Genomic DNA, 72089 nt, shown 5'->3' on the forward strand with positions numbered 1-72089 from the left:
ATCAATTTTAATATATCTCTCCTCCTCCTTTAACCAAAAACAACTAACACCTTGGGAGTTTGTTTTTTATTGATACGTAAGAGAGTTGACTGTGGTGTTTTATTCATTTACATTGAGTCATAGAGCACTGAATAGGCCCTTTGGTCCAACATGCCTATGCCAACCAAGGTGTATGCCACCAACACCAGTCCCACCTGCCCGCGTTTGACCAATATCACTCTCAACCGTTCCTATCTAAATGCCTTTGTAATTGTTGTCATTTGCAAAAGGAAAACCAAAAAGGCATATTGAACCAGAGATTAACCAATTTATTACAAATGTCATGGTGAGGAAAGGAATATGAATAGGAAAAAACAGACAAACTAAAAAAAAAGAAATTTATAATGGAGCTGGAATTAGATTATTACTTTTCCCTTGGGCAAAGTAAACACTTGTCAAATTCTAACTATTTTGCAAACTAAACAATTAATGCTGCATAGCAAGAAATGAAATTGCTATGTTGGAGTGGGACCTTCTCTTGAACTGACACGTTATAGAGCCGTGCAACACATTTTGAAGCTCCTTCCACCCCAGTATTAAATTGACTCCTGAATGAAAAAGCATTTTGGTCCAGAGATTGCAAGAGACATTACAGAATTTTGAATTTGAATTAAATATGGATTTTCTTTTCCCAACATTGCACTGAACTCTTTCTGCAGATAAATGCATAATGGTCTATTTACATCTTCTTGAAGAAATACTTTCTGGTGGTCCCTACATCCAGCTCACAGAAACATCATACTTGAACAATTCCTTCCTGCATAATGGTGGAAGTGCAGTACAAGGCAGAGGCAAAGCCTTTCAATGTAATGCCGATGAGCAAAACCATCAAAAATGATGGAGTTTCGAATTCCAACCTGTACACATTGCATCTTCCACCTCTGAAATGGAACTTCTTAATGCGGCAATAAAAGCAGAAATTTAAGAACGTGTTGTTTCAGTTACTCCCCAAAATCGTAGGAATCAGAAGAGTCACAATTATTATTGGTGGCGGGAAGTCAGTCTTTAATCCAATTGTACGCCGGGGACTCTGTTCCGAGTTCAGAACGTGGAGACACATTCCATTCTCACAGACCTTTAGAAAACCGAAATAAGAGCAAAAACTCCATACAATAAGGCACAAGGATATGCGACCAGTAACTGTTGCCCTTCCATGGCCAAGGCAGAGATAAAGATTTTAGAAGCTGACAAACTGCACCAGCCAATAATGAGGGCAGCAATGATTATGCCCAGCATACCTCTGAAGAAGAAAAAAAAAGAAAATATCAATATTAGGATTTCATGTCATTTATTTTTAAAATACCTTTCTGAATCAGACAACATTCTTATTAAGAACACTAAACATGTATTTCCAAGTAATATGTTAATTTTCTTGCCATGATCCTGAGACGGTAGGGAGATTGCACGCACGTTCTCCCCATGACCTGCATGGGTTTCCTCCCACACTCCAAAGACCACAGATTTGTAGGTTCATTGGCTTGGTATAATTGTAAATTGGCCCTAGTGCATGAAGGATACTGTATGTGTGCGGGGATTACTGGTCGGCATGGACCCAGTGGGCAGAAGGGCCTGTTGCACGCCGTATCTATAAACTTGGAAGAATTCAAATCAGTCAGGCAAGTTATGCCATCCAGTCTAAATCCAGCAGATGGCAGTACAGTCATTGCACACAGGAGCACCAACGCCTTTCATTTTGCACTTTAATAAAAATTAGTTAAGACCCAAAGAAATGGTAATAGGTCTGGTGCGACTTCTGAAAAAGATAAGACACTAAACGCTGGCGTAGCTCAGCAGGTCAGGCAGTACCTCTGGAGAAAATGGACATGTGAAGCTTCGGTTCAGGACCCTTCGAGTCTGTGATATAGACCAGCATTTGCAGTTCCTTTTAATTACATTAAAATCTTAACTGAAATGCCTCATGAATTTCTTGTTTTAAACCAGAGGCATAAACTCAAAGCTGACTCTCACAAGTTATTAATCAAAATTCATAAATTACTCAAGCCTCCTAGTATATAGTGTACAAATTTGACAGTCAGATCAACCACCCTTTATACACCGTGCCCAGTTCATTGCTGCAGCAGGTCAACATTAGTTTGCATTTAATATCAGTCCATCTATGCCACCTGGTTTGTGCCACTGAATACACTTTCGACACGAGGAAAACTCCGCACTGTTGACCAGACGTTTGGCACAGAGATGCTAAGATTCCTGCCATTCAACTCAGATTAAAAGTGGTATATAATTATGATTTTTTATGAATAATCTAATACACTTCTTTCTAGTCTGGTTCTCACTGGAGCACCATCACATTAACAGTTGGCTGTGTGTCAACAAAATCGCACTTGATGTGTAGGATTGAACTGCAGATGCTGGCATATACTAAAGATAGACACAAAATGCTGGAGTAACTCAGCGGGTCAGGCCCCACTTGAATTCTGTGTGCCTGTCATTTAGTGCCAGCTCGCCACATGTACACAACTCAGACAACTCCTGAACTATATTTTATGTCGGGGCAAAAGCGGCCAAGTAGATACAGTCAGGCTTTTTCCTTTCATGCACAAGATCAAGCTGCACTGTTTGTGGGAGACACAACTGGAAGCCACGTAATTGGGAAACAGGCATGGTTTCCCAGCTCTTCCTAATGAGATTTATAATGTTAATCTGTGTTTAACCTGCACCTGATTAAATGGCAAACATAACTAGTAAACGGGGGGGGGGGATAGCATTTAGTCTATCCCAAAGGACCACCCAAACAAAGTCTTTTCGACCACTTTTTTTTTTAAATGCATGAAAATTTGTGGGAGACTTTATTTTGTGCTTCTGTAAAAGCTTTTCTACTTTCAGGAATAGAGGCCTAGACTACTTTCTAAATGGGGTGAAAATCCACAAATCAGAGGTGCAAAGGGGATTTCCAAAAAGTTAATCTGCAAGTCGAATCGGTAGTAAAGAAGGCAAACACGATGCTAGCATTTATTTCAAGAGGGCTAGTATACAAAACAGGGATGTAATGCTGAGGCTCTATAAGGAGCTGGTCAGGCCACATTTGGAGTATTCTGAGGAATTTTGAGGAAGGCTCTGGAGAGTGTCCAGAGGAGGTTTACACGAATGATCCTGGGCACTCCAGAGTGGTTAACATATGATGACCATTTGACGGCACTGGACCTATACTCACTGGAGTTTAGAAGAATGAGGGGAGACCTAAATGAAACGTACCGAACAGTGAAAGGCTTGGATAGAGTGGATGTGGAGAGGATGTTTCCACTAGTGGGAGAGTCTAGGACTAGATGTCATAGCCTCAGAATTAAAGGACATTCCTTTAGGAAGACGAGGAGAAATTTCTTTAGCCAGAGGCTGGTGAATCTGTGGAATTCTCTGCCACAAAAGGCTGTAGAGGCCGTCAACGGATTTTTTTAAGACAGCGATAGATAGATATCTTGATTAGTACGGGTGTCATGGGCTATGGGGAGAAGACAGGAGAATGGGGTTAGGGGGCATAGATCAGCCATGATTGAATGGCAGAGTAGACTTGATGGGCCGAATGGCCTAATTCTGCGCTTACCACTTATGACCTTCATGGCCAACTCAATCCAGAAGTTGCTAATATATGTAACTGAGGAACATAACATACAGTAATGCAAATACAAAAGTATTTACTCAGTTCACACCACCTCAAGCAGTTATGTTTTGCACACAATGACTTATCATTAAATGTGCATATAAGTAAAGGATATATTATAGCCTTAGAGGGAGTACAGAGAAGGTTCACCAGATTGATCCCTGGGATGGCAGGACTTTCATATGAAGAAAGACTGGATCGACTAGGCTTATAGTCGCTGGAATTTAGATGACTGAGGGGGGGATCTTATAGAAACATATAAAATTCTTAAGGGGTTGGAGAGGCTAGATGCGGGAAGATTGTTCCCGATGTTGGGGAAGTCCAGAACCAGGGGTCACAGTTTAAGGATAAGGGGGAAGTCTTTTAGGACCGAGATGAGAAAACATTTCTTCACACAGAGTGGTGAGTCTGTGGAATTCTCTGCCACAGAAGATAGTTGAGGCCAGTTCATTGGCTATATTTAAGAGGGAGTTAGATGTGGCCCTTGTGGCTAAAGGGATCAGGGGGTATGGAGAGAAGGCAGGTACAGGTTACTGAGCTGGATGATCAGCCATGATCATATTGAATGGCGGTGCAGGCTCGAAGGGCCGAATGGCCAACTCCTGCACCTATTTTCTATGTTTCTATGCACACTATTATAGAACAGAACTATCCACTTGAAGGAACAAATACATTTTTTTGAACCAGCATTAGCAATCACAATAAAACTAAAATAGGACTTGGTTCCTCAGACTAATTTAAGAATGCTTCTCAGACTAATTTAAGAATGCTTCTCAGACTAATTTAAGCTGGCACCAAAACCTATTTAATCAATGATCGTGGAACATGATCTTTGGAAATTTGCATTAAAATGTCCACACTTCAATCAGAATGAGTACTTACTGCAAGGAGCAAATCACAGCAAAACCTGACAGGATAATCATGGGAAGAAGACAGTAGCCGAGGACGCTGGCCACACATCCAAAGGAGACACCGGTCATACTCATCAGGTTCAAAAGACAGTACATACCAAGACACCCAATAGCACTGATACCATACACATAGCCAAACTGGATCTTTCCAACCTAGAATGAAAAATAAAGATTCTCAGATAGAGAAATCTATCTGATAACACCACAAAGAAAAATGCTACGTTAATTTGAGACAATATAAACAATAGTGTAACATTTTATACAAAAAAAATCAGTATTTGAACATTTCATAAATACCTACTTCCTGCATGCCTTCCTTCCCTCCCTCACCCTCTTCCACCTGTACCCCTCCCTCCCTCACCTTCTTCCACCTGTATCACTCCCTCCCTCCTCCACCTGTATCCCTCCCTCCCCCTTCCACCTGTACCCCTCCCTACCCCTTCTGCATGTGCCCTTCCCCCTTCCACTTGTACCCCTCCCTCCCCCTTCCACCTGTACCCCTCCCTCCCCTTCCACCTGTACCACCCCTCCCCCTTCCACCTGTATCCCTCTTCCACCTGTACCCCTCCCTCTTCCACCTGTTACCCCTCCCTCTTCCACCTGTACCCCCTCCCTCTTCCACCTGAACCCCTCCCCCTTCCACCTGTATCCCTCTTCCACCAGTACCCCTCCCTCTTCCACCAGTACCCCTCCCTCTTCCACCTGAACCCCTCCCTCCCTCTTCCACCTGAACCCCTCCCTCTTCCACCTGAACCCCTCCCTCTTCCACCTGTAACCTCCCTCCCTCTTCCACCTGTAACCCCCCTCCCCTTCCACCTGTAACCCCCCTCCCCCTTCCACCTGAACCCCTCCCTCTTCCACCTGTACCCCTCCCTCTTCCACCTGTACCCCTCCCTCTTCCATCTGTACCCCTCCCTCTTCCACCTGTACCCCTCCCCCTTCCACCTGAACCCCTCCCTCCCTCTTCCACCTGAACCCCTCCCTCCCCTTCCATCTGAACCCCTCCCCCTTCCACCTGAACCCCTCCCTCCCTCTTCCACCTGAACCCCCCCTTCCACCTGTTACCTCTCCCTCTTCCACATGAACCCCTCCCCCTCCACCTGAACCCCTCCCTCCCTCTTCCACCTGAACCCCTCCCCTTCCATCTGAACCCCTCCCCTTCCATCTGAACCCCTCCCCTTCCACCTGAACCCCTCCCTCTTTCACCTGAACCCCTCCCTCCCTCTTTCACCTGAACCCCTCCCTCTTCCACCTGAACCCCTCCCTCTTCCACCTGAACCCCTCCCTCTTCCACCTGAACCCCTCCCCTTCCACCTGAACCCCTCCCTCCCTCTTCCACCTGAACCCCTCCCCTTCCACCTGAACCCCTCCCTCCCTCTTCCACCTGAACCCCTCCCCCTTCCCCCTGAACCCCTCCCTCCCTCTTCCACCTGAACCCCTCCCCTTCCACCTGAACCCCTCCCCTTCCACCTGAACCCCTCCCTCCCTCTTCCACCTGAACCCCTTCCACCTGAACCCCTTCCGCCTGAACCCCTCCCTCTTCCGCCTGAACCCCTCCCCCTTCCATCTGAACCCCTCCCTCTTCCACCTGAACCCCTCCCTCTTCCACCTGAGCCCCTCCCTCCCTCCCTCCCTCTTCCACCTGTACCCCTCCCTCTTCCACCTGTACCCCTGCCTCTTCCACCTGAACCCCCCCTTCCATCTGAACCCCTCCCCCTTCCACCTGAACCCCTCCCTCTTCCACCTGAGCCCCTCCCTCCCTCTTCCACCTGTACCCCTCCCTCTTCCACCTGTACCCCTCCCTCTTCCACCTGTACCCCTCCCTCTTCCACCTGTACCCCTCCCTCTTCCACCTGTACCCCTCCCTCTTCCACCTGAACCCCTCCCCCTTCCACCTGAACCCCTCCCTCTTCCACCTGAACCCTCCCTCCCTCTTCCACCTGAACCCCTTCCTCTTCCACCTGAACCCCTCCCTCTTCCACCTGAACCCTTCCCTCCCCTTCCACCTGAACCCCTCCCTCTTCCACCTGTAACCTCCCTCCCTCTTCCACCTGTAACCCCCCTCCCCCTTCCACCTGTAACCCCCCTCCCCCTTCCACCTGAACCCCTCCCTCTTCCACCTGTACCCCTCCCCCTTCCACCTGAACCCCTCCCTCCCTCTTCCACCTGAACCCCTCCCCCTTCCACCTGAACCCCTCCCTCCCTCTTCCACCTGAACCCCCCCTTCCACCTGTTACCTCTCCCTCTTCCACATGAACCCCTCCCCCTCCACCTGAACCCCTCCCTCCCTCTTCCACCTGAACCCCTCCCCTTCCATCTGAACCCCTCCCCTTCCACCTGAACCCCTCCCTCTTTCACCTGAACCCCTCCCTCTTCCACCTGAACCCCTCCCTCTTCCACCTGAACCCCTCCCCTTCCACCTGAACCCCTCCCTCCCTCTTCCACCTGAACCCCTCCCCTTCCACCTGAACCCTTCCTCCCTCTTCCACCTGAACCCCTCCCCCTTCCCCCTGAACCCCTCCCTCCCTCCCTCTTCCACCTGAACCCCTCCCCTTCCACCTGAACCCCTCCCCTTCCACCTGAACCCCTCCCTCCCTCTTCCACCTGAACCCCTTCCACCTGAACCCCTTCCGCCTGAACCCCTCCCTCTTCCGCCTGAACCCCTCCCTCTTCCGCCTGAACCCCTCCCCCTTCCATCTGAACCCCTCCCTCTTCCACCTGAACCCCTCCCTCTTCCACCTGAGCCCCTCCCTCCCTCCCTCTTCCACCTGTACCCCTCCCTCTTCCACCTGTACCCCTGCCTCTTCCACCTGAACCCCCCCCTTCCATCTGAACCCCTCCCCCTTCCACCTGAACCCCTCCCTCTTCCACCTGAGCCCCTCCCTCCCTCTTCCACCTGTACCCCTCCCTCTTCCACCTGTACCCCTCCCTCTTCCACCTGTACCCCTCCCTCTTCCACCTGTACCCCTCCCTCTTCCACCTGTACCCCTCCCTCTTCCACCTGAACCCCTCCCCCTTCCACCTGAACCCCTCCCTCTTCCACCTGAACCCTCCCTCCCTCTTCCACCTGAACCCCTTCCTCTTCCACCTGAACCCCTCCCTCTTCCACCTGAACCCTTCCCTCCCCTTCCACCTGAACCCCTCCCTCTCCTTCCACCTGAGCCCCTCCCTCTTCCACCTGTACCCCTCCCTCCCTCCCTCTTCCACCTGAACCCCTCCCTCCCCTTCCACCTGAACCCCTCCCTCCCCTTCCACCTGAACCCCTCCCTCCCCTTCCACCTGAACCCCTCCCTCCCCTTCCACCTGAACCCCTCCCTCCCCTTCCACCTGAACCCCTCCCTCCCCTTCCACCTGAACCCCTCCCTCCCCTTCCACCTGAACCCCTCCCTCCCCTTCCACCTGAACCCCTCCCTCCCCTTCCACCTGAACCCCTCCCTCCCCTTCCACCTGAACCCCTCCCTCCCCTTCCACCTGAACCCCTCCTTCCCCTTCCACCTGAACCCCTCCCTCCTCTTCCACCTGAACCCCTCCCTCCCCTTCCACCTGAACCCCTCCCTCTTCCACCTGAACCCCTCCCTCCCCTTCCACCTGAACCCCTCCCTCTTCCACCTGAACCCCTTCCCCTTCCACCTGAACCCCTCCCCTTCCACCTGAACCCCTCCCTCCCCCTTCCACCTGAACCCCACCCTCTTCCACCTGAACCCCTCCCCCTTCCACCTGTATCGCCCCTTCAGCTTGACATTTCACTCTTCATTCCTTATTTAATACCCTTTTGTCTCCATCTCATCTCCAGCTTTTGTCACCATCTCCACTAATCTGCCAATCATCCCCATCTTCTCACCTATAACTTGCCTTGCTTTGTCCCACCTCTTTTTTTCCCGCTTTCTCTCTCTTATTTCCCCCCTCCCCTCTTCAATCAGTCTAAAGAAGGGTCTTGAACCGAAACATCACTTGTCCATTTTCCTCCACAGATGCTGCCCGACCCGCTGAGTTCTTCCAACACTATCTTTGCTCATATTGCCAATGCTTCATCTTTTCCTCTTAAAAAATATTTGCCGGAATTATCAATTCCAATAACATTTCCTGAACAATGTTGTCACAAAAACCTCTGCCCGTTACATTCCTCTAAAGTATTTTCAATTCTATTTAAAATATGCCTGATATTTGCTGCTATTGCATTAAAATATTTCCTTTAAAAGATTCCAGACAATACTATGTCATTTAGTACCAAAGAACTGATGTTGACAAGTCGTGTTTAAACAAGGGTCACTACATGCCAATCAGTAACACTTGGTTAGTTAGCCTCAGAATTCAAAATAAACTTATTTAGATTAATACGCCACTTTTAACCTCCATCTCGCAATATACACCATATTGGGTATATTCTTTAATGTTTTTAGACTAGGTTTGTTAAAGCATGGAATCTATACAATTTACCAACGATTTCTATTAATGCAACTAAGCATTGAACAAGATTACAGTGGTATAAACACCAACTTCCACTTAACTTCTACCTTTAACATAGGAAGACATCTCATTGCATGTCACAGGAATGAGATCAAACAAGATTTGCAACTCTGCCACAAAGAAAACAAGAAAAAACGACTGGGGGGAAAAAAACCCAAATAAGCTTACTCTGTGGAGAGAGAAGGCAAACAAGAAGACAAAAGGTACAGAGGAACAGTGCGAATGAGGAGCATCATAAAAATGCCAACTGTAGAAGTGGCTACAGAAATTGGGAAGAGCAAGACCATGCGAAGATTTGAAAGCAAAAGATGTCATTGTCAAAATCAATGTGGTACAAATAGGGAACCAAGTTTGGTCAACCAGCCGAGTAAAATGGGGCCCAGAACATAGTTGAGTAAGTTGTGGCTGTTTGGGTTTGTGTAAGACTACACAGCCAATGTATCATTACAATAGGAGAATCTTGAGGTAACTATATTTTCAGCAGCAAGGGGAGACAAGACCAGAGATGGAATGATGTTGAATGGCTGGCATAGCAGTGACACAAACAACTTCGGATTGTGAACACATCAAATAGGTTGCTATCAGAGTGGCTCAGTCTTATTCAATGCACAAAGAAAGGTCTAGTCTCTTTGGAATGTGTCAAGCACCAAAGACAATGCACACTTATCTAACTGTGGTGCATTTCTATTCATCCAATAATGGATGCCGGAAAAACCGCTCTTCACTTATTCGGGTGCAAATCAATGCAATGTTAAATTGGTGTCATCTGCAAAATACTAGGCATTACATACCAGTAATAATGTAGCTCCAAATGCCAAACAGAACACCATGGGTCCAGCCAAATCAGTCTCATTCATAATGGACCCGTCTGCCACTTTGAGCGGATGGAGGACAGTCAGTGTCTTCTGCCAGATGTGATCAAAGTTTATACCCAGTTCTAAAAAGTTAAATAAAATTGAAGAGGAAAATTAAAAGCAAATCAGCTTCATCGACCCAATAAAGTTGCCAAATAATTTGACTACTATTTCAATAAAGGTATATATTTTGTAAAATGAAGTTTTGAATAGAAATATTTCATATTTTGATTTCCTTGCTCTATTTTTGTTCTGAATATTATGTCTGTAGAGTTACAATTCAATGCATTTTATTTACCTATAAAACGCGAGCGTTTACATAATTTGATATGTTCATAAGTGATAGGAACATTTGGCCCATCAAGTCTACTCCGTCAATCGATCATGGTTGATCTATCAATCCCTCCTAACCCCATTCTCCTGCCTTCTCCCCTCAACCCCTGACATCCGATATTCAGGATTTCTTTTTACTGAACATTATAGAAAATTAAATAGACAGTAGTAATCGTAATATCTATAATATTGCAGGCCCATAGAGGCTGAAAGGCAACAGGTTTGATGCCTGGCAGTAGCATAACAACTGTTTTGGACTGGCGCATTATTTAGGTTCTGCAATTAATTGGAAGTGGACCTGGACACAATGACAAAGACATCGGGAAGAAGGTATAGGAGTCTAAAAAACATGGCATCCAGATTCAGGAATAGCTTCTTCCCAAGGACCATCAGGCTATTGAGCACTACGAACTCCAACTAAACTATGAACTGATTGGTTGCACAAGGAACTTTGGGCTGTGATTGTATTTTGGACTATATTGGATTATTTTATTTACTGAATTGACTATTGAGCACTATGTTTACAGAAGATAGACACAAAATGCTGAAGTACCTCAGCAGGACTGTCTAAAGAAGGGTCTCGACCTGAAACGTCACCCATTCCTTCCCTCCAGAGATGCTGCCAGTCTTGCTGTTACTCCAAGATTCTGTGTCTATCTGTGGTGTAAACCTGCACCTGCAATTGCAGTTCCTTCCTACACACTATGTTTACAAATCCTGTTAAGCTGTTGCAATTAAGAATTTCATTGTTCTGTTTCATTGTTCTGGAGGAGAGGGTGCTGCACCAATGCAGGAGAGGTTTGGTTCCAATGGGTCCACTTGGTCCAGTATGACAATAAAACACTCTTGACTCTAGACTGTTGACTAATGGATCCAATTCCTTTCTTATCAATTAATTGAGAGTGGGCAATGGTTGCCTTTTAAAACAAAGCTGTACATCTCCAGAAATTAAAAGTGGAAAGGTAAAGAATAATTTCAGGAGCGATTTGGATGATTAACTTTTTACAGCACTTTTCTGCCTCTAAACAGACATCGGCAGGTCTATGACATGCTTCACATTTTCTCCTTGATTCATTATTCCCAAGACTTAATTGAGATTCGAATGCGAGAAACACAGCTGATATCTTAAATAAAAGCAACTAGAACATCTGAAATACAAATACACTGTTTAAAGAGTTGGGAATCTTAACAACAGAATTCTAAGTAGACCTATAATGAGCGTTTGTTGGCACTGGGCCTGTACTCGCCTGAGTTTAGAAGAATAAGGGGGGACCTCATTGAAACATCCAGAATGGTGAAAGGCTTGGATAGAGCGGAAATGGAGAGGATGTTTCCACCAGTAGGAGAGTCTAGGGCTAGAGGTCATAGCCTCAGAATTAAAGAGCGTTCTTTTAAGAAGGAAATGAGAAGGAATTTCTTTAGTCAGAAGGTGGTGAATCTGTGGAATTCTTTGCCACCGAAGGCTGTGGAGGCCAAGTCAGTGGATATATTTAAGGCAGAGATTCTTGATTTGTACGGGTGTAGAGGGAAGAGGTAGATCAGCCATGATTGAATGGCGGAGTAGACTTGATGGGCTGAATGGCCTAATTCCACACCTATCGCTTATGATCTTATGACCACATGTTACATTCAAAGTATGCCCCAAAATATTGCCAGAGCTGCGATTTTACCTTCCAATAATGGAGCTTCATCTTCAAAGCTGTTACTGTACACTGACTGTGAAGAGCTTGGTGTGAAGGTTGGCGTTGGCTGGAAGATCTGTCCTGTGTACGGTTGTTGTGGCCCTGGTGGTTGAAAATACCCAGCTTGCTGTGTGTTACTGTCATATTGCCTGCATACAAAGAACAATAAAAACGTTAGATTTCCTGGTTATGCTCATCGGTTTCTGTCCAATGTACTGATCAAGCTGATCTTGGGCACTTCCCTTGATTCTTCCCATGATGGAATAAAACAAAGTCTCCTTTCCTTATTAGACAATTCATATTCTGCATTCCTCCTCAACACCAGTGGCGCAGCGATAGAGATGCTGCCTTACAGCGCCCAGAGACCCGGGTGCAATCCTGACTACAGGTGTTGTCTGTATGGAGTTTGTACGTTCTCCCCAAACCTGCATGGATCTTCTACGGGATCTCCGGTTTTGCTGGAGTAACTCAGCGGGTCAGGCAGCATCTCAGGAGAGAAGGAATGGGTGACATTTCGGGTCGAGATCCTTCTCGAGACCCTTCCCGAGATATAATAGCAGCGCATTTGGAAGGCAGTGACAGGATCGGTCAATGTCAGCATTGATTTATGAAGGGGAAATCATGCTTGACTAATCTTCTGGAATATTTTGAGGACGTAACAAGTAGAATGGATAAGGGAGAGCCAGTGGATGTGGTGTATCGGGACTTTCAAAAACCCTTTGATAAGGTCCCACACAAGAGATTAATGTGCAAAATTAGAGCACATGGTATTGGGGGTAGGGTATTAACATGGATAGAGTACTGGTTGGCAGACAGGAAGCAAAGAGTAGGAATTAACGGGTCCTTTGGGAAGATAGGAATGCTCGGTGAACTTTTGTAACTTAGTCAGTACCATAATGTGTGACAGCACACAAAATGTGGTGACAAATGTGGCCGCACATTTCCACACTGTATCATTCTATTATTTTCAGAACCAAACATTTCATTTCTCCAACAGGATTACCTTGTTCAAATGCCTTTAAATGTTTTCTTTGCATGAGTAGTTTGTGATTTTTTTCTCCAGTAGCAGAGATATTTTCTAGCCCTGTTGACTTTTGAACTAAAAGATCAACAAGAGACCCAAACCTCCTCGCCTGTACTAATAAATGACATACAGCACGGAAACAGTTCCTTTTGTCCACCCAGTCCACATCGATCACCCATTCCTTCTAGTTCATCCCACTTTCTCATCCATTCACCTACACACAGGGGGCAATTTACAGAGGTAACCTTCAAACCAACATGTCTTTGGGACGTGGGAGAAAAATGAAGCAACTGGAGGAAATACACATGGTCACAGGGTGAACGTGCAAACTCCACATGACATGACAGCACAAGAGAGTAGGACCAATAGACAATAGGTGCAGGGGTAGGCCATTCGGCCCATCGAGCCAGCACCGCCATTCAATGTGATCATGGCTGATCATCCACAATCAGTACCCCGCTCCTGCCCCCTCCCCGTACCCCCTGACTCCGCTATCGTTAAGAGCTCTTTCTAACTCTCTTTTGAAAGTATCCAGAGAATTGGCCTCCACTGCCTTCTGAGGCAGAGAATTCCACAGATTTACAACTCTATGAGTGAAAACGTTTTTCCTCATCTCCGTTCTAAATGTCCTACCCCTTATTCTTAAACTGTGGTTCTGGACTCCCCCAACAATGGGATCATGTTTCCTGCCTCTAGCATGTCCAATCCCTTAATAATCGTATATGTTTCAATAAGATCCCCTCTCATCCTTCTAGATTCCAGTGTATACAAGCCCATCGAACCTGGAGGAAGCAGTTCCACCAGCAGCGGCACTGGCTGCCCTAAATGACAAGATTCTTGGGGAGCTTGGAGCTTCCTGCCCCTCACGCACTCACCTGTTCTGGTGCGGATCTCCTGCAGCATTGTAATCAGACGCTTGCCCTTGGTCGTCAATGCTATAACTTGATTGGAAGAAATCTGTGTTGAAATTATTGAACTCGGCCATCGTAAATATTTACTGTAAGAAAAATGGTAAAAGAAAATTACCTAAAATATCTCCAACAACTTCTCAAAGGGGAATAAAATCAATTAACAGATTATTTTTGATCATTCAAAACCGAGAAATATCTTGTCCAGGACGATGCAAACAACAATAAATTGCCGATGTAAACGAACATGAAACATTATTTAACAACACTGCTTCAGCCAATAAATTGGAGATTGGGTAGTCATTTTCATGTGATCTGGGCATCATTGGCAAGGGCGGTATTTATCACCCGTCCTTAATTGCTCTTGGAGTGTAAACTCTGTTTTTGAACTGCAGCTCTCTTTGTGGTAAAGGTTCTCATTCAGCGCTGTCATGTTGGGCATCTTGGGCATGAAGGGGGAATTCATTGCCTCTTTTCAAGACAAGATGGCACAATGTGGAATGGGGGACCAGTGGGCCCTGCAGCCTTTGTCCAGGTCTTGGTGGCGGTCTTGATGATGCCATCAGGGTGCCCTAAACAAGTCAACACAATGCATTTTGCAGATGCAAGCACTCTTTTGCAGTAGAGTGAAAGGAATGAATGTTTGGGGTGGTGAATGGGGAAGCCTGATCAAGTGGGCTGCTTTGACCTAGATGGTGTTGATGGAGCCACCACTTATCCAGGCAAGCAGAGAATATTCCACGATGTTTATAACATGCTTTGTAGAAGGCTTTGGGGTGCCAAAGACAAATCAGTGACCATAGTATACCAGGCCTCAGGCCAGAGTATTTGTGTCCAGTTGAGTCCGTGGTCAATCATGGTGCACATGACGTTGATGGTGGGCAGCTCAACAATGGCAATGACATTAAGTGTAAATGGTTGGAGCAGTCACTTATGGGAGATGGCCACTGCCTGGAATTTCTGTGGGCAGACATTATTTATGACTGATCAACCCATACCTGAATGTTGTATCATTTTTGCTCTATGCAAGCATGGGCTATTTCATTGGCTACGGAGTTCAGAGTGGAATGAATAGCATGCAATCAGCAAACATCCTAACTTCTGATCTTATGATAGTCTGAACGTCTTAACTTGATCACAAAAGAACAGCTGGAACTAATTCAGATTGTTTTTCAGGTCTGACGGAAGCATCAAATATTTCAAAATTGAGATATTTGAGCCAGTCTGATCCATAGCAATTCAGCTCAAGGAGCTGTGGCTTGGACTAAATCTATTCATGCAAGTTTTCCATTTAGCTCCTGATTCCAGCATCAGCGTCTCTTGCATCTCAAAACTTCCAATTAAATGTGTAGAGTGAGAGTGAGCTCTATTGTTTTACGATCACACCGCCATGGTTCTGGTTGATTACTGCGCAAACACCTCAGAAGTGGTTATCTTGCACAGGTCAGAGTGAGTAGAGTAGCGATTAAATTTTGAAATGGGCCTTTTTGACCAAGTTGAGATCGCATTGCTCAATCCCCTTTTTAAATGACTGAACATCGGGAGCAGCACGTGTGTTCGGTGGTAACATATTCCATTCCCTTATCGTCCTTGGATAAATATTGGTAGCAAAGTTTATTGAATTTTAGCGAGTTGATGATGTAGTGTATTTTGTCTCGTTTCATGGCAGTTAGTGCTCTGGGATGATGGGAGATTTGATGGCGTGATTTTGTGAATCTCCTTGTAAATTGCAATAAGTCAGCAATCTGCGGATGCTGGAATCTGCGGAGCTCTAGGGTATCCCATCCGAGAGAAGTCAGCATATTATTCACGCTTGATTTGCGTTTGTAGTCATTACATACATGAGAAGTAGAAGTAAACACCAAGAAATCTCAGGAGACACAAGGGACTGCAGATGCTGGAATCTTGAAGAAGGATCCCAGCCCAAAATATTGCCTATCCATGTCCTCCAGAGATGCTGCCTGACCGGGTAATCCAATACTTTGTGTTCTACACAAGATATCTCACACCAGCTGACATATATCCAGCACAGGTCTGAATGCAATGTTGCTCAAATCCCAAAACTCAGTCCCCCATCTGTGAAGCTGTAATTATGACAACCCCACAAAATGCTGGAGTAACTCAGTGGGTCAGGCAGCATCTCCGGAGAGAAGGCGTGGGTGACGTTTCGGGTCGAGACCCTTCTTCTGACTGATGTCTAAGAAGGGTCTCGACCCGAAACGTCACCCATTCCTTCTCTCCAGAGATGCTGCCTGACCCGCTGAGTTACTCCGGCATTTTGTGATACCTTCAATTTGTACCAGCATCTGCAGTTATTTTCCTACACCTGAATCATGTTAACAGTCATTAACCTTGTTCCATTGAACTTAGTTTCAAGTTCAATGCAAGACTGAGAGTGAAATTAAGAAATCAAAACAGCATTTTATCTTTCAAAATTGCATAATGCTACAACAAATACAATAACATATCACATTTAGATACACTTCACCTCAAGTGAATGGAAGTGAGAAAATTATTTCAAACTTCCAGCTAATTTCTGCATAAGCATCATAGTTAGAAACAAAACACTACAGGAACTCAGCGGTTCAGGCAGCAAACAGGGAGGGAATGGACAGGTGACATCTCAGGTCTGAAGAAGGGTCCTGACTGCTCAGGTGTGGAATTCTTCCGACAATGTGTTTTGCTCAAAAATCTAGCATCTGTAGCCGGTTGTGTCTTCACTTCGGCACTGATAGAAGTCAATCCAAATTTACATTCTACTCCAAACTGGTTTTGGCAACAGAAACAGTTTAAAAATAGAAAGACATGACATAACCACAATTTTGTTCTCAGCATCAAACATTTTAAACCACAAATAACACTGCCTTTCTGGAGTCTGAGAAATCTGATGGGTTTACAAATAAATGTCTTCAAACAGGCCAGTGAACACATACATTGGCAAGTTCCCTGGCCTAAAACAAAAACATGCCATCACGCGAATATAGACTTAAGAGTTTCAGTCGAAAGGCTCCAGTGAATGCAGTAAGGATGAGCTGTCCTGGCTCAGGATGCCAGCTGGGGGGGATGTGTGTGTGTGTGTGTGTGGGGGGGGATAGAGGGTGGGTGCGGGGGGTGGGGATAGAGGGTGGGGGGGGGGGTGGGGATAGAGGGTGAGGGGGGTGGGGATAGAGGGTGGGGAGGGGGAGTGGGGGGAGAGAGTGTGGGGTGGGAGAGAGAGAGTGGGGGGGGAGAGAGAGTGGGGGGGGGGAGAGAGTGGGGGGGGGGAGAGAGTGGGGGGGGGAGAGAGTGGGGGGGGGAGAGAGTGGGGGGGGGAGAGAGTGGGGGGGAGAGAGAGTGGGGGGGAGAGAGAGTGGGGGGGAGAGAGAGTGGGGGGGAGAGAGAGTGGGGGGGGGAGAGAGTGTGGGGGGGAGAGAGAGGTGGGGGGGGAGAGAGAGGTGGGGGGGGAGAGAGAGGTGGGGGGGGGAGAGAGAGGTGGGGGGGGGAGAGAGAGGTGGGGGGGAGAGAGAGGTGGGGGGAGAGAGAGGTGGGGGGGGAGAGAGAGTGGGGGGGGGGAGAGAGAGTGGGGGGGGGGAGAGAGAGTGGGGGGGGGAGAGAGAGTGGGGGGGGAGAGAGAGTGGGGGGGGGAGAGAGAGGGGGGGGAGAGAAGAGAGTGGGGGGGGAGAGAGTGGGGGGGGAGAGAGTGGGGGGGGAGAGAGTGGGGGGGGAGAGAGTGGGGGGGGAGAGAGTGGGGGGGGAGAGAGTGGGGGGGGAGAGAGTGGGGGGGGAGAGAGTGGGGGGGGAGAGAGTGGGGGGGGAGAGAGTGGGGGGGGAGAGAGTGGGGGGGGAGAGAGTGGGGGGGGAGAGAGTGGGGGGGGAGAGAGTGGGGGGGGGAGAGAGTGGGGGGGGGAGAGAGTGGGGGGGGGAGAGAGTGGGGGGGGGAGAGAGTGGGGGGGGGAGAGAGTGGGGGGGGAGAGAGTGGGGGGGGAGAGAGAGTGGGGGGGGGGGAGAGAGAGTGGGGGGGGGAGAGAGAGTGGGGGGGGAGAGAGAGTGGGGGGGGGAGAGAGAGTGGGGGGGGGAGAGAGAGTGGGGGGGGGAGAGAGAGTGGGGGGGGGAGAGAGAGTGGGGGGGGGAGAGAGAGTGGGGGGGGGAGAGAGAGTGGGGGGGGGAGAGAGAGTGGGGGGGGGAGAGAGAGTGGGGGGGGAGAGAGAGTGGGGGGGGGAGAGAGAGTGGGGGGGGGAGAGAGAGTGGGGGGGGGAGAGAGAGTGGGGGGGGGAGAGAGAGTGGGGGGGGGAGAGAGAGTGGGGGGGGGAGAGAGAGTGGGGGGGGGAGAGAGAGTGGGGGGGGGAGAGAGAGTGGGGGGGGGAGAGAGAGTGGGGGGGGGAGAGAGAGTGGGGGGGGAGAGAGAGTGGGGGGGAGAGAGAGTGGGGGGGGGAGAGAGTGGGGGGGGGAGAGAGTGGGGGGGGGAGAGAGTGGGGGGGGGGAGAGAGTGGGGGGGGGGGGAGAGTGGGGGGGGGGGGGGGGGAGAGTGGGGGGGGGGGAGGAGTGGGGGGGGAGAGAGAGTGGGGGGGAGAGAGAGTGGGGGGGAGAGAGAGTGGGGGGGAGAGAGAGTGGGGGGGGAGAGAGTGGGGGGGGGAGAGAGTGGGGGGGGGGAGAGAGTGGGGGGGGGGAGAGGGTGGGGGGGGGGAGAGGGTGGGGGGGGGAGAGGGTGGGGGGGGGGAGAGGGTGGGGGGGGGGAGAGAGTGGGGGGGGGAGAGAGTGGGGGGGGGGGGAGAGAGTGGGGGGGGGGAGTGAGTGTGGGGGGGAGTGAGTGTGGGGGGGAGTGAGTGTGGGGGGGAGTGAGTGTGGGGGGGAGTGAGTGTGGGGGGGAGTGAGTGTGGGGGGGAGTGAGTGTGGGGGGGAGTGAGTGTGGGGGGGAGTGAGTGTGGGGGGGAGTGAGTGTGGGGGGGAGTGAGTGTGGGGGGGAGTGAGTGTGGGGGGGAGTGAGTGTGGGGGGGAGTGAGTGTGGGGGGGAGTGAGTGTGGGGGGGAGTGATGTGGGGGGGGAGTGAGTGTGGGGGGAGTGAGTGTGGGGGGGAGTGAGTGTGGGGGGGAGTGAGTGTGGGGGGGAGTGAGTGTGGGGGGAGGGAGTGTGGGGGGGGGAGAGAGTGGGGGGGGAAGAGAGTGGGGGGGGAAGAGAGTGGGGGGGGAAGAGAGTGGGGGGGGGGAAGAGAGTGGGGGGGGAGAGAGTGGGGGGGGGAGAGAGTGGGGGGGGAAGAGAGTGGGGGGGGAAGAGAGTGGGGGGGGAGAGAGTGGGGGGGGAGAGAGAGTGGGGGGGGAGAGAGAGTGGGGGGGGGAGAGAGTGGGGGGGGGAGAGAGTGGGGGGGGGAGAGAGTGGGGGGGGGAGAGAGTGGGGGGGGGAGAGAGTGGGGGGGGGAGAGAGTGGGGGGGGAGAGAGTGGGGGGGGAGAGAGTGGGGGGGGAGAGAGTGGGGGGGGAGAGAGTGGGGGGGGAGAGAGTGGGGGGGGAGAGAGTGGGGGGGGGAGAGAGTGGGGGGGGGAGAGAGTGGGGGGGGGAGAGAGTGGGGGGGGGAGAGAGTGGGGGGGGGAGAGAGTGGGGGGGGGAGAGAGTGTGGGGGGGAGTGAGTGTGGGGGGGAGTGAGTGTGGGGGGGAGTGAGTGTGGGGGGGGAGTGAGTGTGGGGGGAGGGAGTGTGGGGGAGAGGGAGTGTGGGGGGGAGGGGATCGGGGAAGAGTGGAGCGGAGGCCCAGCTGTTAGACGTGCAGTGAAAGAGACGACGTGGCCCCTGGCCTGGCCGCCTGTCAGGGCGATTACAGACCGAGCGAGGCGGCGCTGTCTGCGGTTGCCGTGCGCCCAGGGAGGGGAGAGGAGGAGGTGGGGTCCGCTGAGCTGCCGGTACCTGTCTGCGCCGCTGCCCGTGCCCCGGCTCCGCAACCACCACCACCGCCACCGCCGCTCCACCCGGCCCGTGCACCGCCGCGGACAGGAAGTCGCCGCCACTTCCGGCGCCAGGTGTCATGGCGGATGGCGGCCGGCGGGAGGGAGGAGTGTGTCGCAGCACGGAGCGCTGCGGCCGGCGAGGTGATTAAAGTCTTTCGAGGGTATGGGGGCGGTGGGATAAATTGTCAGCCACGGGTTCATGTCGCTTTCAGCCGCGGCAGGTTTTAAAAGCCCGCAGGTAAACCTTAAAACAGCAGAAACAGCAGCAGCAGCAGCAGCAGCAGCAGCAGCAGCTGCTGCTGGCGGCGGAGTACGCATGCGCTGGCATCCTGCCGCCACCACCACTGAGTGGCGGAAGTGATGTGGCTGCTGCAGCTGCCCACTCTGACAGCAATCAGTGCCTCGTTGGAACTGGACTGCAGACCTTGTCGTGTGCTCAACGAGCCAGCTCAGACAGTCAACACCAACAATGTAGAGTTCATGCACAGTTTTTAATTTGGGTTGTTTTTTTAAAATTAGCATTAAAGTTTATATTTGAAACTTCTAACAAAAAAAGACTTGGCCACTCCAGCTTCACATTCTGGAATCTCAACACTTAAATATTGTCTAAATGAAAGCAGACATTAGTGCAAAATGCCGACAGTACCCAGTCTGAAGAAGGGTCCCAACCCAAAACGTCCTATTTAAGATCCAAGTTAAGATCCTAACTGAATCTTAAGAAGGGTCTCGACCCGAAACGTCACCCATTCCTTCTCTCCCGAGATGCTGCCTGACCTGCTGAGTTACTCCAGCATTTTGTGAATAAGATCCTAAACATCCAAGTTAAGACATTCTGGCCTTCCACCACAGTGAGGAGGTGACTGGAGGAGACTCACAACAGATGTTTCTTTTTGTTTGGTGTTGGTTTATGATTGTGTGTGTTATTGCTTATTTTTATTGCTCTTATTGTTGGACTGTGGGTAATCTTTCATTTCACTGCACATTTATGTGTATGTGACAAATAAAATTGACTATTCAGACTGTCATCCCTAGACCTGATGAGTTCCTCCAGCACACTGTCATTGAGTCATACAGCGTGGAAACAGGCCCTTCGGCCAAACTAGTCCATGCCAACCAACATGCCCCATCTACACTAGTTGGACCTGCCTGCATTTGGCCCATATCCCTCTAAACATATGTGTAGGGAGGAAATGCAGATGCTCTAAACCTATCCTATCCATGTACTTGTCTAAATGTTTCTTAAATGTTGTGATAGTACCTGCCTCAACTACCTCCTCCAACCGTTTGACCAACTACCTTTTGTGTAAAAAAGTTACCCCTCAAGTTCCTATTAAATCTTTTCCCACTCATCTTAAACCTATGTTCTCGATTCCCCTACTTAGGGTAAAAGACTCTACATTTACCCTATCTATTCCTCTCATGATCTAATACACCTCTATAAGATCACCCCTCATCCTCATGCGCTCCAAGTGTAGGAGCCATTTATGCTTAATTTAGTTACTGTCATTGTATTACGACTATGTTTAATATTTCTAGTTTCTGTCTTTTTTGCATGCTTGTGGGTGTGATTTGATACATAATGGGGAGTGTCCACATGGGAGGAGACTAGCATAGCGACAGAGATTGTGGGTCAGTTTAGTCTCGGAGGATGGAGAGAATACAGTTTTTTGCCACACTCACGACTGCAACACTCACGACTGCAACACTCACGACTACCACACTCACGCCAGCCATACTCACGAAGACCACACGGTAACGACTACATGATTCTTACTGTATTGTTTGAAGAAGAAACAGTTGATAAGAACGAAAAGTTATGAATTACTCTTTTGATTTGTGTTACTTTAATAAAGACCAATTAATCAAGAAACAGCGTTTGTAAGATTTATTTTTTGTTATCTCAGAGTGCGATGTGTGCGTAAGCTATACCTCCATTCCATCCCCGAGCAGTAATGGCTATCGAAGTTGGACTTTGAGAAGGTATAGAAACTGCCATTACACCAAGGAATAAAGTCCTAGCCTGCTCAACCTCTCCCTGTCGCTCAGGCCTTCGAGTCATTGCAACATCCTTGTAAATCTTTTCTGCTTAACACCTTTCCGGCTCAACATCTTTCCTACAACAGACTGTCATATGTTGAAAGACTGGAGCGACTAGGCTTGTATACACTGGAATTTAGAAGGATGAGAGGAGATCTTATCGAAACGTATAAGATTATTAAGGGGTTGGACACGTTAGAGCCAGGAAACATGTTCCCAATGTTGGGGGAGTCCAGAACAAGGGGCCACAGTTTAAGAATAAGGGGTAGGCCATTTAGAACTGAGATGAGGAAAAACTTTTTCAGTCAGAGAGTTGTGAATCTGTGGAATTCTCTGCCTCAGAAGGCAGTGGAGGCTAATTCTCTGAATGCATTCCAGAGAGAGCTAGATAGAGCTCTTAAGGATAGCGGAGTCAGGGGGTATGGGGAGAAGGCAGGAACGGGGTACTGATTGAGAATGATCAGCCATGATCACATTGAATGGCGGTGCTGGCTTGAAGGGCCGAATGGCCTCCTCCTGCACCTATTGTCTATTCTCTAACCAAAACTTGCCTGAATCGGGCACTGCTCACAATAACAAGCGTGGACTGAACATGAAAAATGGTGCCAAACATGGCGCCTCTCGCACGCTGGCTCGGTAGACTATTTCTGTACAATTGCTAATTGGGGGTAGTACAGTGACACTCTACTAGACTGTTTGTAAGAACATAATTTCACTGTGCATTTGCGTTTCACATATGATGACAATAAGGCACCATTGAGAACTTCTTTCCAGACATTTTGAGGAGATTTCGCAGTGGAGCAGTATAATGAAGACACAAGAAACTGCAGAAGGCTCAAGCTTGATCAGAAGAAGGGTTGCGTCCCAAGCGTTGTCTGTCCAATCCCTCCACAGATGCCGCTGAGTTCCTCCAGCACTTCGTGTTTTGATCTAATATTTAAAGGATATGTCTCTACATGCTATGTCAATAAAACACAGAATATAAACATTGTTACCTTTGTTTGCAACTGCTTCACATTGTAATAAAATGGAAATTGCATTTTTACTCATTGTCAATGCGTATGTGGAATCAGCAACACAGATGAGAGCCATTTTGGTCCATCTTGTCCATGCCAGTGAGGGGATATATATCTACACTAATCTTCTTTGCCTGTATTAGTCCTGACAATTAAAAGTGCTAAAAAAATGTAGGACAATACTCAGTTTTGGCCCTGTTAATCCCCTTTCGGACTGCCTCAAATCTTATTAGTTAAAGGAACCAAAACTATGGGCCTACTCCTGTACTGTGTGAGAAAATCTCGTATTCAAGAGTGTCCAAACACAGACACAAAATGCTGGGGTAACGCAGTTGTAAATCAGCATCTGCAGTTCCTTCCTACACAGTGTCCAAACACAGATGCTCCTCTGTCTAGTTATCTCTACAGCGCACAGCCAAGGGGTGGTGATGGAGGCAGACACGATCATTGTGTTTGAGAGGCTTCATGCAGGGAATGGAGGGATACACATCATTGCAAGCAGATTAGTTTATCTTGGCATTAGGTTTGCCACAAACATTATGAATTGAAGGGCCTGTTCTTATGCTGTGCTTTTCTATGGCCAAGGCTCCCAAAAGTGCATTGGAAATGTGTGCCATTACCACCAGAAATGTTTGTTTTTTTTTGTCACTGAATGGTTGCAAGTGAAATTTATTTCAGGAGGAAAAAAAATCAAACACGTAGCACTGAGACAATAAACTCTCGCAGCTGTACAACATTGTTGGCCAAAAAAAGACAAAGTGTTGGAGTAACTCAGGCAGCATCTCTGGAGAACATGGATAGATGACGTTTCAGATCACGGCCCTCTTCAGACTGCTTTTCTTTGGCCAGTCTGCTTTTTCCTGCACGTTTGCACTGCCATCTCTTGGCGGATAAGCAAACTACATGACCTTCTCTTGCGAGCACTATTATGCAGTTAATCAAGGCATCGTACCAATGGCCTGATTGTAGCATTGATTTTACTCATCCTGAAGCTCCATTTATTTTTGCACCACAAATCTTTGGAATTGCTGTCTGTTAACAGGCTACCCGTGACTAATAGGATTAATACATTCCCAAGAACGCGGGAGATGACAGAGAGTGGCTGACATTGCCATGATTGAGTACAAAACATTGCTTGTGTGCTGACCTGGCATTTCAATTGCATAAGTAAGTACATTGAGGTCGAGCACGAGAGATAAAGAAATGCAAAATATGCAGCTACGAAGGAAATGCAGATTTTTTAAAAGTGCAAGACAGAGACACAACAAGGTAGATTGTGAGATCAGGAATTCATCTTTGGCATATGAGAAGTCCATTCAAGAGCATGATAATAGTGAGAAAGAAGCTATTTAGTTTAGTAATACAGCATGGAAACAGGCCCTTAGATCTACCGAATGCATACTGACCATTGATCACCTGTTCACGCGTTCTATGTTATTCCACTTTTGCATCCGCATCCTACACACTAGGAACAATTTACAGAGGTCAATTAACCTACAAACATACATGTCTTTGAGATGTGGGAGAAAACCCACATGCTCACAAAGAAGAAGGTGCAAACTCCAAGGTCAGGATCGAACCCGGGTCTCTGCCATTGTGAAGCAGCTGCTCTGCCGGCCGTACCACCCTTTTTATCATGTTCTTGAATCTGGTGGTACATGCTTTCAAGCTTTTGTATCAGAAGGAACTACAGATGCTGGTTTAAACCGAAGATAGACACAAAAAGCTGGAGTAACTCAGCGGGACAGGTAGCATCTCTGGAGAGAAGGAATGGGTGGCGTTTTGGGTCGAGACCCTTCTGAAAATATCTTGAGCTTTTGTATCTTCTGCCCAACGGGAGAGGGGAGAAGGAAAAATGACACGCCCGCCTGGTCGGATTCTGCACATTGCACATTTACCTCTGAAGCCACTGAACCAGACTGGAAGCTTGACATTCTGATTCCTGAGGGACTGCCTAATGGAAAACAATCTGTCTTCTATATTACAAACTACGGCTTTTCCATTACAGTGAATAAGGAAATGAGTCTGTACATGGGCAATTGCTTCCATTAACAATCTTTTTTTTATGAAAGAACATCTAAAGTGATTATTCAAACAATTCTTTGTATTTTGAATCCCAACATTAGGATTTGTAACCACTCTAGAAACCCATAAATAGTGAAATAAAATGTAAATGAAATTGAGATGTCACTTCTTACAAATAATAGTACATTTCTTTCACAGAAAACTACAATCAAAGAAAAGATTTTCAAGCCTCATAAATACTTCATTTAATAATTTATAGGTTGTGATTTGCTTGCCAAAATCCAAAACAGCTAAAGCAAGAGAGACAGATCAAAAAACAAAAGATTTTAATCTTTCAATGCTGAGGATGTGCTCTACAATGAAAAAATGCATTTTTAAAGAATACCCACTTACAGACAGACCTCCATTGCCACACCAGCATGAAGCCCCATTGACTGACTGGTGCATTTCCATTCACCTCAATAAGTTGTATGGCCTTCACCAAGAGTGCGGATAGGGCCTTGATTTAACATTTCGTTTGAAGGATCATTCCTCCAGATATCCACTTCTCCATCAGGAATGTCAGTCTAGATCTTTTTTGTCATAGGTTCATAAGAATTAAGCCATTTGGCCCATCGGGTCTACTCTACCATTCAATCATGGCTGATCTATCTTTCCCTCTTAACCCCATTCTCCTACCTTCTCCTCATAACCCCTGACACCTGCACCAATCAAGAATATATATTTTTTAATCTATTTTTTCCCCAAGTCACCAGAAGTGAAAACACTATCAACTTAAATCTTTAAGACTCAGCTATGGGTAACTGAAAAATATACAAGATGTCAACACAAATGTAAAAGACAAACATGCAATTTTACTTTATTTATTTTTTCATGGGGTGTTGGCGTCACTGATAACACCAGTGTTTATTATATATCTCTAATTGCCTCTGAAGTGGGACGGCAGCTAAGAATCAATACATTGATGGGCTGGGAATCATATGAAGGCCAGACCTGGTAAAGAGAGGAACTTTCTGAAGGACACAAGTGAACCTCATAAAATCCTATAAAACTTTGACAGTTTAGTGGCAATTCAATATTCTAATCATAGTAACATTCTTCAAGGAAAATAGTCACCGCTCAAGATTAGAAATGTTTATTTTCCTCGGGGGATTCAATGGCAAAACATAACTTTCTGTTAGGATGCTATTGCTGCAGTTATACAATTAATGTTGACACAAGGAACTGCAGGTTTACAAAAAAAACACAAAGGACTAACCCAGCGGGTCTGGCAGTCTCTGATTTCAGAGATACAATTAACGTTTTGCGGATATTTGCACGGCCAGGTTAGTCAGTAATGATCTGGGTTTTGGATGGGGCTTTCTACTGTCTTTTAATCCTGCAGGTTTGTCTTTTAATCGTGCAGGTACTCCCAATCGTTGTTATGTTGGCGACTGACTGTGGTCCTTATCCCTAGGGTTGGTGGAAGGGTTATCTAGGGTGTAAGGGGTTTCTGCGCCGAGCTTTCGCCCGACCTAAGGTCCCCGTGCCTTGCTCTGATCCCTTGACCAGGCCGCGCACACTGGTTCCCCGTGAGTGGTTCGAACCACTCACCCCCTACGGTTCTAGACACTGGACTTAGATGCAGGAGCGTTTATAGTGCAGAACAAAACTCAACCAGACCAGATTTGAAGACCAGGGTTTAAATGGAAAAGGCTTTTATTGAGCGCTTGGGACTATTGTCCATGAATACTTATACAGTTCTATAAGACATATCTATAAGACACATACCGAATTACATGAATACTTTTGACTATGAATCATAAAACGCACAGTTCTACAAGACATATACATGAATACCTTTTACTCTGAATTCTAAAACGCACAGTTCTACAAGACATATACACGACTGTAAGATGGGGAACGTACGACACATCGCAAAATTGACCAACACATATTCCTTTACACACCCACGTTTATTCAAACCACCCTCTCCTCTACACTAAACTATGTCCAGGATATGCAGGATCGGGGTACATGCTCACCATGGGGCTATTACTGGGGTTACTGGCTGTTCGTGCTGCTTCTCCGCTGCTTTCCGTGAGGGTCGTGCTTGTCCCCTGAGTTTCTTCCTTCCGTTTCTTGCGTTCCTTGCAGGTTTTCTTGCAGTATTTCTTCTCGAGTTGCGTGCCGGTTCCTCTCTCTTGCACTTCGCTTCTTCTTGCCTGTCTTTTCTTTCTCCTGCATCCGTTTGACTTCTTTCTTGCATGAGTTTAAAACCCAAAAGTCGTGGCCAGTTATACTATTCTGGCCCGTCCTATCTCCCGCCAGATCTCGGGATCTCTTTGTTTAAAAGATATGTATTGAGTTTTCTCTCTGATCTGCGCTTATGTCCGGGGGGTACCGGGGATGGCCAGACGGTGTTAATTGGTATTTCGTTGCGAGGTGATGGGTTTAACTGGTTTCCCATCACCTACCAGGTAGTTTTCTATGGGCTATTGTGCCCCCTTAACGAGATTAACTGTGTAGGTCGGCTTGGGGCATTGTGAGTATGCTGATGTCAGCGCCGCAGTGTCTGGACTTCGACCTGGTTTCGCAGGTTTCTGCATAGCCAATACCCATCCATTGTTCTGGCCGTGGCTTTGCAGAAACCTAGAGACTGGGCTGTAAGGTTTTTACTTTTATGGCTGGTCACGAGGTCCTGCGGCCATTTTAGGACCCACAGATTGTGACATCCCTTGGTAAACTGACCACAGCCTTTCTCCGCTATCAGCCCCAGTCTCCCGTTTAAAATGTCCAAACTGCAGCTCTTTGGTTTGGTGTTGATTTCAGAATGAGGGAAAACTTCTCAAATCTTACAGTCCCTCCTGTTGATTTGCATAACCCCAGCTTATCGAATCAATTAAATAATGTGGTTGAGCAATGTTTTCCCGATTCTCCACATCCAGACCCCTGAGGTTTTAACTAAACTAGTGTTTCATTGCGAACGTACAGTCCCCATCTTTTAGGCGGACCTTTACTGCCCGTGTCCCGGGCAAAACTATATTACAAGTGTAAAAGGATGTCCCTCGTACGCAGAGTCTTTTACTGAATAGGTTTATTAATTGCACTACACACATTATGCCCTAGCTGTCCGTGGTCATCACTGGAACTAGAGAGCGAGCTGGAGGTGGGGAAGCTACAATTATACAAGAGACCATGGGGAGTGGTTAGTAGTGGTGAGGTCACTATGTTAAAGGAACATGCACTGATCTACATCCTTCCTCTTGGAAACAAGAGCGACCACGGCTCATACGCTAGACTTAAACTATAAGCAGGGAGCAGATAGAATGCAGCACAACACAGACTACTCGTACCCACCGTACCGGACAGGCGGCTTGACCAGTCGCCCAGAGCGGGTGCGCAACCCCCCATCCCCTTCGGTCGAAGGAAGAGCAGGGACGGGTGCGGGTACCGAGGCAGGGGAACCAGGGGAAGGAGGAGAACGGGGCGGCGATACCCGCAAACGCGCAGGCGAAGGAGGGGAAGTGGGCTGGGGCGAGCCGGGCACAGACAGCCGAGACGGCGAAGGTTGGGGCATGCGAGGATGGACGGGAGCAGGAGGCACATCAGGCACCGGGGACTGGACGGGAGGTGAATACGGGACCGCGGGAGGCGGTGCAGGCTCGTTGACCAGCATCAGGTGCTGGCGGGTACGACGGTACACGGTGCCCTCGTAATTAACCAGGTACGACCGTGGAGAGTCAGCATTGCCGACGACCACGGCCAGCCGGTGGTGACCCGAGGCGGACTCCATCCGGACAACCTGGCCAGCGAACAGAGGGGGAAGGGGACGGGACGATTTGTCAAAGGAGCGCTTCTGAATGACTTGCTTTTCGATGATGCGCTCCTTGACAGCGGCAGGGCTGCGAGCCGTTGGTTTCAGGGATTGCTGGGAGACGGGGATGGGGGGTCTAGTGGTGCGGGACATGAGGCGCTGGGCAGGGGAACCGAGCGCGGGGTCCCGGGAGATGTTGCGGAGGTTGAGGAGGGCAAGGTACAAGTCAGAACTGGCAAGCCGACAACGTTCCATCAGTTCCTTCGCGCTGCGGACAGCGCGCTCTGCAAGTCCATTGCTTTGTGGGTACTCGGGGCTGCTGGTGATGTGGCGAAAGTTCCACAGGGTGGCGAAAGCGGCAAACTCCGCGCTGGTAAACTGGCTGCCGTTGTCGGACTGGAGAGATACCGGGGAACCAAAGGTAGAGAAGTGGCGGCGAAGCTTCCCGATGACGGCAGCAGACGTGAGGGACGGCAGCAGGTCCACCTCGAACCAGCTGGAGTAGGAGTCCACCAGGACCAGGTAGTGTTTGCCACGCCACTCGAAAATGTCGGCGGCAACAGCCATCCACGGCAACTCGGGAGCCGGCTGCTGCAGGAGAGGCTGGCGCTGCTGATGAGGTAGTAGGCGGTTGCAGGCAGCGCAGGCGGAGACCCTGTCCCGGATGTCCTGAACCATGCCAGGCCAGTAAAATTGTGCTTGGGCCTGGGATAAAGTGGCCTCCACCCCGGGGTGTCCGTTGTGGGCAGTCTGAAAGTAGTGATCTCGCAGCGCGGCCGGCACCACGACCTTGTGACCCTTCACCACCACGCCCTCGTGCAGCACCAGTTCATCCCGAACCAGGAAGTAGGGCACGGCACCAGCCGGCAGGGAAGACCGTCGGTCAGGCCAGCCACGGCGGATGACGCTCTCAAGCTGTTGCAGGGCAGGATCAGCGGCAGTGTGTGTGACCAGGGACTGCATCTGCCAAGATGGAACGATGTTGACGTTCAACACCATCAGGTCAGCCGATTCGTACGGATGGCGGGAAATGGAAGGTAGTGGGGCACGGGACAAAGTGTCTGCCACGAACATCTCCTTGCCCTTGCGGTACACGATATCGAAGGTAAAGCGCTGAAGCTGCAGCATCATTCGCTGCAAACGGGACGAGGCTGCGTGGATGGGCTTGTTCAAAATAGAGACCAGCGGTTGGTGGTCAGTTTCGATGGTGAAGGTGTTGCCCAGAACGTAGTCTTTGAATTTGGAGCACGCGAATACCACGGCAAGGAGCTCCTTTTCAATCTGGGCGTAGCGCTGTTCAGCAGGGGTCATTGTGCGAGAGGCATAGGAGACGGGCAGCTGCCGGTCGTCATAGAGCTGCAGGCAGGCAGCACCAAGGCCGAACCGAGATGCATCGCAGGTGAGGACGATTGGCCTGTTCAGGTCGAAAAACTGCAAAGTGGGGGTCCGTGCGAGTCTGGACTTCAGGGCCACGAAGGTCGACTGGTGGTGCGGGAGCCAGACCCAGGCATAGTCCTTCTTGGCCAGCTCCCTCAGGGGGGCACTCAGTTCGCTGAGGTCGGGTATGAACTTGCCTAAGTAGTTGACCATGCCCAGAAAGCGCTGCAGGCCGGGCACGTCAGTGGGAGCGGGCATTTCGGTGATCGCCGCCGTCTTCTCGGGGTCTGGCTTCAGGCCCCCCGCCGTGAAAACATGGCCAACGTAGGTGACTTCCTCAACGCGGAATCGACACTTCCGTTGATTAAGTTTGAGATTGATCTCACGAGCCCTGTCCAGGACTTGGCGGAGGTGTCGGTCGTGCTCAGCGACGTCCCTCCCGTACACCAGGATGTCATCCACAATGATGGCGCACGGCAACCCGGCAAACAGCTGCTCCATTGTACGCTGGAAAACCTCGCTTGCTGAGTTGATCCCAAAAGGCATGCGGAGGAAACGGAACCTGCCAAAAGGTGTGCTGAAGGTGGTCAGGAAGGAGGAACGTGCATCCAAAGGGATCTGCCAAAAGGAGCTCTTGGCATCTAGGACCGAGAAAACTGTGGCTGGACCGACCTGTGCCGCGACGTCCTCCACCGTCCGCATGGGGTAGTGCGGGCGTTTGATAGCCAGGTTCAGGTCTTTTGGGTTGATGCAGATCCTGATCTCGCTCGCATCTTTCTTGGCAGCGACCACCATGGTGGAGACCCACTGGGTGGGGGCACTCACCTCCTTGAGGATGCCCATGTCCACCATGCCACGTAGTGTGGACTCCACGCGGCCCTTCATGGCAAAAGACACACGGTGGGCCGGTCTAACCACCGGGTTGACCCCCGGGTCAACAACGATCTTGTAGGCACAGGGCAGCTTCCCCAGGACGTCATCAAATCGGTCGGGATACTCGATCAGGGGGTCCATGGGGGCCTGCACCAGGTGGATGTCGCGGTGGAATGAAACCAAGCCAAAGTCCTGGCATGCACGGGCGCCCAGCAGGGTGACGTTGTCAGATGCTAGCAGGAGGAACGTGAGGGGCCGAGAGGTCTCCAGAACAGTACAGATAACCGTTGCCTTCCCCACGGCAACCAGAACACCTCCCCCATAGGCATGAAGGCGGGAGTCGTCAGGAGTAACCCTCTCCCCCGAGCTTATCTGCTCGAAGAGGCCAACAGACATAACATTTGCAAAAGCACCAGTATCGACCTTCGCAGGGAAGGAGTGTCCATTGACAGTAACATGCACGGAAGGATCCGTTATCAACGCAGGTGCACCCAAAAGCGAAAACACTGTATCTGGATCGGGGAGTTCCTCGTGTTGGTACTGGGAACCGGTTGCGCTATCACTGTTCGCAAGATTGTTTAGACTCCTTCTAGGAGCAGGGACAGGTCTCCCACGAGAACGACAAGCTGCAGAAAAGTGGTTCAGTTTCCCGCAGGAATTACAAGTTTTGCCCTGCGCTGGGCAAACGTTAAACTGGTGTGACGAGAAGTTGCAGTTTGGGCATCGGCGAGGGGTGACCGTAGTGGGCGCGGAGGGGGCGACCCTGGCCGGCGGGGCATTTAGCCGCCGGCGGCCGGTGAAATTTATGTCATGGGACGCCGGCCGAGATACTGAGGCAACAGCAGAGGCCATGCGTGCGGCATGTACGGCGTCCTTTAGCGACAGGTCAGGCTTCATCAGGAGCTCGTCACGCAGCTTGGAGTTTAGGAGACCGTTGACCAGGACGTCCCTGATCATCTCGTCGGGTGTGATCGTTTCAAGGCGGCACCGCCGAGCCATATGCCTCAAATAAGCAATGAAGGCGTCAACGTGCTCCCCTGGAGTCTGACGACGCGTGAAAAAGTTAAAACGCTCAATAATGTTATTGGTGGGTATATCACACAGGGCAGTGAACTTGGCCATGAGACATGCCGGGTCGTTGCGGTCCTCCGGAGGGACGAAATCGAACGAAGCATAGCGTTCCATTGCCTCCGGACCAGCCAGGTTGAGGAGCAGGTGAGCCTGTACCGCAGGATTTGCATCAGGATGGGCAATCGCGATATAGTGTTCGTAGTCCCGCTGGAAGACAGTCCAGCGGTGCACTATGTCCCCATCAAAAACGAGCGTGTCCGGACGACGACACGAGGGAGCCATGGCAAAGTGGAAGGAGGGGACACAACTGGGAGGAACAAATAATAAAATAAAACCGATCAACAGGAGACGCAAGTCTACCGCTCTGACACCATGTAAAAGGATGTCCCTCGTACGCAGAGTCTTTTACTGAATAGGTTTATTAATTGCACTACACACATTATGCCCTAGCTGTCCGTGGTCATCACTGGAACTAGAGAGCGAGCTGGAGGTGGGGAAGCTACAATTATACAAGAGACCATGGGGAGTGGTTAGTAGTGGTGAGGTCACTATGTTAAAGGAACATGCACTGATCTACAACAAGTATGTACATTTTCATGTCAGACATATACACCTACACCTTGTCCCAGGCCGATGCCTCCGCCATCCTCCTACTGGTGTCAGCTTTAATGTAGGACATGAAAACAACACAACAGCAAAACGATACATTTTTTTACATTCCTTCAACACAATCATTCTTTATACAATTTTGAAAAAGGACAATGCAAAACACAGTTCACTCGGTGCGGAGGGGGCACGTCCTCCTAGCAGCTTGCGGCTGGGTCCTGCTCGCCCACCCGCACGTCAGCGATACCTCGAACCCCACATACACATATAGATCTCCTCATCCGGTTCCCACCATTTGTCCCAACACACACTCAACTGTTCTTTAGTCCCAGAAATAGTCCGGTGAGTGTCGTTGTCAAGTCTCTCCCACTCAACAGTGGAGTTGGCCATTGTCCGGCTCGTTTTCCTCAGCCACCACCGCCTGCTCGCGGGGACCTTCCCCGTGCATACCAGGCAGATCCTTTTGCCAACGGTGGAGCTTACCCTTTGGGCGACGATCTTAACTCTCGGGCACAATAACGAAGTGTCCCGATAAGCAAAGCCTGAGGTGCTGGAATACTCTGAAGAGTTCGATCCCAGCCACCCCGGTCACCGGCCTTCATGGAAGTGAACTGCGGTCTCCTCCACTTCTCTCCTTCCAGTCCCATCGGTCGCGATGGGAGCCGTGTCCCCGGAGCAGCCGTAGACGATGATGTCCTTGGTGCGGCCCCGATAGGCCCACCCACATCCGATCGCCGTGGCAACGATCCACCATACGAGTGCCTCCTTCCACTCCAGAAAACGGATAAAAATATGGTATAGCCAGCCTCTTGGGGAGCGCTTGGCTTTGTTAATGCCCCTGCGGGCGGGTCTCTTGACCCCCAGCCTGCACCCCACACCCACACATCCTGGACGCATCAACTCTATCTAAAATTATCCCCACAAACTTATCTAAAATACTTATCCTTATCTATATTACCTAATCCTTATCTATTCTAAAATATAATACAGCGCCGCCTTCCCCGGGCGGCTCAGCTAATCCCTGTCAGGGCTGCAGCGGGTCGTCTCCTGCGGCTGCACCACGCTGTCTCCCACCTTTGATCCTCCACAGCCTGTCGCTGCCTGTCGGGGGCTAAACCTCCTCTGAAACATTAGCTCCCTCCTCCTCACTTGGCTCCCGTACCTTGGGGCGTGATTGACCTCTGGCCAAAACTTTCTACGTTGGGGTTCCCTGCTGGACCCTCGGAGGGTCACGTTAGGCACTGCCCCCTGGACAGCCTGGCTGAGGACCGGTTCCTGCCGTGCCGCAGCTCCGGTACCCCCCGCAGCTGCCGACCCTGGCCCCTCCTCATCCAGCTCTGCCCCCTTGGTGCTGGGTATACCCGCGGCATCCGGCCTCACCCTGCCTGTACCTACAGGTGGTGAGCCTCCGCCCGCTACCCCCGCCTTCCTGGTGCTTGAGTCGGGGACGTTACTGTCGTCCCCCTCCGACTCCTCCTCCTCCGTAATGGGATCCAGCTCCTGGTCGAGCTGATCGGGCTCTTCCTCGTCTGAATCCCACCCAAAACGCGAGACCCTCCATTCCTGGAGAATGTCCTCCCCCCTCACGCAGGCAACCTTGCCTGTCTGCGTGACCTGCCTCATCCTTGGCTGTGAGTCCCCACTCACAGGGCTGGCCCCTGTGGTTGACCCCTGTGCTCCCGGCCTGTACAATTTACATTGGTTGATATGAAACCACTTAATCCGCCGGGGCATCTTCACGGCGTAGACCATGGGGCTGGCTTTATCTACAATGCTGTAGGGCCCCGTGTAGAGTGGTTTGAAACTACCTACCCTAGCGTAGTTCCGAACCATTACCAGTTCTCCTACCTCCCACTCCTGCAGCTTGCGCGGCTCCAGCAACAGCTTGTTGCCCAGGTGCTGCCTTCCCATGTTCCCAGCCGCCTGCCCGTGGACCTGCTTCAGATGCTCGAAGAGGTTCTGGACAAACCTGTCCCTCTTAACCTCTTCGAGCTGACCCTCCGTGAGCACCGGGGCCAGAACATGGGTGGGAGTGCGCATAACCCTGCCAGTCATCAGCTCGTACGGGGAATATCCCGTGCTCTTAGACTGGCTGGCCCTGATCCCCATGAGGACTAGGGGCAGGACCTCCGCCCATTTTTGGGGCGAGCCCATAGCCTCCTTCCTCAACCTTTCTTTCAATGTCCGGTTCATGCGCTCCACAATCCCTGATGACTGGGGATTGTGGGCTACGTGCCTCTTCCCCTCAATGCCCAGGAGCATGAGGGTGTTCTGCATTACCTGTCCGGTGAAATGACTCCCTTGGTCGGACTCCACAAAACGAGGGAGCCCCCACCGTGAGAACACCTCCCGGACCAGGATCCTAGCAGTACCCAGTGCCGTAGCTGCTTTACAGGGGAAAGCCTCCACCCACTTTGTGAACACGTCAATAAGGACGAGGCAGTACTTATAGCCTCCCTGGGTGGTGGGCAAGGGCCCGACGTAGTCGATCTGGATCGACTGCCATGGTCCCTCCACCCTCCTGACGTGTCCCATGGGCGCTTTCCTTTTCTGGGGGTCTGGGTTATTGGCAGCACAGACGAGGCAGCTGGCACAGAACTCACGGACCTCGTCCCTAAGCCCCGGCCACCATCCCGCCTGCTCTACCCGCTGCCACGTAACCTCCGGTCCGGGGTGCCCTGCCCCTGGACCCTCATGTGCCAGCTGGAGGAACTCCCTCCTGTGCTGCTGTGGCACAACCCACTGTTCGGCATGGAAGAGCATGCCTTCTTTTACGGAGAGGGTCGCCTTACCGTAGAGACCCTCTACCTGCTCGCCCTCACTAACAGCTCTGAGGACGGCTTTTAAAGCAGGATCCTGAGCTTGGACGGTCCTCAGGTCCAGAGGCAATGTGACCTTTGGGGTCCCGACGTTACCCTCCTTACCCTGGATCGCTGCTATCTGCCTGTGCCCATAGGGGTCCCAGAAGATGCCACTGCGGGCGCCCTCCTTAGCCAGGGCATCCGCCTGCTTGTTGTCCTCCCACCGGGGCTCTGTGGTGGAATGGGCCTTCACCTTATGTATAAAAACCTCCCCTTTCTCCCCTACTGCGGCCAAAATCTGCTCTAGCAGGGGTTTAACAGTTAAAGGCCTCCCGTCTGAGGAAGTGTATCCGCGACGGGACCAGATGGCCAGGTACTCGGTACACGAATTGCAGGTAAACATACTGTCCGAGCAGATCGTGTACGGGGTTGGGAACCTCTCTGGGTGGGTGACAACGTACGCCACTGCGGACAGCTCGGCCTGCTGCGCGCTCGTGAGACTGGGGAGCTTAATTGCCAAGGCAATGCCTGCCTTGGGGTCATAAATTCCACATCCCGTGAGTCGTTCGCCAGCTGACACCGTACTGGAGCCGTCCACATAGATCTCCCGGCCTGTGGGATGGATCTCAGCCCGTAAACCTATGTCGACGTCCCAGACCCCCTCCACGGAACACCGATGGGTCGTTCCGGGATATACTAAATTTGCCGCGAGCTTTGGCTCGCACAGACCTTCAATCTTTAGATTCATCTGTGACAGGAGGAGGGTCCAGCGCGCGATGCGGGCGCTGCTGACAGTCCCATCCTTGATCCTTCCATCCAGAAGCATCTGGGTGGGTGTGTGATGGGTGAGGAGAGTGGGAGGAAGTTAGGACACCTGGAGAAATCCCATACAGTCACGGGGAGAACGTACAAACTCCATTCAGACAGCACCCGTAGTCAGGATCGAAACCGGGTCTCTGGCACTGTAAGGCAGCAACTATACCGCTGTGCCACTGTGCCGTCATTTCCTGCCTTGCTGGAGGTTGAGGGGAGACCTGATGGAAGTATTTAAAATTGCGTGAGGCATAGATAAGCAATCAGAACTTTTTTGTCAGGGTGGAAATGTCAAGGACTCGAGGGCATTGATTTAAATCGAGGTAACCTTATCCTCAATCAGAAAAGTCCCAACCTGAAACATCGCCTATCCACCACCTTCAGAGATATTGCCTGATCCATTGAGTTGCTCCAATACTTTGTGTCTTTGTTTTTTGTAAACCAGTATCTGTGTTTACAACTGACCTGACCCTTTCCTTCTCCTCCTGAAGCCTTTGCCCAGGTGGCCCATAATTTGTGCTGTATTTGTGGGAATACACAGAATCCTTTAAGGACCCTTGTAGGAAAGATGCCCTGTGATGTGTCTGCACATGGACAAAATTGGGTGAGATGCCTTCGAGTACCAGACAGTATCTGACTCCTGGTGTTGTACACGCTAACAATAATTCAGACGTTTTAGTCGTTTTTGTGGGGAAAGCTAATGGGCAGATTTTAGACATTTACCTATCCCCCTCATTTTTTGGGGATTCATTTCCAAGAAGATTCATTGCTTCGAACCATTGCGCCCCGTCCAAATTAGTAGGTATACTGCAGTGTATACTGAGTGACAAATAGAGTTTTAAAATAAAGATTAAACAACTGTGAAAGCCAGGCTGATTTATTGAAACACAGTATGTGAATACAATCACAGCCAAGCACAAGAGCAGTTTAAATTTACAAGCCGTAGCAGTGTAGACAACAGATCTTATTAAAGTTAAGCTGTACAGCTCTATTAACCTCGTCTTCATTCATTGGCTGCACTTTCATTAGCAGAGCTCTGTGGAAGAAGGTGGCAAATAATCACATTTGAAGATGATGGACATTTTGAAAAGAATGACTTGTTAAAAGAGCAGGTTGTAAAATAAACAGACTGCAATTGCAAACAAAAGAAATGAGATTTTTAAATCCAGCCAATTGCTTACCTAACTCCAGCTGCAGAAAATTGCCTTTTAATGGATTTTTCTCTTGTGCTGAACAGACTATTGAATATCACATTGACGTGTTACAGCCAACTCCTGAAAGGTCCCCTTGGTTCAAATGTTGCAGAAACACACCTGATGCTAAGGCAAAGCTGGACAAAACCTGCATAGAAAGTACCAAAAGTAAAAGCTATTTCTCAGAGCAATAACTTGGGGTCGGCATCTTATCGTTACACTTAATATACACCTCCAGATTTTTTGTTTCGTTTCATGACAGCTTCAGTTTGTAACACAAGTTCATTGTAATATTTAAATTGGTATTACTCCTCTTTCTGAATGTTCCTATTTCATGGTAATTTTGTTCTCAAAATGTTGTACTGACATTTAGCAGCACACATAATATTAACCAAAACATCATGACATTTCTGAAAGACAATCAGTCTGAAATAAGATAGCACTGAATTATCAGAATCAGCTGGACTCAGGAAGCATTCTCTCTGGTGCTTTGTTGATCTGAACATTTTAGAAGATGGGTCTCAAATAAATTAGGTCATCGTCGCAAACTAAGTTTAAAATTCAAGTTGCAGCTTTGCTACTGATGGATGAGTTTTGGCAGAGGGAGACTTGGAGGCCTAAGGGAAGAGGCAAATTGAATCTAGCAAAGATTTTCATGTGAATTAATTTAGTTTAGGTTAGTTTCAAGATGCAGCATGGAAACAGGCCCTACGGCCCACCGAGTCCACACCGACCATCGATTACCTGTTCACACTAGTTCTATGTTATCCAACTTTCGCATTTACTCCCAACACACTGGGGCCAATTTTATAGAGGCAATGTGTTTGGGATATGGGAGGAAACTGGAGCACCTGGATGAAACCCACACAGTCACAGGGAGAACATGCAAACTCCACACAGCATCCAAGGTCAAAGATCGAACCCGGGTCTCTGGCGCTATGAGGCAGCAGCTCTACCAGCTGTGCCACTTTGCTGCCTCACAGTTAGCAGGCAAACAAGGCTGACCTCAAAAGCAACCAGCATGGTTAATTCCATCGAGTTATCCCTTTGTCCATATTGGGGCCAATTGAACTTTTATCGCAATTAAATCACAGCTTCCTGTTTCAGACATCACTGAGGACTAAGCAGAAATTAGTCTGAGGGAAGTCAGTTTGTTAGCAAAAAATTAAAGCAGCTTTCTCAAGGCCGTGCGGTGAGGATAAATTTAACCATTTAAAGGCACATGCTCCTGTGCTGACAAGAACTTTGGAAAACTATTAGTTGTACAGATTGGTGAAAAAAGGATTTAGGTGAATCTGTAGGCATATTTTCTACTTAGCAAATAGAATGTTACTCTGGACTGCAGAAAATGGAAATTAGAAATATAGAAATATAGAAACATGAAAATAGGTGCAGGAGGAGGCCATTCGGCCCTTCGAATCAGCACCGCCATTCATTGTGATCATGGCTGATCATCCCCAATCAATAACCCGTGCCTGCCTTCCCCCCATATCCCTTGATTCCACTAGCCCCTAGAGCTCTATCTAACTCTCTCTTAAATCCATCCAGTGATTTGGCTTCCACTGCCCTCTGTGGCAGAGAATTCCACAAATTCACAACTCTCTGGGTGAAAAAGTTTTTCTCATCTCAGTTTTAAATGGCCTCCCCTTTATTCTAAGACTGTGGCCTCTGCTTCTGGACTCGCCCAACATTGGGAACATTTTTCTTGCATCTAGCTTGTCCAGTCCTTTTATAATTTTATATGTTTCTATAAGATCTCCTCTCATCCTTCTAAACTCCAGTGAATACCAACCCAGTCTTTTCAATCTTTCCTCATACGTCAGTCCCGCCATCCCAGGGATCAATCTCGTGAACCTAAGCTGCACTGCCTCAATTACAAGGATGTCCTTCCTCAAATTAAGAGACCAAAACTGTACACAATACTCTAGATGTGGTCTTACCAGGGCCCTATACAACTGCAGAAGAACTTTTTTACTCCTATATTGAAATCCTCTTGTTATGAAGGCCAACATTCCATTAGCTTTCTTCACTGCCTGCTGTACCTGCACACCAACTTTCAGTGACTGGTGTACAAGGACACCCAGGTCTCGCTGCACCTCCCTTACCTAACCTAACTCCATTGAGATAATAATCTGCTTCCTTGTTTTTGCCGCCAAAGTGGATAACCTCACATTTATTTATATTATACTGCATCTGCCCACTCACTCAAGCTGTTCAGGTCACCCTGAACCTCCTAACATCCTCTTCACAGTTTACACTGCCACCCTGCTTTGTGTCATCTGCAAACTTGCTAGTGTTGCTTCTAATTCCCTCTTCCAAATCATTAATATATATGGTAAACAGTTGCGGCCCCAACACCGAGCCTTGCGACACTCCACTCGCCACTGCCTGCCATTCTGAAAAGGACCCGTTTACTCCTACTCTTTGCTTCCTGTCTTCCAACCAATTTTCTATCCATGTCAACACCCTACCCCCAATACCATGTGCTCTAATTTTAGTCACCAATCTCCCGTGCGGGACCTTATCAAAGGCTTTCTGAAAGTCTAGATACACTACATCCACTGACTCCTCTTCATCCATTTTACTTGTCACATCCTCAAAAAAATCCAGATTAGTCAAGCATGATTTTCCTTTCATAAATTCATGCTGACTTGGACTTATCCCTTTACTGCTATCCAAATGCACCGTTATTATCTCTTTAATAATTTACTCCAGCATCTTTCCCACCACCGAAGTCAGGCTAACTGGTCTATAATTCCCCGTTTTCTCTCGCTCCTTTCTTGAAAAGTGGGATAACATTAGCTATCCTTCAATCCACAGGATCTGATCCTGAATCTATTGAACATTGGAAAATGATCACCAATGCTTCCACTATTTCTAGAGCCACTCCCCGAGGACCCTGGGATGCAGACCATCAGGCCCAGGGGATTTATCATCCTTCAGTCCCATTAGTCTACCCAATACTATTTCTCGCCTAATGAACATTTCTTTCAGTTCCTCTACCCCCCTAGATCCTCTGTCCTCCAATACATCTGGGAGATTGTTTGTGTCTTCCTTAGTGAAGACAGTTCCGAAGTACCTGTTCAACTCTTCTGCCATTTCCTTGTCACCCATAATAATTTCACCCGTGTCTGACTTCAAGGGACCCACATTTGACTTTGCTACTCTTTTTCTCTTAAAATTGCAACCACAATATGCACATTCATAACAATGCTCTTTCAAATCATTGACATTGACACAATCACTAAAAGAAGAAAAAAAAGTAGATTCAATACATTACTGCAGACTACACGACACTCATGCATTGAACAGGAACTGTTACATGATAAAGCAAATGTATGTGGGTGTAATTAGATATAATCACATTCATGTCTTCTATCTATTCACAATATCAGTTCTAAATCTTGTGAGGAGCTGATTTGATGCATTGCGTGATTATTTTCATGTGAAATATTAAAACTGAGTTGCTTTTTCAATGCAAATCCATATTGTGGATTGAGCAAGGTTTAAATTCACATAATATAGCTACACCATGTACGAGATCAGTAGATTGGCCAGGACAAGAGAAACAATTAGCCCACAGGGCCAGTGAAATGCATTAGCTGAAAAAAAAGAGTAGGAGATAACTAACACTTAGGAAGGCCACGCACAAAAGGTCAGTGAGCATGTTAACTACATCTCACATGCATTTGTTCAATGATTTTACAAAAATCACAAAGTGGTTTTGTGTCAGCTAGTCCTCAAACCAATCTGACCTCCATCTGTGCCAAACAGCTGCCGGATTGTTTTTCATGCTGTTAGAATTTGCTGTCTATGTCCGACCAGCAAAAGGTTATCATACATTTGTTTTCAGATTGTGAAGAGGCAGGTTTGAAGTGCTCTTTCTTGGCATTAAACAAACAGCACCTCCATTTGCTACCTGGATAAAGCTCTTGAAAAGCCTATTCCCAACATATGGATCCCAAAATTTAGTTCAGTTTAGAGATACAGCGCGGAAACAGGCCCTTTGACCCACTGAGTCCGTGCCGATCCCCGTACACTAACATTATCCTACACACACTGGGGACAAGTTACATTTATACGAAGCCAATGAACCTGCAAACCTGCACGTCTTTGAAGCATGGGAGGAAACCGAAGATCTCGGCGAAAACCCACTTGGTCGCAGAAAGAACGTACAAACTCTGTACAGACAGCGCCCATAGTCAGGATCAAACCCAGGTTTCTGGTGCTGTAAGGCAGCAGCTCTACCGCTGCGCCACCGTGCTGTCACAGAGTACTATTATTTTGCTTCAGACTAAAACAATGTTGTTGTCTAAACATAATTTTGCTATTTGAAATTATTGAATGCGAATTTAAAACCATTGTGACTTTGTAAATGGCAATCTGAAGAAGGGCCCTGACCCGAAACATCACCTATCCATGTTCTTCAGGGATTCTGCCAGACCCGCTGAGTTACACCAGTACTTTGGGACTATACTCTCTTTAATGAGACTACTATACAATCCCAACCACCTCTTCGGAATCAACCAACTTCAGGTGCTGAAAATAGACAATAGACAATAGATAATAGGTGCAGGAGGAGGCCATTCGGCCCTTCGAGCCAGCACCGCCATTCAATGTGATCATGGCTGATCATTCTCAGTACCCCGTTCCTGCCTTCTCCCCATACCCTCTGACTCCGCTATCCTTAAGAGCTCTATCTAGCTCTCTCTTGAATGCATCTCTATCTAGCTCTGAAATCTGAAATAAGAACAGAAAAGATGCTGGAAACATTTATTGGCCAAGCAGCTGACTGGTCTGAAAAAGGGTCCTGACCTGAACCGTCACCTACCAATGTTCTCCAGAGATGTTGCCTAACCCGCTGAAATAGTCCAGTACTTTGTGCCTTTGTAACTGGGTGCTTGTTGCGAGTATGGAAGGATTTGGGCCCATATTCTGCACTGGAAATGTAAGACCCACCAAGTTTCTTACCAGCGATGAATCCATGACCAGCCTTGCATGTCAATGGAGAGTGACAGACGTTTAGAAGGATGAGGGGGGACCTCATTGAAACCTACCAAATAGTGAAAGGCCTGGATAGAGTAAATGTGGTGAGGATGTTTCCACTAGTGGGAGAGTCTCGGACCAGAGGCCGCAACCTTAGAATAAAACGACGTACCTTTAGAAAGGAGATGAGGAAGAATGTCTTTAGTCTGAGCGTGGTGAATCTGGAATTCATTGCCATAGATGGCTGTGGATGTCAAGTCAATGGATATTTTTAAGGTGGAGATTGATAGATTTTTGATTGGTAAGGGTGTCAGGGGGTATGGGAAGAAGGCAGGAAAATGGGGTTGAGAGGGAGAGATAGATCAGCCGTGATTGAATGGTGGAGTAGACTTGATGGGCCAAACGGCCAAATTCCACTTTTCGAACATGAGTTGCTGACTAGAATGCTGAGCTCCGAAACTGCATGCCTCCCTGTTCTCACTTCCCTATGCCGCTCAACTTCCATGCTTCTTACCTGTTGCTCTGTTACTGTTTTCCAGTGCCGAAGAAGTCCTGAATCATTAACTCTGATTCTCTTGGCTGAGGTGCAATCCTTACTTGCTGAATATTTTCACCATTCGCTATTCTTATTTCAGGATTCCAGCATTTTGCTTTTGTACATATGTTGTTACTTACTTTAGTGATACAGTGTGGAAACAGGCCCTTCGGCCCATTGAGTCCATGCCGACCAACGATCACCCCATACACTAACACTATCCTACATACTGGGAACAATTTCCAGAAGCTCATTAACCGACAAACCTGTACATCTTTGGAGTGTGGGAGGAAACTGAAGCGCTCAGAGAAAATTCACTTGGCTGCAGGGAGAAAGCACAAACTCCATACAGACAGCACCTGCAGTCAGGAGTGAACCCGGGTCTCTGGCGCTGTGAGGCAGCAACTCTACCGCTGCGCCACCCTATTCTGCGAAACCTGGGAAAAGCCTGGTGCTGTCGGCTGAAGTGAAGTAAATGTTCCTGAGCAGTTACTTCCTGGCATAGAGGAATTGTTTTAACGGAAGTCTTTTGTGCTGGTATCCGAAACGTACATTTCTGCTTTTTATATAAATATCATTGTAATTGTTTCTACCTTCTACGTAGAATATTTGTTGTCCATATATGAAGATTAATTTTGGTTAAATATGCTGACTGAAAATGACGTGCTATTATTAATTATCTTTTTTAAAAGTATTTGCAGCAATTATCTGATATAATCTAAAAATCCTTTTTAGTTTTAGAAAACACTGGAACGGGCCCTTCAGCCGACAATGTTTGTGCCCAATGATGTGACATTAAACTGATCTCATCTGCCTGTACATGTTAATAGGTTATGGGGAGAAGGCAGGAGAATGGGTTTGAGAGAGAAAGATAGATCAGCCATGATTGCATGGCGGAGTCAACTAAATTGGCCGAATGGCCTAATTCTGCTTCTTTGACATGAATTTATCCATATCTCTCTATTCCCTGCGCTTCCATGTGCCGATCCAAAAGCCTCATAATCAACACTATCGTATCTGCCAATGAGTTCCATTGCCCCCACCAATCTCTGTAAAAAACGTGCCGTTCGCTACTCCATTAAACTTTCCCCCTCTCACCTTATAGCTATGCCCTTTAGTGTTGGACATTTCCAACCTGGCATAAAGGTTCTGACTGTCTACCCCATCTATGTTTCTCATAATCTTATATACCTCTGTCAAGTCTTCTCTCAACCTCTGCGCCCCAGGGAAAACAATCCAAGTCTATTCAACCTCTCCCTGTAGCTGAAACCCTTTAATCAAGGCAGCATTCTGGTAAACCTCTGCATCCTTTCTAAAACCTCCACATCTTTCCTGTAAAGGGGGGGGGGGGGGGGGGACCAGAATTGCACGCTATATTCTGGAATATTTATATAAATATAAATGTAACATAATACATAACCCAAGGCCAGGGCTGGGGCAATTCTTTGGACTTCCTTCGATTTAAACCATATATCCTGTTATTTTCTATTCACCCCACAACATGGTGGTGCAGTAATAGAGTTGCTGCCTTACAGCGCCAGAGACCCGGGTTCAAACCTGACTACGGGTGCTGTCTGTATGGAGTTTGTATGTTCTTCCTGAGATGGCGTGGGTTTAGGTTTCAGTGTTCAGGTTTCCACCCACACTCCAAAAACATACCCACAGGTCTGTAGGTTAATTGGCTTCTGAAAAGTGTAAATTGTCACTAGCATGTAGGATACAAGGTACTAGTGTGTGGGGTGATCACTGCTCGGCATGGACTCGATGGGCTGAAGGGCCTGTTCCCACGCTGTATCACAAAAGTTTAACATTTTTTAAAGTCTAGAGTCAAAATGGATGGCCTCGCATTTTCCCACTTTATATTCCATCTAATCTGCCATTCTCCACCCTCTCTACTAGCCCTCTATAATCCTTTTGCAAGGACTGTGTGCCCCCTCGTAACTTGCTCTCCCATTTGTATCTTCAGCAAGTTGAGCTACAATACATTCAGTTAGTAACTTACATTTGAAATAGTTCAGGCCGTAAAACTGTTTCCTGTGGCATCACACTGGTTACAACTTGCCAACCTAAATATGACTCATTTTTACTGACTCATTTTCATTACTCTAGCCAGTCTTCTATCCGTGCTAAAATATTATGCCCAAGGCCACGATTTCTTACCTTTTGCAGAAACCTTTGATGTGACTTTGTGTCAAATGGGGAGAAGAGGCAAACGTACATAGTAGGTAAGGGAATCTACAGAAGTGATTAGATAAAATGTGTAGGAAGGAACTGCAGATGTTGGTTTAAACCAAAGACAGACACAAAAAGCTGGAGTAACTCAGCGGGACAGGCAGCATCTCTCGAGAGAAGGAATGGGTGACATTTCGGGTAGAGACAGGTCTGAAGAGACCCAAAACATCACGCATTCCTTCTCTCCAGAGATACTGCCTGTCCCGCTGAGTTACTCCAGCTTTTTGTGTCTATCTTCGAAGTGATTAGATAAATGGATTTATACATTCTGGCATAACCTCAACAACATATTTAGTTTACAATGTTTGTTTTGTGGTAGTTTAGGTTGATTGAAAGACATAGCAATGAAACTGGCCCTTCAGCCCATCAAGTCCCCGCTGACCATCGATCACCCGTTCACACTAGTTCTACGTTATCCTACTTTCGCACACACACCAAGGGGAAATTTGCAGATGCCAATTAACCTACAAACCCGCACGCCCTTGGAATGCGGGGGAAAACCGGAGCACCCAAAGGAAACCCACGTGGCCACTGGGAGAACGTGCAAACTCCGCACCTCAGGTTCAATCTGGGGTCTCTGGCGTTGTGAGGCAGCAGCTCTACCAGCTGCACCAGTGAGTCTCCCCAAATTTAGTTTTATTTCATGCAAGGCACGCAGCCAAAATGGTGAGAGATGGTAAGATGAGGAACTGTTCGTGGTGTTGGGGATTTTACTAAGTAGTCGGGTGGGTTGTTCCTGGAGGGCCAGGAACTGGTTAACACAGGCTGCTGATGATTGTTGTCCTCTTGATGGCGATGTTGTGCAACATTAAACAGAGTAACACCAATCCTATCATCTACCCTGACAAGCATTACTCCAGTAAGACAGACACAGAATTCTGGAGTAACTCAGCGGGTCAGGCAGCATCTCCGGAGACAAGGAACGGGTGACATTTTGGGTTGAGACCCTACTTCACACTGAGGTTCGGGGGAGATGGAAACGAGAGATATAAAAAGTGCATAGAACAAATGAATGAAAGATATGCAAAAAGCAACGACAATCAAGGAAAGGTGGGGCCCTTAATGGTCCATTGTTGGCTGGGGAAAGTGATAACGGGTTATCAACAGGATGACAGTAAAACTAGTGCGACAACGAGGGTGGAGGAGGGACAGAGAGAGGGGGTTACATGAAGTTGGAGAATACCGTTATTTGGTTCAGCAGCAGCCTCCCCATTTGAACATGCCAACATTCTGATTCATCAGATTTAATGAGGCAGCGTGCTGTTTATATATTGCCCACATGTGCATGGATTGCTCCTCGGAACCAGCACCATGTTATCACCCGACAGCACTCATCACTTTGGGACGGTGGTGCAGCAGTAGAGCTGCTGCCTCACAGTGCCAGAGACCCAGGTTCGATCCAGACCACGGGTGCTGTCTGTTTGTACATGCTCCCTGTAATCTTGTGGGTTTTCTCTGGGCACTCAAGTGTCCTCCCACATCCCAAAGACGTGCAGGTTTGTAGGTTAATTGGCTTCTGTAAATTGCCCCTAGTGTGTAGGATGCAAAAGTGGGATTACATAGCACAAGTGTGAATGGGAGATCGATGGTCGGGGCTCCATAGTTTGTGAAACAGTGCTCTTAAGGTCACAAGGTCATAAGTGATAGGAGTCGAATTAGGCCATTTGGCCCATCAATCTACTCCGCCATTCAATCATGGCTGAACTATCTCTCCCTCCTAACCCCATTCTCCTGCCTTATACCCCTATAACCTCTGACACCTGCAATAATCAAGAATCTATCTATCTCTTCCTCTTTATGGTTATGTGGGGAACATTTACCAATTATATGGTTTTGCAACTTTCTCCCATTAAATGCAGGGCCAAAACCATTGGCAGAGCATCACTACCTATAAAATTGATGCACAATTATTAGATGAGTATTTTGATCAACTATTTAGGTTCTGGAAATGTTTATGTGCTCGATCAGTAATTAATGCATTACCGTGGACGGCAACTGACACGACTCACTGACAGCCTCGGAAAAGGGTTTAGTTTCTGTTAGTCACTCTGAGAGTCTACTTATGTCAAGCAGCATCCATTTCAGGTCAGTTTGAACTTACATCTGGCCTTGAGGTGGAACACACTAACATTTTGCAACCCACAATTTTTATCCCTGTTTTTGCAAGTGGTATGTGCTTGCTAAATGGAACGTTCCGACCTTCTCACGGCAACCTGCAAAACTAAAATTGAGCAGTCGAACATTAAAAATATTCAGAAGTCAGACACAAAAAGCTGGAGTAACTCAGCGGGTCAGGCAGTATCTTATTTACATCGGTGAAACCAAGCGCAGGCTCGGCGATCGCTTCGCTGGACACCTGCGCTTGGTCTGCATTAACCAAACTGATCTCCCGGTGGCCGAGCACTTCAACTACCCCTCCCATTCCCAGTCTGACCTTTCTGTCATGGGCCTCCTCCAGTGCCATAGTGAGGCCCACCGGAAATTGGAGGAACAGCACCTCATATTTCGCCTGGGCAGTTTGCAGCCCAGTGGTATGAACATCGACTTATCCAACTTTAGATAGTTCCTCTGTCCCTCTCTTTCCCCTCCTCCTTCCCAGATCTCCCTCTATCTTCCTGTCTCCACCTTTGTCCCGCCCCCCCCTGACATCAGTCTGAAGAAGGGTCTCGACCCGAAACGTCACCCATTCCTTCTCTCCCGAGATGCTGCCTGACCTGCTGAGTTACTCCAGCACTTTGTGAATAAATACTTTCGATTTGTACCAGCATCTGCAGTTATTTTCTTATATCTCTGGAGAAAAGGGATAGGTGACAGTTCGGGCCGAGGCCCTGCTTCAGACTGAGTCTGGGGAAAGGGAAACGAGAGATATAGGAGGTACATAGGACAAATGAATGAAAGTCATGCAAGAAGCAATGATGATCAAGGAAAGGTGGAGCCAATAATGGTCCATTGTTGGCAGTGGGGAAGGTGACAACGAGTTATACAGACAGTGAAACTCAACAGGGCGACAGTGAAACTAGTACGACGAGTTGTCACTGGATAGTCTCGACCCGAAATGTCACCTATTCCTTTTCTCCAGAGATGCTGCCTGACCCGCTGAGTTACTCCAGCTTTTTGTGTCTGTCTTCGTTTTAAACCTGCGCCAGCAGTTCCTCTCTACACTTTAAAAATATTCAGTCAAATTCAAAACAACGTAACAAAAATGCTGTAAACATTCAGCAGATCGAACGCAGTGAAGATGTGAAGCGGATTAAGGGTCTGAATGTTGACACCCAAAAACAGATGTGTGGGAGAGCTGGCAAGGGTCATAATGGAACAAAACTGCAACAGGAACCAAAACTACCAACTTCTGGTTTTAATGGAGGTGTAATGAAGGCTGGGTGGCCAATTTGATCACAGAAAGTGGTCTGGTGTTTCAAGTATTGTAAGCAGGCAGTGTGACCAAATGTTTCCCAGGCCTCTCAAAGTCTAGGAGATGACAGTGAGTGAGAATGGGTGAATCTGAATAGTAAGTGCCTCATGTGTGCTATCTATATTCTCCCAGTCTTCCAATAAGTTACTTAGTGAAAACAAAAGGTATAAAGTGCAGGAGCATCTCAGTGGGTTAAGCTTCATCACAAGAAAACATAGACAGGCAAAGTTTCAGAAGGTCATAAGGTCAATAGACAATAGACAATAGGTGCAGGAGGAAGCCATTCGGCCCTTCGAGTCAGCACCGCTATTCAATGTGATCATGGCTGATCATTCACAATCGGTACCCAGTTCCTGCCTTCTCCACATACCCCCTGACTCCGCTATCTTTAAGAGCTCTATCTAGCTCTCTCTTGAAAGCATCCAGAGAATTGGCCACTGCCTCTGAGGCAGAGAATTCCACGGATTTACAACTTTCTGACTGAAAAAGTTTTTCCTGATCCCCGTTCTAAATAGCCCACCCCTTATTCTTAAACTGTGGCCCCTAGTTCTGGACTCCCCCAACATTGGGAACATGTTTCCTGCCTCTAACGTGTCCAATCCCTTAAGTGATAAGTGATAAGTTCATAACGTCATAAGTGATAGGAGTAGAATTAGGCCATTCAGCCCATTAAGTCTACTCCGCCATTCAATCATGGCTGATCTATCCCTCCCTCCTAACCCCATGCTCCTGCCTTCTCATAACCTCTGACACCAATACTAATCAGGAATCTATCTATCTCTGCCTTAAAAATATCCACTGATGGCCTCCACAGCCTGTGGCAAAGAATTCCATGGATTCACCACTGACTAAATAGTTTTTTCCTCACCTCCTTCCTAAAAGAATGTTGTTTAATTCTAAGACTATGACGTCTAGTCAAAACACAAAGTGCTGGAGTAACTCGGCAGGTCAGGCAGCTTCTCTGGAGAACATAGATAGATGATGTTTCAGGTTGACCCCCTTCTTCAGACTGAGTGTGGTGGGGGTGGGGGAGAAAGCTGGAAGAGAGGAGAAACAGGACAAAACCTGGCGAGTGATAGGTAAATACAAATGAGAGGGTGGGTGGGTTTATAGGTAGATGGTTGGACAAAGGCTAGGTATGAAAAGCCAAAAGATGCGAGATAAAAAGAGAAGAGGTGAGAACTGTGAAACCAGATAATGGAATATAGGTGGAAAGTGAGGGGAAGGGGGAGAAATGGGGGTGAGTTAGAATATGATTAGAAAAGTCTTAAAATATGATTTTACCCCTCATGCCAACAGTGTTATTTAACAAGAATGGAAGTGGAAAGTGTCACTGCTTTAACAAATCCAGAAAACTCTGAATAAAATTATGTATAGCGGACTGAACAACTTTATTCTATACTACACCGGGTGGGCACAAACATCTGCATTGGTGCAGCACCCTCTCTCCCCCCTCCCCTCTCCCCTTCCCCCCTCCCTCCCCCTCCCCCCTCCCTCCCCCATCCCTCCCCCCTCCCTCCTCCCTCCCCACCCTCCCTCCCCCTTCCCCTCCCCCACTCCATCCCCCTCAACCCCCCTATCCTCCCCCTCACACCCTTCCCCCATCCCTCCACCCCACTCCCTCCCTCCATCCCCCTCCCTCCCTCCCCCCTGCCCCTCCCCCCCACTCCATCCCCCTCAACCCCCCCTTATCCTCCCCCCCTCCCTCCACCCCACTCCCTCCCTCCCTCCCCCCTCCCTCCCTAGGAGACAGATTTAAACTTTAAAATGTGAATAACTTAAAAAATATAACACCCATTTCAATGAAACTTCTTCCATTAGCACCAAAGGGACGACGGTGAGTCAGGTGGGCCTAAACTTGTCGCACTATCGTGTACCATTTTGGCTGTAGTTCAGGAACAAACAAACAAACAAACGAACAAGATTTTTAGTATATAGATGTAGAAAGGAACTGCAAATGCTGGTTCACACTGAAGATAGACATAAAATGCTGGAGTAACTTAGTGGGACAGGCAGCATCACTGGATAGAAGGAATGGGTGACATTTCGAGGTTCCTCTGTCCCTCTCTTCCCCTCCCCCTTCCCAGATCTCCCTCTATCTCCCTGTCTCCACCTATATCCTTCCTTTGTCCCGCCCCCCTGATATCAGTCTGAAGAAGGGTCTCGACCCGAAACGTCACCCGTTCCTTCTCTCCCGAGATGCTGCCTGACCTGCTGAGTTACTCCAGCATTTTGTGAATAAATACCTTCGATTTGTACCAGCATCTGCAGTTATTTTCTTATACTCCCTTCTTGAGACTGACATTTCGGGTCAAAAAATCACCCATTCCTTCTATCCAGACATACTGCCTGTCCCAACTTTATTCTGCGTACCGTTTCTATATACTGTCTTTGAAAATGTTTTTAATTCTTGTGTCCGTTCACCAATACGTTTCTAAGTGGGCACAAAAGCCAATCAGTGGGAGTCAGCTGTATCCTGCTTTCATATGGATTTTTGCAGGAAGCAGTGCCTGGGATTAGTTGTCCATAATTATATTACTGCAGCCCTGATCCTTTCATCTGCAGTCAGAAACACGGAGACAAATCACCCTGGAGATTTAATCAGATGAAGCGCTTGTGTTTTTTTGTGGGCGGCGGTAGAGTTGCTGCCTTACAGCGCTTGCAGCACCGGAGACCCGGGTTCAATCACGACTATGGGTGCTGTCAGTTCATTCTCCCGGTGGGTTTTCTCCGAGATTTTCGGTTTCCTCCCACACTCTAAAGACACTCGGGTTTGTAGGTTAATTGGCTTGGTTTAAGTGTAAAATTGTCCGTAGTGTGTGTAGGATAGTGTTAAAGTGCGGAGATCGCTGGTCGGTGCGGGCGGAGTGGGCCGATGTGCCTGCTTCCCTGCTGTATCTCTAAACTAAACTAAACTAAACTAATGAAATGATTCATGGATGTTTTACAGCTGGTGAGTTCGGGTTTCCGATTTAGCTCAGAATCATTTGCTACTGTTCAAATCTCCCTGCACCTCATCTGCTTCTCTACTACCACCTAACCACCCCCTCCCTGTGTTAATAATGGCACGGATTTGCTGCCACATTTCCAACCAAGTCCAACAAAGTTAAGTGACATTTCAGAGATAGGATGCGGTATGAATGAGGACACCATGGATTACAACCTTCTATTGCAGGAACAAGGAATGCATCAATGAACAAGTACATTTGCTTTTTGCTGACCTTTTAACGTGTTGGTAACTTAACCAAGAGCTAATCTCACGGCCATCTCAATTTCCAGTCAATAACAAAACAAGACATTGTGGTGTAATTACTGTATTTGCATTTTAATTGAATCAGCCCCAACTGTTTTGAATAATCAACTGTTTAATTCACACATCACACATTAAAATGTTCTTTACTTCGCTGAATATTTCATTTCCACATTTAATTGCTTGAAGTTAAATTAATATTTATTCTGAAGGTTGTTCCAGGAGAAGAACACAAAAAAAAAGCTACGAGCAGCCAATATTTTTGTACTCCAGGCTTGTAGCTGACTACAAACACTCACTCCCTCAACACACCATACACTTGCAAAGTCCCTGCATTTATAACGGCATCAAAATCATCAAACTATGGAAGTGATGTTGACATTGGGTGAAGAGAGCTGTCTTTAATAACAAAGTTGTTGACAGCCGGTGCCATGCATTGCTCATTGTAGACTCATGGAATCATAGAGTCATACAGCACGGAAACAGGCCCTTCGGCCCAACATTCATCTGAAGAAGGGTCTCGACCCGAAACGTCACCCATTCTTTCTCTCCAGAGATGCTGCCTGTCACGCTGAGTTACTCCAGCTATTTGTATCTATCTCCATGTTCATGCCAATTAAGGTACCTCATCTAAGTTAGTCCTGTGTTTGGCCTATATCTCTCAAAACCTTTCCTACCCACATATCTGGGCAAATGTCTTGTAAATCATGTTATAGTACCTGCCTCAACTACCTCTGGCAGCTCGTTCCATATACACACCACCAACTGTGTGAAAATGGTGTCCCTCAAGCTCCTATTAAATCTTTCCCCTATCGCCTTAAAGCTATGCCCTCCGGTTCTTGATTCCCTTACCCTAGGAAAAAGTGATAGGGTTTGCGTTCACCCTATCTATTCCCCTCTTGATTTTATACACCTTTACAAAATCCACACCTCAGCCTCCTGTGCTCCAAGAAATAAAGTACTAGCTTGCCTATAGTTCTGGATTTCGAGTCCTGACAACATCCTTGTAAATATTCTCTGCACTCTTCCCAGTTCAATGGACGGGTGACCAAAAACAATACTTTAAATGCAGCCTCCTCAACACCTCGTACAACTGTAATGTAATGTCATCCGAAACAATTCTGTAATGGAGGACTTTCTGATTTACGGGCTGTTCCCAGATAAGGTTATCAAGTGCTGCTGGAAGATCTTCAACTCACTGAAAGACGCCCTCAGTGAAAGTCTGCCTGAAACTTGTTAACCTCCAGGCACTGCGAGATATCCATCAGGGTATGTTGTCGAAAGCTCATCGAGTCTGCTCCGCCATTGAATGATGGCTGGTCTATCATTCCCTCTCAACCCCCATGTAAGTTCATAAAACATAGGAGCAGAATTAAGCAGCTTGGGGAAATAGGATGTTGAAGGTAATCTTGGAAGTCCCCCTGTCTTCCTCTTGCACTGCTGAGCAAGAAGAGTAGCCTTATGAAATGAAAATGAAATAAATGAAATATCTTTATTGTCATTGTACAAGTACAACGGGATTAAGATTGCAACCTCCGTATCGATGCTATAAAAATAAATGAATAAGGTAAAAATAAAAATTAAAAATAAGGTAAAAGTACATATAGGTATTATGGGGGTCACTCAGCAGACTGATTCAGTGCAGCTGTAGCTCTAGGGAAAAAGCTATTTCTCAGTCTGGAAGTGCAGCGTAGAAAGCCCTATAACGTCTGCCAGATAGAAGGAGTTCAAACAGACGGTGGCATGGGTGTGTGGAGTCCTTACAGATGCTGGTGGCTTTTCTGAGGCATCGTGTGCTGTAGATGTCCTCCAGGGCTGGGAGCTGTACCCCAGTGATCTTCTGTGCTCTGGAGCCGACCCGCTGAAGAGCTCTCCTATCCGCTGCTGTGCGGCTGAGATACCACACAGAGATGCAGTATGTTAGGATGCTCTCTGTGGTGCAGCGGTAGAAAGTCACCAGCATCCGTCGGGGCAGACCAGCTTTTTTCACCGTCCTCAGGAAAAACAGCCGTTGCTGTGCTTTCTTGACCAGTGCAGCGGTGTTAGTGGACCACCTGAGGTCCTCTGAAATGTGTGTGCCCAGAAACCTGAAGCTGGACACTCTCTCCACCCTGTCCCCGTTGATGAAGACTGGAGAGTACTCATCATCCTGTGACCTTAGATGATTAGCTCCTTGGTCTTAGCTCTATTTAGGGACAGGTTGTTCTCTGAGCACCAGCACGCCAGGTTCTGCACCTCCGCTCTCTAGGCTGATTCATCGCCGTTGGAGATCAGCCCGATCACCGTTGTGTCATCCGCAAATTTGACGATGGTGTTGGTGGTGAATGCGGTAACACAGTCGTGTGTGAAGAGGGAGTAGAGGATGGGGTTCAGTACACAACCCTGTAGTGTGCCAGTACTCAGCGTGGTAGTGGAGGCCAGATGGGGGCCCAGTCTCACCGCCTGAGGACGCTCCGACAGGACATTCAGGATCCAGTTGCATCGTGACGAGCTGAGGCCAAGCTGGTGGAGTTTGAAGGTGTGCTTGGTGGGCATGACAGTATTGAAAGCAGAGCTGCAGTCTACAAATAGCATCCTTATTTCAGAGATACAGAAGTGCCAAAGTAATCACAACCTCCCATCATCTCTCTCTTACCTGGTTTCATCTATCACCTTCCAGCCTCAGTTTCTACCTTCCACCTACTTGCCACCTCCCCTCCCCCCTTCCCACCATCACTTGGTTCCACCTCCCACCAACAAGCCTCTGTATCACACCTCCCTCCCTCCTCTTTAGTTTAGTTTAGACATACAGCGTTGAAACAGGCCCTTTGGCCCACCAAATCCACGTTGACCGAAGATCACCCTTAACACTAGTTCTATGTTATCCATTTTGCATTCAACGGACTTGGAGCAATTTACTGAAGTCAATTAACCTACAAACCTGCACGTCTTTGGGATGTGGGAGGAAACCGGAGCACCCGGAGAAAACCCATGCGGTCACAGGGAAAACGTACAAACTCCGCACAGCCAGCACCCAAGGTCAGGATCGAACCCGGGTGTGTGGCATTGTGAGGTAGCAACTCTACCACTGCGCTACTGTGCCTCTTAATGCTGGCTATCTTTCCTCCATGCTCTCAAGCTCAATGCAAGCTCACAACCATCTTCTTGCCTCCACAGATGCTGCCTGACACGTAGAAATCCTCCAATAGTTTTCTGTTAACGCGAAAGTAGCCTTGGAATTGTAGCACAGAATAAGAAAGGATCCCTCAAGTCATGTTTTTTTATTAAAGGAAGAGCGAAGGAAGGAATCTTTACATGATATTTGTCATAGCCTGAGAATGCGCTGAACTATTTCACAATCAATGATGCAAAGTCACTGTTCCGGAATAAGAACAGAAGAAATGAAAGCTGGAATAGGCCATTAAGCTTCAGGCACCTTCTCCATCGCTTAATAAGTGACGTTTTTTGTTTTTTTTACCTTCGCACCATTCTCATTTATGACCTGCTTATCCTTTTTCTTTCCTTAAGAAGAAGCTTTTATTACACATTCACGGTTCACAAAGTACGGGGTCCCAAATACGGCAGGGAAGAGAGAGGACATTCTGGCCTTCCATCACAGTGAGGAGGTGACTGGAGGAGACTCACTGTGATGGATGTTTTTTGTTTTATGTTGGTTTTTGTGATTGTGTGCTTTATTGCTGTCTTTTATTGCTTCTCATTGTTGACTGTGGGTAACGTAATCTCGTCCAACAACATGTTTTTGGATGACAATAAAGGCCATTCATATTCATATTCATTCATATTCTTAATCAAACCTCTGTTACTTCTGTACCCCCCCCCCCCCCCGGGGGAGCAAGGGCTGAAGAGGGCCAGACGTGGAGAGGAACGATGGTTTGCGGGATGACCGGAATGGGGGCGACGGCAGCGACAGGCCTTTTTGGCCAGCTGTAGCCGGGACTGTAAAAGGGCGCCCCTTGCTCAGTGGGGTTCTGTGCATACTGCACTGAATGGGGTAATTGTGCTTATGTACTGGTGTAGTCTTGCTGAACTGTAGGCAAAAGATGTATTTCACTGTACGTGGTATGAGCGACCATAAAGAAGCCATTGACCATTGTCAGCCGTATTCACGATGTACTCGAGCCCAGCAGCAACCAGCATCCACAGAAGGCCTCTAAAGACCCCATGGTGGTGAAGGCCGCCTTTAAACAACTTCACAATCAAACCACCAGCTCAGACACTGGCCACATAATTTATTGATTAAAAAAAGGGCTGTGAGTGTAGTTAGGGTGTGCAACATCACCAAGGCTCTGTTCATCAGCACTCGATGAGTTATTCCCTCAGTTAAGCAGCAGAAGAGGTCTGATGGGTGTGGATGCAAACCACATCTCAGGGACTGCCATGGTTAACATATGGTGAGCGTTTGAAGGCACTGGGCCTATACTCACAGGAGTTTAGAAGGATGAGGGAGGACCTCATTGAAACTTAACGAATAGTGAAAGGCCTGGATAGGGTGGATGTGGAGAGGATGTTTCCACTAGTGGGCGAGTCTAGGACCAGAGGCCACAGCCTCAGAATAAAAGGCCGCCCCTTTAAAAAGGAGACGAGAAGAAATTTCTTAAGTCAGACTGTGGTGAATCTGTGGAATTCATTGCCACAGACAGCTGCGGAGCCCAAGTCAATGGATATTTTTAAGGCAGAGATTGACAGATTCTTGATTAGCAAGGGTGTCAGGGGTTATGGGGTGAAGGCAGGAGAATGGGGTGAGGATCAGCCATGATTGAATGGCAGAGTGGACTTGATGGGCTGAATGGCCTAATTCTACTCCTAGAACTTATGATCTTATGAAGAAGGCAGCATACCACCACTGTCTCAAGGGCAACAATGGATGGGCAATTTATTGCTGGCTCAGTCTACGGAGGCCACATCCCTTGTTTGAATATCAAAAACAAATCATCTCATCACACTGAGCCTTTACTCGTAGACTGTCTCAGCTGGAGAGAAGTTCCTCTTCATCAAAGCTGGATGCTTGACTCATTTGTTTCCTGTGTTTTGGCCTTCAATGTGCAAATGCCATTTCCATCACTCCTTGAAAATAATCTTCATCTCTTGAGCAGATTTCTTGCAGCAAACCACGGCTTACGAACCAAAAAAAAACTAAACAGCTTTTGAAGGCACTGGGCCTATACTCACAAGAGTTTAGAAGGATGAGGGGGGACCTCATTGAAACTTAACGAATAGTGAAAGGCCTGGATAGGGTGGATGTGGAGAGGATGTTTCCACTAGTGGGAGAGTAGTTAGGATGTAGCACACCCTAACTAAAAAAGTTCAACAGCAAAGTAAGTGTGAAAAGAATTAAAAGCATCATTTAAAAGTTAACCCATTGCAGGAAAGCAGGCACTAAAACAAATGCAAAGATTGTAAAATGAAAGGCCAATGACAAAGATTCCAACTGTTCCATTAAAATATGTTGCAAATATCTTTTCAACTTATTTTTAAGTTGAAAAGATTTTGGGGGCATATGTGTCTCACAGCTGTTTAAGTGATCTTATTTCTCATATTCTGCTGACACGAGTTTCTACCATTTGCATCTTCCATCCCCTGGCATAGGTTTTTATGTACAGACGGGAAGTGAATCTTTCGTGAGAAGTGGCAGGTTATTGCTCCCACAGTGTGATCTTGAAACAGCTGAACAACAATAGCAGTCATTCCTGGCTTCTCACAGGAAAATGTAGGACAATGTTAGGTTCAAGTATAGAACTGCAGCCCGCACACAACAAGCAAGAAGCATTGTGCCTTTTAGGACTTCAGACAAAAAGTATGGTTGTACAGATCAGCTTTAACTGGAGTTAAATTCTCTACCTCCTTATGCATCCAGTCTACGAACAACATTATTACTGACTTCTTGCAGCAATCAAGGAAATAACTAGGTCGCATTATATATATTTTTAATTACTAGGTTGTAGAACCTAAACAAAAAGAACACCAACTCAGGAGTTTAGGTTTGTTTACTTTAATTTAGTTTAAAGATACAGCATGTAAACAGGCCCTTCGGCCCACTGAGTCCGCGCCAACCAGCGATCCCTACACATTAACACTATCCCACACACACTAGTGACAAATTACAATTTTACCAAGCCATTTAACCTACAAACCTGTACGTCTTTCGAGTGTGGGAGGAAACTGGAGAACCCAGAGAAAACCCACACAGGTCACGGGGAGAACATACATACCCCGTGCAAACAGCACGCGTGGTCAGGATCGAACACGGGTTCTACCGCTGTGTCACAGTGCCGCTCAACTAGATAGCACTTTTTTAAAAATTACTAGGTGGCAGGAGCTAAACTAAAAGAACAGCAATTCATGTTTAGTTAAGTTTAGTTTAATTTGGTTTAGTTTAGATTAGTTTAGTTTAGTTTAGTTTAGTTTAGTTTAGTTTAGTTTAGTTTAGTTTAGAGATACAACGTGGAAACAGGCCCTTCAGCCCACAGAGTCCATGCCGACCACCAATCACCCATTCACTAGCTCTATCTTACACGTTAGGGGCAAATTTTACAGAACCCATTTAACCTACAAACATGCACGTCTTTGGAATGTGGGAGGAAACCAGAGCACCCGGGGAAAACCTATGAGGTCACAGGGAGAACGTACAAACTCCGTACAGACAGCACACGGAGTCAGGATTGAACCCGGTTCTCTGGCGCTGTAAGGCAGCAACACTACCGCTGCACCACCGCCCTTTGATCTTATTGAACCAATGAGCAGATGTGAGGTGTAGAATAATCCATTCTATTTTTTGTGTTTGTATGGACTAACATTTGTTCACATTTTGTTACACCAAATTCTCTGATCCAGTTATGATAGAAGAATCAGAGAGAGCCAGCGTGGATTTTGGGGTCATTTGCCATGCTAGATAAACATGATGTTATTTTCAACAAGGTCACTGAAGAACAGATAGGGAAATATTTACGGATGTCATTTGTAAGGATTGCGTGAGGGAATTTGAGAACATCCCGCTTGGCATCAGCTTGCAACAGTTTAAGTTCATGGAGGTGAAAACAAGTTGGTACCACGGTAAAATAATTTAGTAAATGTCAGAAACAGAAAATAGGAAGAATGATAAGAGATCTACTTGGTAAGCTAAAAAATGTGATATAGGGTCATAGAGAGATAAAGCATGGAAACAGGCCCTTCGGCCCACCGAGTCCATGCCAACCATCAACCACCGATTTACACTAATCTTAACCTAATCCCATTTTATTCTCTCCACATTCCTGTCAATTTTCCCGTGATTCTACCACTCACTCAGTGCAATTTACAGCAGCCAATTAACCCACCAACCCGTGCATCTTTGGGATGCGGGAGGAAACCGGAGCACCTGGAGGAAACCCACGCGTTCACAGGGAGAACGCACAAACTCCACACAGACAGCGTCCAAGGTCCAGATTGAATCCGGGGGTCTGGAGCTGTGAGTAGCAGCCCTACCCACTGCTCCATTGTGCTAACCCATAAGTCAAAAATTTGCTTGGAGGTGCAGAACATTGAAGCCGACAAGCAAAGTAATCAAAAAAAGTTGAAGCCTTTTATTTCTGAAGGACAAGAAAACAAAGTGGAGGAAATTATGCAGCAACTATTCAGTCCATGGTTATAATACATCCACCCTGATTACCAAGAGCACCTCTAGACGCCATACACGGGCAAAGAGATTTTGACTTCAGAATTTGAGGGGGGCATAGTGGGACTGAAATAGAGTTGCTGCCTCACAGTGCCAGAGACCCGGGTTCCATCCTGCCTATGGGTGCTGTCTGTATGGAGTTTGTACGTTCTCCCTGTGACCACATGGGTTTTCTCCTGGTGCGCTGGTTTCCTCCCACACACCCAAAACGTACTGGTCTGCAAAATTGTAAATTGTCCCTACTGATTAGGATAGTGCTAGTGATTAGGATATTGACTTTTAATGATAAGCCTCACAGAATCATTAAATGGACAATAATTTGAAACGGTTAAGAGTGCATCTAAGGGAAAAAAAATCTTCAGTCTCCTTATGAAGCAAAATTATTTGTACGGAAGGTTAGAAAATGTAGTTTTATGCAGTGGAGTCCCCTTGGGTATTCACAACAGATCCCATTTCACTAACCAAGAAAGAGCAAAAGAACTCTCCCACACAATATTTGTCTTTAAAACAACATAACTAAAACTGATGAAATTGTCATTTACCTCATTAGTGTGAGTGGAACTTAATTGGCCATAAAGTTTGTTTTCTGTACTCAAAGCTCTAATAATTTCAGGCAAGAATTTTGTATACATAAAATAATCAAGATTTTTTGTTTCACGTATGGAAATTACTTTCACATCACCTTGTCAGTAGCATAAATATTATTGCAGACAAATTGAGTACAATGCGTGTTTCTTCCCTGTTTGCCTAAAGGAAAGCGGAGATGAAAAAAAGTAACACAATAAATTGTATTTACAACCTTAAAATGTCTCCAAGCAATTTGCTAACAAAAAAGCATTTTGCCACAAAATGCTGGAGTAACTCAATGGGTCAGGCAACATCTCTGGAGAAAAGGAATAGGTGACATTTTGGGTCGAGACCCTTCTTCAGACTGAGTCAGGGGAAAGGGAAATGAAGGATCTGAAAGTAGACAGTGGTATGGAGAGATATGGAACAAATGAATGAAAGATATGCAATATTGTTCTATATCACTCTATATCACCATCTATTTCTCTCGCTTCCCTTTCTCCTGACTCTCAGTCTGAAGAAGGGTCGTGACCCGAAACATCACTTATTCCTTTCATCCAGAGATGCTGTCTGACCCGTTGAGTTACTCGAGCACTTTGTGTCTATATTCGGTTTAAACCAGCATCTGCAGTTCCTTCCTAGACAAAGCATTTTGACATGCAGTCAGCACTGCAATGCAATGACTGGTGCATCTGTTTGTGATTCTCATTCATCCCCCATTTTGCAGTTGACACCAAAAGGCTTGAATCAGAAAGTGAGTCACAGCAGCCTCTGGCAATGCTTTGTTTCCACCCTACAATAGCCAGCCCTTCGTAAATCATTGTTTCTGCTTTGTCGCTTCAAAGATCCTTCATATTGCTCATGTTTGGACTGGTGCAACAATCCCAAATTATGGGCGGCACAGTGGCCTAGCGGTAGATCTACTACCTTACAGCGCCAGAGACCCGGGCTCGATCCTGACCACGCGTGCTGTCTGTAAGGAGTTTGTACGTTCTCCCCATGACCGCGTGGGTTTTCTTTGAGATCTTCGGTTTCCTCCCACACTCCAAAGATGTACAGGTTTGTAGGTTAATTGGCTTGGTGCAAATGCAAATTGTCCTTGGTGTGTGTAGGGTGGTGTTAATGTGCGAAGATTGCTGATCAGTGCGGACTCAATGGACCAAAGGGCCTGTTTTTGCACTAGCTGCCACTGCACCACTGTGCCACCAGTACAATGCAGAATATACTGACTTGGACTGAACAATTATTGATCAGTATAAAATCGAAGTATAGGAGTGAACAGGTCATTTATAGAATGGGAGGCTGTAACTCATGCATTACTGGAGGTTGCTACTGGGCACCTGGCTATTTGTGATCCATGTTCATGATTTGGATACCAAGCTGGGTGAGAGTGTGAGTTGTGATAAGGTTGGAAAGAAGCCTAAAAAGCATTTCTAAAGACTAGGTGAATGGGCACAAAGTGCTGGAGTAACACAACGGGTCAGGCGGCATTGCTGGAGAAAATTGATTTCTTCCTGAGTGGCTGCCTGACCCATTGAGTTACTCCAGAACTTAGTGTGGTTTTTTTTGTTGTAAACCAGCATCTGCAGTTCTATGCGTCTAGGTGAATGGGCATTGACTTGCTGGATAGGATAAATGGATTAAAATGTGATGCCATCCACTGTGGTATAAAAAGTAGAACAGTTATTTTTTAAATGGCAACAGAAGGAATAATGTGTTCAGAGGACCTGGGATGTACTTGGGCAATAAATCACCAAATAATTATGTTAAAGTCAAAGATTGACAAACTTTTGGATATTAAGGAAATCGAATGATTTTAACCTTTACTTTAGAGTTTGGCGATACAGTGCGGAAACAGGCCCTTCGGCCCACCGATTCCACGCCGACCAGTGATCCCCGCACACTAACACTATCTTACACACGCTAGGGACAATTTACATTCATACCAAGCCAATTGCAAAGCTTTAAAATCCAGAAGCACGTTGCTACGTTACAAATGTGTGCCTGGAATCTAAGCATTAGATTTTCCTGGAAATTTCAAAACCACTTGTCGCATTTTAAGCAGCCGAATTAACAGAAAGCACTGATCATTAAAATCCAATACCAAAGCAAGTGAAAGAAGTAGCTCTTAGCAACAATGGGCTTTTCCAACTGGTACAATGACGTGCACTGAAGTACATGAGTATTCTGCCCTAGAAGTGTGGGGCACAGATTAAGGAGAAGAATTAGGCCATTCGGCCCGATGAGCCTACACTGCCATTCAAACATGACTGATCTATCTTTCCCTCTCAACCCATTCTCCTGCCATCTCCCCATAACCTTTGACACCCTTACTAAACAAGAATCTATCAATCTGCCCTTATAAAATACCCAATGACTTGGATTCCACAGATTCATCAACCTCTGACTAAAGAAATTCCTCCTCATCTCCTTCCTAAAGCTATGCCCCTTTATTCTGAAGAATACAATATTATATTCTACGTTATTATAGTCCAACTCACGACAATAATGCGAAGAGGCGCTAAATGGAAATTACATTCCTTCGGAGGAAGTGAGGTGAGTAATATGAAGGGCTCATCCATTACTGACCTTCTCACACGCGGTCACAGGGAGAACATGCAAACTCCGTGCAGACAGCACCCGTAGTAAGGATCGGACCCGGGTCTCTGGCGCTGTAAGGCAGCAACTCTACTGCTGAGACCCTTTTTCTAAAATTTTATTTCAGATGTTATCTACCATCTTAATCAGATTTTTATGTTCCAATGTTTGGTTAAATGATTGAAAATTTATTTAAGAATTGTACTGTTACATCCTGACACGCCATCCTGGGGGGACAGGGCTTTCTCCATCGCTGCTCCCACACTCTGGAACTCACTACCCCAAATCGTCAGAGACTCCTCCTCACTCACCACATTCAAAACATCACTGTTCAGCACTGCCTTCAACCACTGACCGTCATCTCACCTTCTTTTTCCTTTTCTGTTCGTTTACTTATTTATCTATTTCTTTTCTTTTCTATGTTTTAGTAAACCCTGTAAAGCGTCTTTGAGTGTTTAGAAAAGCGCTATATAAATGTAATGCATTATTATTATTATTATTATTATTAACATCTCATATGCCAAATGCTATGTTTCCGTTGAACCAATACCTGATGGCAATTAGTAGAAACAAGGAACTGGAGACTGTGGTTTACAATTCCCAACTCTTCAATCCTTTTGTCCCACCCCTTCCGTCCTTTCATCTCATGCATTTGTCCAACCATCTGCCTACCCAAAACCTCACTCACCTGTACCTCCTCCTCTCTTCCAGATTCCTCCCCTCCTCTACAATCAGTCTGAAGAAGGGTCCCGATCCGAGACGTCACCTATCCATGTTCTCCAGAGATGCTCCCTGACCCGCTGAGTTACTCCAGCACTGCGTGTCGTCACCTGAATGCAATTGCTGTTCAAAAGGTGGAGCACAAGAGACTGCAGGTGCTAGAATCCTGAGCAAAACACAAAGTGCTGGAGGAACTCAGAGTTCAGGCAACATCTGTGGAGGGAATTGATAGGTGATGCTTCAGGTTGGCACGTTCTTAAAACTGAAATTAAGGATGGAAATGGAGGTGAGTTGTATTGTCCAAGATGCTCCGCAGTTTGAGGAGCATCCTCCTCTCCAAGACCACCTCCCATGAATCTAATTGCACCCCCCAGGAAGGCTGGCTCCATCCTGGGGGGTGGAGTTGGATTCATGGGAGGTGGTCTTGGAGGGGAGGATGCTCCTCAAACTGCAGAGCATCCTGGACAATACAGCTCACCCCCTCCATGACACACTGGTCAACCTGAGGAGTACCTTCAGCAACCGACTGGTTCCACCATGATGCCGTACAGAATGGCTTAGGAGATCCTTCTTCCCTGTGGCTATCAAACCATACAACTCCTCCCCCTTCTGTTTTGGGGTAGACTGACTCCCCTCCCCCCACCCAATCTTTGCTCATCCCCAATCCTTTCACTCGTCACTTTAATTTCATGTTTCATGTATCATGTGTTTCATGACTGTTGGCACATCAACCTCCTGCGATAAATAAAGTTCTATCGTATTGTATCGTATCAAAAGGCAATTTGCAAATTCTCAAAAAGAATTCTTGAAAAACTATGTTTCATGAGACTTTTCTGGCCATTTTGCTGGAGTTTCTCCATGTTTGAAGAATTATGAGATTCATAATTTTCTTTTTATCAACTGTATTCTGATTAGTAATATCTATCTATCTATCTATCTATCTATCTATCTATCTATCTATCTATCTATCTATCTATCTATCTATCTATCTATCTATCTATCTATCTATCTATCTATCTATCTAATACTAAAACTCAGATCTTGTGTATATTTTTTTTTGTGGTTTGGCCTGATATATTCGTAACAGCGATTGCAGCAAAACGGCGGACCGTAGCGCGACGGTTTTCACACCGCCTCAATCGCCAATCTCGCGCTCGCTCGGCCGTGATATTTTCATTTAAAGCGCTGCCCCCCCCCTTTTTCAGGGGGGCGCTGCGGTGCAGATTTAGTTTTCAGCTTGTGGCTTGTGACGGCTACATTTGTTTCGAAAAGTTTCCAGAAAAGGATTTAGTTTCAGCTTGTGACGGCTACATTGTTTCGAAAAGCTTCCAGAAAAGCACTGATTGTTTTGTTATTGCAAGTCAAGTCAAGTCAAGTCAAGTCAATTATATTTGTATAGCACATTTAAAAACAACCCATGTTGACCAAAGTGCTGCACATCTGATTAGGAAAAAAGAAAAAAAAGAAGGTTATAGTGGTCACTTGACATACACAGATCAGGAGGACGGGCCCAACGGGCACACTTGGAGAGTAAGAGTGGGGCTGGGGGAGGAGAGAATGGGGGGTGTGGGGACGGGCCCAACGGGCCCGCTTTGAACGGGCACACTTGTTCTAGTATACTACTAAAACTCAGATCTCGTGAATATATGATATGTATGTATCTGCGGTTTCGCTGATTTCGGCAAAACGGTCAACTGTAGCGCCACGATTTCTGCACCGCCTTAATCGCCACGCTGACAGCTGCTGGAAAATGATCTTTTTATTTAATTCGGTCGTGTATTTTTTAAGTTACAGAGGTTGTAAAGCGTCCCCCCCCCCCCCCCCCTTCATGAATAATTGATGATCCTTTAGGGGGCGCTGCGGTGCGGCTGCGGTCAGTACGCATGCGCGGAATCTCCTCACTCTGTGCTCATCACGCATGCGCGGCATCTCCTCACGCACCAAAAAAATGGGCGCCGTTAGCGGCGCCAGCCCGCGATCACCGGCTCCCCTCTCCTCTCTCCACTTGCTTCTCTCCTCTCTCCCACACCAGGGAGAACATCTCCCCGCTATCCCACCCCCCCGGGCCTTTGAATGATGCTATCTCCCGCACCCCCCCCCCCACGGACTTTTCACTGATCCGATCCCCCGCACCCCCCCCCCCCCCCCCCCCGGGCCTTTAACTGATGCTAAGAGTGTGTCTGGGGGAGAGAAGATGGGGGGGGGGGGGGGCTGATAATGGGGAATGGGACAACAGGGGTCGTGCGGAGGGGACTTGGTGGTGGGGGAAAGAGGGGTACTGGGAAAAGGGGAGGTCCATATCCCTCCCCTCTCCCCCATCACTCCCTCCTCCCCTCCCCCCCACTCTCTCCCCCCCCCCTCCCTCCCTCCCCCCTCCACAAATACCACCCCATCTCTCATCACCCTCCCTCCCTCCCCCCCCTCCATCCTCAACACCTCCCTCTCTCCACCACTCCCTCCCCCTCGATCCCTCCACACCTCCCTCCCCCAAACTTCCCTCTCCGTCGCTCCTCCCCCCTTCACTCCCTCCCCCCCCCCAGATACAAACCCTAAGAGGACGGGCCAAAGGGGAGAGTGTGGGGAAAGTAAGAGTGGGGCTGGGGGAGGAGAGAATGGGGGGTGTGGGGACGGGCCCTACGGGCCCGCTTTGAACGGGCACACTTGTTCTAGTATAATACTAAAACTCAGATCTTGTGTATATATTTTTTTGTGGTTTGGCCTGATATATTCGTAACAGCGATTGCAGCAAGACGGCGGACCGTAGCGCGACGGTTTTCGCACCGCCTCAATCGCCAATCTCGCGCTCGCTCGGCCGTGATATTTTCATTTAATTTGGACGCGTGTTTTTTAAGTTACAGAGGTTTTAAAGCGTTGCCCCCCCCCTTTTTCAGGGGGGCGCTGCGGTGCAGATTTAGTTTTCAGCTTGTGACGGCTACATTGTTTCGAAAAGTTTCCAGAAAAGGATTTAGTTTTCAGCTTGTGACGGCTACATTGTTTCGAAAAGTTTCCAGAAAAGCACTGATTGTTTTGTTATTGCAAGTCAAGTCAAGTCAAGTCAATTATATTTGTATAGCACATTTAAAAACAACCCATGTTGACCAAAGTGCTGCACATCTGATTAGGAAAAAAAAAAAAAAAGAGGGTTATAGTGGTCACTTGACATACACAGATCAGGAGGACGGGCCCAACGGGCACACTTGGAGAGTAAGAGTGGGGCTGGGGGAGGAGCTGCGCTGCCCTATGGCGGCGCTGCCCTAGCAGCTGCGGCTCACCTGCGGTCCATTTGTCTTTGTGTTTTTGTTGTTTTTTTTGTCTGAATTGTAGTTGTGATGTGGTGTTTTTGTGTTTGTGTACTGTGTGTGTATGTGGGGGGGAGGGGGGGAACTGTAACATTGTAAATAGATGTAAATAGATGTCCCTTCCGAACGGAGACCCGACCTTTGTTTTCTGGGCCGTGTCTCCGTTCCTGCTGCGGCCTACCATCGGCCCAACTCCTGGAGCTGTCGGCCTCCAGGGCTCTGGTTCGCAGAGCCCGCGGATCGGACTTACCATCACCGGAGCCGGCCGTCTTCGGAGGCTGCGGGAGCGGCTGCGGCTGCGGCTGCGACTCGCCTTGGGCTCGGGCCGCGTGGATGCCGACATCGGGAGCTCCGGCAGCGGCAGCGGGTTCGCCCACCCCGGATCGCGGGGCTTGGGGCGCGGACATTTCACCGTCCGGCGCGGCCTAAGATGGCCGCGGGATATTTCTCTGCTGGGCGGGGGCTTCAATGTCGGGAGCCACGACCGCCCCGACGTGCAACAACAGCGGCAGCAGCAGCGTGTTCGCCCGCCCCGGATCGGACTTATCATCGGCGGAGCCGGCCGTCTTCGGAGGCTGCGGGAGCGGCTGCGACGCGACGCGCCTTGGGCTTGGCCCGCTGTGGACCGTCCGGCGCGGCCTGCAACCACAACAACCTGACTGCGGGCGAGGACAGCAGGAGAAGGGAAAGACATTGTGGCCTTCCATCACAGTGAGGAGAGAGAGGACTGGAGGAGACTCACTGTGATGGATGTTTCTTTGATGGATGTTTCTTTTTTTGTGTGTTTTTGGGGTTGGGTAATTTGAATGCCTATTTAATGCTTTTATTGTTGGACTGTGTTTTTGGGGGTTTTGGGGTTGTGTAATTTGAATGCATATTTAATGCTTTTATTGTTGGGCTGTGTTTTGGGGGTTTTGGGGTTGTGTAATTTGAATGCCTATTTAATGCTTTTATTGTTGGACTGTGTTTTGGGAGTTTTTTGGGGTTGTGTAATTTTAATGCTTATTTAATGCTTTTGTTGTTGGACTGTGGGTGACTGAATTTCGTCCAATATTGGATGACAAATAAAGCTATCTTGAATCTTGAATCTTGAATCTTGAATCTTGAGAGAATGGGGGGTGTGGGGACGGGCCCAACAGGCCCGCTTTGAACGGGCACACTTGTTCTAGTATAATACTAAAACTCAGATCTTGTGTATATATTTTTTTGTGGTTTGGCCTGATATATTCGTAACAGCGATTGCAGCAAGACGGCGGACCGTAGCGCGACGGTTTTCGCACCGCCTCAATCGCCAATCTCGCGCTCGCTCGGCCGTGATATTTTCATTTAATTTGGTCGCGTGTTTTTTAAGTTACAGAGGTTTTAAAGCGCTGCCCCCCCCCCCTTTTTCAGGGGGGCGCTGCGGTGCAGATTTAGTTTTCAGCTTGTGACGGCTACATTGTTTCGAAAAGTTTCCAGAAAAGGATTTAGTTTTCAGCTTGTGACGGCTACATTGTTTCGAAAGTTTCCATTGCAAGTCAAGTCAAGTCAAGTCAAGTCAATTATATTTGTATAGCACATTTTAAAACAACCCATGTTGACCAAAGTGCTGCACATCTGGTTGTAGTGGTCACTTGACATACACAGATCAGGAGGACGGGCCCAACGGGCACACTTGGAGAGTAAGAGTGGGGCTGGGGGAGGAGAGAATGGGGGGTGTGGGGACGGGCCCAACGGGCCCGCTTTGAACGGGCACACTTGTTCTAGTATATTACTAAAACTCTCATCTTGTTAGTTTGTTGGTTTGTCAGTTTGATTGATCCCGAAACACAGCCGAAATGGCGCACGATAGTGCGACAATTTTAGGCCCACCTTACTCACCATTCTCCTGGGGTGGGCTGGAGGAAGTTTCATTCAAATTGGTGTATTATTTTTTAAGTTATTGACATTTTAAAGTTTAAAAATCACTTTTCCATTTATCCTGGCTGTCAGCTGTGTTCAACGTCACAATGGGACTCGCCCGAGTGACGGGAGTGGCAGCCAATTGGGGGGGTGGGGGGCACAATAGCCGCCGGGGGCGGGACCCACCAGAGTGATGGGAGTGGCAGCCAATGACGGGTGGGGTGCTGATCCATCGAGCTGCCGTCGAGCTGAAACTTTAATAAGTGTAATCCGCCCCCCCCAGCCGGAAGGACCGGCACCCGTTCGGCATGCTCCGCGCCTGACCTTCCTCCCGTGGTGCAGCGTGGCGGCAGAGGGTCAAACAAGATGGCCATGACCGCCAAGCTGACGCTGCAGGAGAGGTTTCTACCCAATGGATCCACGGCCATCGCGATGGTTGCCCGGGGCCGAGGAGAGTGGCTCCCTTACCACTTTCCTGTCCCCCCTCGCCCGTCCACGTCCCCGGGGACACTCCCCGGCTGCCAACGGGTCCATGGACCGTCAGTTGGGGGTGGGTTGCCGGGCCCACAGGAGAGGCTTGTACCCAACGGGGGTTGCCGCGCCTGCAGGAGGGGTTTTCACAGAAGGTTGCCGGGCCCACAGGAGAGTTTCGAATCACTTGGGTGAGGATTTCCGGGCCCGCAGGAGAGGTTTGCACCCAACGTGTCCACGCCCGTCAAGTAAATACTAGTAATAGGGCAGCACAGTGGCGCAGCACTAGAGTTGCTGCCTTACAGTGTCAGAAACCCGGGTTCGATAATGACTACGGGTGCTATCTGTACGGAGTTTATACGTTCTCCCTGTGACTGCGTGGGTTTACTCCGGGTGCTCCAGTTTCCGCCCACACTCCAAAGACGTACAGGTTTGTAGGTTAATCGGTTTCCGTAACAATTTCCCTAATGTGCAGGATAGTACTAGTGTGAACAGGTGATCGTTGGTCAGCACGGACTCGGTGGGCCGAAGGGCCTGTTTGGTGTATCTCTAAATTAAACTGGGCTAAATATAGATAAATGTAGCTGTGGAGTGTATTGCTGTACGCCCACAGTTTTACCATTTCATGAGTAGAAGGAAATAAAATTATTCATTTTTTGGCTATTAAGGATAACAAAAGAAAGATATCCAGTTCTAAGCATTGAACGACTAATTGTGGGTAAATGACCAGATAGTAATATAGGTCAAATCAGTTTCCTACTATATGTGAACAGTCTACACCTGGAACAGCAGTTACTCACTAAGGTATTTATACCCAAACATGCCGTGAATATTATTGAATGATCTTGCAATGTGGATCCAGAGTAAACAACAAAGTTATCTTAGAAAAGCTATGATTATGGGCGGCACAGTGGTGGAGTTGCTGTCTTACTGCACCAGAGACCTGGGTTCGATCCTGGCTACCGGTGCTGTGTGTATGGAGTTTGTACGTTCTCTCCATGACCATGTGGGGGTTTCCCCCGAGTGCTCTGGTTTCCTCCCACACTCCAAGCACATACAGGTTTGTAGGTTAATTGGCTTCGGTAAAAATTGAAAATTGTCCCTAGTGTGTGTAGGATATTATTAATGTATGAGATTGGTTGGTTGGCGTGGACTCGGTGGGCCAGAGGGTCTGTTTCTATGCTGTATCTCTAAACTAAACTAAAAAAAACTATTTAAAAAAAAGCCTTTAGAGGAAATGAGAGTGGTAAGATTTTCAGTTGTTCCTGCAAATGGCTTGTTGTCAGACGCTGTGAGGTACTGTTATCAGGGTCTACCCATCTGATAACCTCTCGATTGCACAATCCATCTGCAGGATAGCCATGCACTGTCACCTCTTCTTAGCTCTAACGAAGACTGCACACAGCACTGAGCCCACCAGCTAGTCATGATTGCCGCTGTTCCCTTTGGTGCCAGCTGGGAAATCACTCTCCTTACATTATTCTGGAGGAACTCAGCAGGTCAGGCGGCAGCTTTGGAGGTGGGTGGCATTTCAGGCTCAGATGACAGCATCTGCAGCCTCTTGTGCCTCCACTGATGAAGGCATGTCAACCTGCCTCCTGGTGATCACATTGTTCTGCCGCAGTATTGAAGGTTATCAATATACATGTACACAGTCTGCACAAATACTGTGGTTAGCTTCTCGGATTCATGACCCCTGTGTAACATCACACCTGCTGTCTATCTATTCCAATAGATACTGTGATATCTTTGTCCATTACAGCTTGTAGGTATCAATAAAAGATTGAGCTGCCATAATACAGATTTAGATATTCAGTTGGGTCTCGACACGAAATGTCACTTGTCACTCCATGTTCTCCAGAGATGCTGCCTGACCTGCTGAGTTACTCCAGCACTTTGTACCCAGTGGATGGCTGGTTCTGCCTTACAGCAATAGATTTGAACAGGGGGCGTGGCTGTGTTCTGCAGCTGTGGCTCACCGGCAGTCTCTCTGTCTTTTTTTTGTTTTTGTCTTTGTTATCGTTTAAATGTTTCTTTTGATTTATTTTTAACTCTGTATATGTGGGGGAGGGGGGGGAAACCTTTTTTTCTAATCTCCTCCTCAACGGAGATGCGACCTTTACCGTGTTGTGTCTCCGTTCGTGCTACGGCCTAACCCCGTGGAGTCGGCGGCCTCCAGCTGGGATCGACCTTGAAGACTCCGGTCGCAGGGCCTGGACTTACCATCTCGGAGGCTTCGGCCGTGGGCCCTGCAGACCGCAACATCGGGAGTTCGCAGGTCCCTGGCTGGTGACTGGCTTTCGGGAGCTCCAGCCGTAGCAGCTTCGACCACCCCGAAGCGCGAGGTTTGATTGACCCGCTCGCAGGCCCTTCATCGCCCTGCGTGGCCTGGCCGTGGCACTTTCCATCGCCCGGTGGGGACCTTCATCGGCCTGCTCGGCTCGGCCCTGGGACTTTCCATCGCCCGGTGGGGGCTTCAAAAGTCGGGAGCCTCGATCGCCTCTTGGCACCACGGGAGAAGAATGAGGAGGAGATAAGACTTTTCTTTGCCTTCCATCAGAATGAGGGTATGCCTGGAGCAATCACTGTGATGGCTGTTTGTGTTAAAAATTGTAATTGTGTGTCTTGTGTTCTTTATTGTCTACTGCCAGACCCTGACGTGAGAGGACGCTGGCGCTATTTGTTCGCCGCTTCTCCGTCAGGATAGTTTGTCTGTTTTTATGTCTTGACTGTTTTTGTAAAGCGTCTTTGAGCATTTGGAAAAGCGCTATAAAAAATAAATGTTTATTATTATTATTATTATTATTATATATGTCTTTAACTATGTCTCTCTACTCCCTAACAGCAAGCTTACAGAGAGGCGGGGAAGGCCGAACGGTTCTTTATGAAGAAGTTACCATTGCAATCTAACTAGAGAGCACTAACAATGAGTTAAATTACCTGACAATGTACATATTTTTAGATTGAGTTTGTTGCTACCAAATCCAGATTAAGCGCAGAGGTGCGACTGGTAGAGGTGCCACTCAGTTTGATCCTGATCTCAGGTGCTGTCTGTGTGGAGTTTGCACGTTCTCCATGTGACTGCGTGGGGCTCTTCGGGATGCTCTGGCGTCCTCTCATATCCCCAAAACAT

The 72089-nt window shown here is 47.8% G+C and overlaps 1 protein-coding gene and 1 long non-coding RNA gene across 2 annotated transcripts; one reads left to right on the forward strand and one right to left on the reverse strand.

Annotated features, from left to right (window-relative positions):
* Nucleotides 1-287: 287 nt before the first annotated feature.
* yipf5 (Yip1 domain family, member 5) lies at nt 288-19996 on the reverse strand. The gene is made up of 6 exons (XM_078411412.1): nt 19706-19996; nt 13802-13923; nt 11891-12051; nt 9825-9970; nt 4538-4719; nt 288-1279 (listed from the first exon to the last, which is right to left on the reverse strand). Exons 2-6 carry the CDS (start codon nt 13909-13911, stop codon nt 1117-1119), a joined length of 762 nt encoding a protein of 253 aa, XP_078267538.1. The 5' UTR covers nt 13912-13923; nt 19706-19996; the 3' UTR covers nt 288-1116.
* Nucleotides 19818-22719, forward strand: LOC144600052 (uncharacterized). The gene is made up of 3 exons (XR_013548070.1): nt 19818-19887; nt 21651-21726; nt 22558-22719. It is a non-coding gene; the product is annotated as an uncharacterized LOC144600052 (long non-coding RNA).
* The last annotated feature ends 49370 nt before the right edge of the window (nt 22720-72089 follow it).

Source organism: Rhinoraja longicauda, chromosome 14, assembly GCF_053455715.1.
Source record: "Rhinoraja longicauda isolate Sanriku21f chromosome 14, sRhiLon1.1, whole genome shotgun sequence".
Lineage (NCBI taxonomy): Eukaryota > Metazoa > Chordata > Chondrichthyes > Rajiformes > Arhynchobatidae > Rhinoraja > Rhinoraja longicauda.

Coding starts and splice junctions, on each gene's coding strand:
- yipf5 (XM_078411412.1), bottom strand. CDS start 13,911: ATGGCCGAGTTCAATAATTTCAACACAGATTTCTTCCAATCAAGTTAT. Junction 12,052..13,801: donor GGAGATCCGCACCAGAACAG/GTGAGTGCGTGA, acceptor CTTTGTATGCAG/GCAATATGACAGTAACACAC. Junction 4,720..9,824: donor TTGGAGCTACATTATTACTG/GTATGTAATGCC, acceptor TTTTCATTCTAG/GTTGGAAAGATCCAGTTTGG.